The 72,089-nt window shown below is 47.3% G+C and overlaps 1 protein-coding gene across 2 annotated transcripts; it reads right to left on the bottom strand.

The window, feature by feature from the left end:
- Positions 1 to 44,571: 44,571 nt before the first annotated feature.
- On the bottom strand, positions 44,572 to 64,483 carry DOK1 (docking protein 1). 2 transcript variants are annotated; one of them, XM_066572784.1, is made up of 5 exons: positions 64,280 to 64,483; positions 54,226 to 54,528; positions 52,404 to 52,503; positions 48,121 to 48,293; positions 44,572 to 46,317 (listed from the first exon to the last, which is right to left on the bottom strand). In XM_066572784.1, the coding sequence occupies exons 1-5, from the start codon at positions 64,343 to 64,345 to the stop codon at positions 45,058 to 45,060; spliced, it is 1,902 nt and encodes a 633-aa protein (XP_066428881.1). In that variant the 5' UTR covers positions 64,346 to 64,483; the 3' UTR covers positions 44,572 to 45,057. The 2 variants fall into 2 exon arrangements, with proteins under 2 accessions (XP_066428881.1, XP_066428882.1); XM_066572785.1 differs by lacking the exon at positions 54,226 to 54,528 and having other exon boundaries at positions 64,280 to 64,482.
- Between the last annotated feature and the right edge of the window lie 7,606 nt (positions 64,484 to 72,089).

Raw genomic sequence — 72,089 nt, 5'->3', positions numbered from 1 at the left:
CTGTGTGTATATACTGAGGAGAATCTACCTCCCCTCTATGTGTATATAATGAGGAGAATCTACTTTCCCTCTGTGTGTATATAGTGAGGAGAATCTACCTCCCCTCTATGTGTATATACTGAGGAGAATCAACCTCCCCTCTATGTGTATATACTGCGAAGAATCTACCTCACCTCTATGTGTATATACAGAGGAGAATCTCCCTCCCCTCTATGTGTATATACTGAGGAGAATCTACCTCACCTCTATGTGCATATACGGAGGAGAATCTACCTCCCCTCTATGTGTATATACTGAGGAGAATCTACCTCGCCTCTATGTGTATATACTGAGGAGAATCTACCTCCCCTCTATGTGTATATACTGAGGAGAATCTACCTCCCCTCTATGTGTATATACTGAGGAGAATCTACCTCCCCTCTATGTGTATATACTGAGGAGAATCTACCTCGCCTCTATGTGTATATACTGAGGAGAATCTACCTCACCTCTATGTGTATATACTGTGGAGAATCTACCTCACCTCTATGTGTATATACAGAGGAGAATCTACCTTACCTCCATGTGTATATACTGAGGAGAATCTACCTCCCCTCTATGTATATATACTGAGAAGAATCTACCTCCCCTCTATGTGTATATAATGAGGAGAATCTACCTAACCTCTATGTGTATATACTGAGGAGAATCTACCTCACCTCTATGTGTATATACAGAGGAGAATCTACCTCACCTCCATGTGTATAAACTGAGGAGAATCTACCTCCCCTCTGTGTGTATAGACTGAGGAGAATCTACCTCCCCTCTATGTGTATACTGAGGAGAATCTACCTCACCTCTATGTGTATATACGGAGGATAATCTGCCTCACCTCTATGTGTATATACTGAGGAGAATCTACCTCACCTCTATGTATATATCCTGAGAAGAATCTACCTCACCTCCATGTGTATATTTACTGAGGAGAATCTACCTCACCTCTCTGTGTATATACTGAGGAGCATCTACCTTCCCTCTGTGTGTATATACTGAGGAGAATCTACCTCACCTCTGTGTATATACTGAGGAGAATCTACATCCCCTCTATGTGTATATACTGAGGAGAATCTACATCAACTCTCTGTATAAACTGAGGAGAATTTACCTCACCTCTCTGTGTATAAACTGAGGAGACTCTACCTCCCCTCTATGTGTATATACTGAGGAGAATCTACCTCCCCTCTATGTGTATATACTGAGGAGAATCTACCTCACCTCTATGTGTATATATTGAGGAAAATCTACTTCACCTCTATGTATATATACTGAGGAGAATCTACATCACCTCTGTGTGTATATATTGAGGAGAATCTACCTCACCTCTGTGCGGATATACTGAGGAGAATCTACCTCACCTCTGTGTGTATATACTGAGGAGAATCCACCTCAGCTCCGTGTGTATATACTGAGGAGAATCTACCTCACCTCTATATGTATATAGTGAGGAGAATCTACCTCACCTCCGTGTGTATATACTGAGGAGAATCTACCTTACCTCCATGTAGATATACTGAGGAGAATCTACCTCCCCTCTATGTCTATATACTGAGGAGAATCTACCTCCCCTCTGTGTGTATATACTGAGGAGAATCTACCTCACCTCTATGTCTATATACTGAGGAGAATCTACCTCTCCTCTGTGTGTATATACTGAGGAGAATCTACCCCACCTCTGTGTGTATATACTGAGGAGAATCTACCTCCCCTCTATGTGTATATAATGAGGAGAATCTACTTTCCCTCTGTGTGTATATAGTGAGAAGAATCTACCTCCCCTCTATGTGTATATACTGAGGAGAATCAACCTCCCCTCTATGTGTATATACTGCGAAGAATCTACCTCACCTCTATGTGTATATACAGAGGAGAATCTCCCTCCCCTCTATGTGTATATACTGAGGAGAATCTACCTCACCTCTATGTGCATATACGGAGGAGAATCTACCTCCCCTCTATGTGTATATACTGAGGAGAATCTACCTCGCCTCTATGTGTATATACTGAGGAGAATCTACCTCCCCTCTATGTGTATATACTGAGGAGAATCTACCTCCCCTCTATGTGTATATAATGAGGAGAATCTACTTTCCCTCTGTGTGTATATAGTGAGAAGAATCTACCTCCCCTCTATGTGTATATACTGAGGAGAATCAACCTCCCCTCTATGTGTATATACTACGAAGAATCTACCTCACCTCTATGTGTATATACAGAGGAGAATCTCCCTCCCCTCTATGTGTATATACTGAGGAGAATCTACCTCACCTCTATGTGCATATACGGAGGAGAATCTACCTCCCCTCTATGTGTATATACTGAGGAGAATCTACCTCACCTCTATGTGTATATACTGTGGAGCATCTACCTCACCTCTATGTGTATATACTGAGGAGATTCTACCTCACCTCTATGTGTATATACAGAGGAGAATCTACCTTACCTCCATGTGTATATACTGAGGAGAATCTACCTCCCCTCTATGTATATATACTGAGAAGAATCTACCTCCCCTCTATGTGTATATAATGAGGAGAATCTACTTTCCCTCTGTGTGTATATAGTGAGAATAATCTACCTCCCCTCTATGTGTATATACAGAGGAGAATCTACCTCACCTCCATGTGTATAAACTGAGGAGAATCTACCTCCCCTCTGTGTGTATAGACTGAGGAGAATCTACCTCACCCCTATGTGTACATACGGAGGATAATCTGCCTCACCTCTATGTGTATATACTGAGGAGAATCTACCTCACCTCTATGTATATATCCTGAGAAGAATCTACCTCACCTCCATGTGTATATTTACTGAGGAGAATCTACCTCACCTCTCTGTGTATATACTGAGGAGAATCTACCTCACCTCTGTGTGTATATACTGAGGAGAATCTACCTCACGTCTATGTGTAAATACTGAGGAGAATCTACCTCCCCTCTATGTGTATATACTAAGGAGAATCTCCCTCACCTCTATGTCTACATACTGAGGAGAATCTACCTCACCGCTATATACTGAGGAAAATCTACCTCACCTCTACGCGTATATACTGAGGAGAATCTACCTCACCTCTGTGTGTATATACTGAGGAGAATCTACCTCACCCCTATGTGTATATACTGAGGAGAATCTACCTCCCCTCTATGTGTATATAATGCGGAGAATCTACCTCCCCTCTATGTGTATATACAGAGGAGAATCTACCTTGCCTCTATGTGTATATACTGAGGAGAATCTACCTCACCTCTATGTGTATATAATGAGGAGAATCAACCTCACCTCTATGTGTATATACTGAGGAGAATCTGCCTCACCTCTGTGTGTATATACTGAGGAGAATCTACCTCATCTCTATGTGTATATACTGAGGAGAATCTACCTCCCCTCCATGTGTATATACAGAGGAGAATCTACCTCGCCTCTATGTGTATATACTGAGGAGAATCTACCTCACCTCTATGTGTATATACTGAGGAGAATCTACCTCCCCTCTATGTGTATATACTGAGGAGAATCTACCTCCCCTCTATGTGTATATACTGAGGAGAATCTACCTCCCCACTATGTGTATATACTGAGGAGAATCTACCTCCCCTCTATGTGTATATAATGAGGAGAATGTACCTCACCTCTGTGTGTATATACTGAGGAGAATCTACCTCACCTCTATGTGTATATACTGAGGAGAATCTACCTCATCTCTATGTGTATATACTGAGGAGAATCTACCTCACCTCTTTGTGTATATACTGAGGAGACTCTACCTCCCCTCTATGTGTATATACTGAGGAGAATCTACCTCCCCTCTATGTGTATATAATGAGGAGAATCTACTTTCCCTCTGTGTGTATATAGTGAGAATAATCTACCTCCCCTCTATGTGTATATACTGAGGAGAATCTACCTCACCTCCATGTGTATAAACTGAGGAGAATCTACCTCCCCTCTGTGTGTATAGACTGAGGAGAATCTACCTCACCCCTATGTGTACATACGGAGGATAATCTGCCTCACCTCTATGTGCATATACTGAGGAGAATCTACCTCACCTCTATGTATATATCCTGAGAAGAATCTACCTCACCTCCATGTGTATATTTACTGAGGAGAATCTACCTCACCTCTCTGTGTATATACTGAGGAGAATCTACCTCACCTCTGTGTGTATATACTGAGGAGAATCTACCTCACGTCTATGTGTAAATACTGAGGAGAATCTACCTCCCCTCTATGTGTATATACTAAGGAGAATCTCCCTCACCTCTATGTCTACATACTGAGGAGAATCTACCTCACCGCTATATACTGAGGAAAACCTACCTCACCTCTACGCGTATATACTGAGGAGAATCTACCTCACCTCTGTGTGTATATACTGAGGAGAATCTACCTCACCCCCATGTGTATATACTGAGGAGAATCTACCTCCCCTCTATGTGTATATAATGAGGAGAATCTACCTCCCCTCTATGTGTATATACAGAGGAGAATCTACCTCACCTCTATGTGTATATACTGAGGAGAATCTACCTCACCTCTATGTGTATATAATGAGGAGAATCTACCTCACCTCTATGTGTATATACTGAGGAGAATCTGCCTCACCTCTGTGTGTATATACTGAGGAGAATCTACCTCATCTCTATGTGTATATACTGAGGAGAATCTACCTCCCCTCCATGTGTATATACTGAGGAGAATCTACCTCGCCTCTATGTGTATATACTGAGGAGAATCTACCTCACCTCTATGTGTATATACTGAGGAGAATCTACCTCCCCTCTATGTGTATATACTGAGGAGAATCTACCTCCCCTCTATGTGTATATACTGAGGAGAATCTACCTCCCCACTATGTGTATATACTGAGGAGAATCTACCTCCCCTCTATGTGTATATAATGAGGAGAATGTACCTCACCTCTGTGTGTATATACTGAGGAGAATCTGCCTCACCTCTGTGTGTATATACTGAGGAGAATCTACCTCACCTCTATGTGTATATACTGAGGAGAATCTACCTCATCTCTATGTGTATATACTGAGGAGAATCTACCTCACCTCTTTGTGTATATACTGAGGAGACTCTACCTCCCCTCTATGTGTATATACTGAGGAGAATCTACCTCCCCTCTATGTGTATATACTGAGGAGAATCTACCTCACCTCTATGTGTATATATTGAGGAAAATTTACTTCACCTCTATGTTTATATACTGAGGAGAATCTACATCACCTCTGTGTGTATATACTGAGGAGAATCTACCTCATCTCTATGTGTATATACTGAGGAGAATCTACCTCCCCTCCATGTGTATAGTGAGGAGAATCTACCTCACCTCCATGTGTATATACTGAGGAGAATCTACCTTACCTCCATGTAGATATACTGAGGAGAATCTACCTCCCCTCTATGTCTATATACTGAGGAGAATCTACCTCCCCTCTGTGTGTATATACTGAGGAGAATCTACCTCACCTCTATGTGTATATACTGAGGAGAATCTACCTCACCTCTGTGTGTATATACTGAGGAGAATCTACCCAACCTCTGTGTGTATATACTGAGGAGAATCTACCTCCCCTCTATGTGTATATAATGAGGAGAATCTACTTTCCCTCTGTGTGTATATAGTGAGAAGAATCTACCTCCTCTCTATGTGTATATACTGAGGAGAATCAACCTCCCCTCTATGTGTATATACTGCGAAGAATCTACCTCACCTCTATGTGTATATACAGAGGAGAATCTCCCTCCCCTCTATGTGTATATACTGAGGAGAATCTACCTCACCTCTATGTGCATATACGGAGGAGAATCTACCTCCCCTCTATGTGTATATACTGAGGAGAATCTACCTCGCCTCTATGTGTATATACTGAGGAGAATCTACCTCCCCTCTATGTGTATATACTGAGGAGAATCTACCTCCCCTCTATGTGTATATACTGAGGAGAATCTACCTCGCCTCTATGTGTATATACTGAGGAGAATCTACCTCACCTCTATGTGTATATACTGTGGAGAATCTACCTCACCTCTATGTGTATATACAGAGGAGAATCTACCTTACCTCCATGTGTATATACTGACCAGAATCTACCTCCCCTCTATGTATATATACTGAGAAGAATCTACCTCCCCTCTATGTGTATATAATGAGGAGAATCTACCTCACCTCTATGTGTATATACTGAGGAGAATCTACCTCACCTCTATGTGTATATACAGAGGAGAATCTACCTCACCTCCATGTGTATAAACTGAGGAGAATCTACCTCCCCTCTGTGTGTATAGACTGAGGAGAATCTACCTCCCCTGTATGTGTATACTGAGGAGAATCTACCTCACCTCTATGTGTATATACGGAGGATAATCTGCCTCACCTCTATGTGTATATACTGAGGAGAATCTACCTCACCTCTATGTATATATCCTGAGAAGAATCTACCTCACCTCCATGTGTATATTTACTGAGGAGAATCTACCTCACCTCTCTGTGTATATACTGAGGAGCATCTACCTTCCCTCTGTGTGTATATACTGAGGAGAATCTACCTCACCTCGGTGTATATACTGAGGAGAATCTACATCCCCTCTATGTGTATATACTGAGGAGAATCTACATCAACTCTCTGTATAAACTGAGGAGAATTTACCTCACCTCTCTGTGTATAAACTGAGGAGACTCTACCTCCCCTCTATGTGTATATACTGAGGAGAATCTACCTCCCCTCTATGTGTATATACTGAGGAGAATCTACCTCACCTCTATGTGTATATATTGAGGAAAATCTACTTCACCTCTATGTATATATACTGAGGAGAATCTACATCACCTCTGTGTGTATATATTGAGGAGAATCTACCTCACCTCTGTGCGGATATACTGAGGAGAATCTACCTCACCTCTGTGTGTATATACTGAGGAGAATCCACCTCAGCTCCGTGTGTATATACTGAGGAGAATCTACCTCACCTCTATATGTATATAGTGAGGAGAATCTACCTCACCTCCGTGTGTATATACTGAGGAGAATCTACCTTACCTCCATGTAGATATACTGAGGAGAATCTACCTCCCCTCTATGTCTATATACTGAGGAGAATCTACCTCCCCTCTGTGTGTATATACTGAGGAGTATCTACCTCACCTCTATGTGTATATACTGAGGAGAATCTACCTCTCCTCTGTGTGTATATACTGAGGAGAATCTACCCCACCTCTGTGTGTATATACTGAGGAGAATCTACCTCCCCTCTATGTGTATATAATGAGGAGAATCTACTTTCCCTCTGTGTGTATATAGTGAGAAGAATCTACCTCCCCTCTATGTGTATATACTGAGGAGAATCAACCTCCCCTCTATGTGTATATACTGCGAAGAATCTACCTCACCTCTATGTGTATATACAGAGGAGAATCTCCCTCCCCTCTATGTGTATATACTGAGGAGAATCTACCTCACCTCTATGTGCATATACGGAGGAGAATCTACCTCCCCTCTATGTGTATATACTGAGGAGAATCTACCTCGCCTCTATGTGTATATACTGAGGAGAATCTACCTCCCCTCTATGTGTATATACTGAGGAGAATCTACCTCCCCTCTATGTGTATATACTGAGGAGAATCTACCTCGCCTCTATGTGTATATACTGAGGAGAATCTACCTCACCTCTATGTGTATATACTGTGGAGAATCTACCTCACCTCTATGTGTATATACAGAGGAGAATCTACCTTACCTCCATGTGTATATACTGAGGAGAATCTACCTCCCCTCTATGTATATATACTGAGAAGAATCTACCTCCCCTCTATGTGTATATAATGAGGAGAATCTACTTTCCCTCTGTGTGTATATAGTGAGAATAATCTACCTCCCCTCTATGTGTATATACAGAGGAGAATCTACCTCACCTCCATGTGTATAAACTGAGGAGAATCTACCTCCCCTCTGTGTGTATAGACTGAGGAGAATCTACCTCACCCCTATGTGTACATACGGAGGATAATCTGCCTCACCTCTATGTGTATATACTGAGGAGAATCTACCTCACCTCTATGTATATATCCTGAGAAGAATCTACCTCACCTCCATGTGTATATTTACTGAGGAGAATCTACCTCACCTCTCTGTGTATATACTGAGGAGAATCTAGCTCACCTCTGTGTGTATATACTGAGGAGAATCTACCTCACGTCTATGTGTAAATACTGAGGAGAATCTACCTCCCCTCTATGTGTATATACTAAGGAGAATCTCCCTCACCTCTATGTCTACATACTGAGGAGAATCTACCTCACCGCTATATACTGAGGAAAATCTACCTCACCTCTACGCGTATATACTGAGGAGAATCTACCTCACCTCTGTGTGTATATACTGAGGAGAATCTACCTCACCCCTATGTGTATATACTGAGGAGAATCTACCTCCCCTCTATGTGTATATAATGAGGAGAATCTACCTCCCCTCTATGTGTATATACAGAGGAGAATCTACCTCGCCTCTATGTGTATATACTGAGGAGAATCTACCTCACCTCTATGTGTATATAATGAGGAGAATCTACCTCACCTCTATGTGTATATACTGAGGAGAATCTGCCTCACCTCTGTGTGTATATACTGAGGAGAATCTACCTCATCTCTATGTGTATATACTGAGGAGAATCTACCTCCCCTCCATGTGTATATACAGAGGAGAATCTACCTCGCCTCTATGTGTATATACTGAGGAGAATCTACCTCACCTCTATGTGTATATACTGAGGAGAATCTACCTCCCCTCTATGTGTATATACTGAGGAGAATCTACCTCCCCTCTATGTGTATATACTGAGGAGAATCTACCTCCCCACTATGTGTATATACTGAGGAGAATCTACCTCCCCTCTATGTGTATATAATGAGGAGAATGTACCTCACCTCTGTGTGTATATACTGAGGAGAATCTACCTCACCTCTATGTGTATATACTGAGGAGAATCTACCTCATCTCTATGTGTATATACTGAGGAGAATCTACCTCACCTCTTTGTGTATATACTGAGGAGACTCTACCTCCCCTCTATGTGTATATACTGAGGAGAATCTACCTCCCCTCTATGTGTATATAATGAGGAGAATCTACTTTCCCTCTGTGTGTATATAGTGAGAATAATCTACCTCCCCTCTATGTGTATATACTGAGGAGAATCTACCTCACCTCCATGTGTATAAACTGAGGAGAATCTACCTCCCCTCTGTGTGTATAGACTGAGGAGAATCTACCTCACCCCTATGTGTACATACGGAGGATAATCTGCCTCACCTCTATGTGCATATACTGAGGAGAATCTACCTCACCTCTATGTATATATCCTGAGAAGAATCTACCTCACCTCCATGTGTATATTTACTGAGGAGAATCTACCTCACCTCTCTGTGTATATACTGAGGAGAATCTACCTCACCTCTGTGTGTATATACTGAGGAGAATCTACCTCACGTCTATGTGTAAATACTGAGGAGAATCTACCTCCCCTCTATGTGTATATACTAAGGAGAATCTCCCTCACCTCTATGTCTACATACTGAGGAGAATCTACCTCACCGCTATATACTGAGGAAAACCTACCTCACCTCTACGTGTATATACTGAGGAGAATCTACCTCACCTCTGTGTGTATATACTGAGGAGAATCTACCTCACCCCTATGTGTATATACTGAGGAGAATCTACCTCCCCTCTATGTGTATATAATGAGGAGAATCTACCTCCCCTCTATGTGTATATACAGAGGAGAATCTACCTCACCTCTATGTGTATATACTGAGGAGAATCTACCTCACCTCTATGTGTATATAATGAGGAGAATCTACCTCACCTCTATGTGTATATACTGAGGAGAATCTGCCTCACCTCTGTGTGTATATACTGAGGAGAATCTACCTCATCTCTATGTGTATATACTGAGGAGAATCTACCTCCCCTCCATGTGTATAGTGAGGAGAATCTACCTCACCTCCATGTGTATATACTGAGGAGAATCTACCTTACCTCCATGTAGATATACTGAGGAGAATCTACCTCCCCTCTATGTCTATATACTGAGGAGAATCTACCTCCCCTCTGTGTGTATATACTGAGGAGAATCTACCTCACCTCTATGTGTATATACTGAGGAGAATCTACCTCACCTCTGTGTGTATATACTGAGGAGAATCTACCCAACCTCTGTGTGTATATACTGAGGAGAATCTACCTCCCCTCTATGTGTATATAATGAGGAGAATCTACTTTCCCTCTGTGTGTATATAGTGAGAAGAATCTACCTCCTCTCTATGTGTATATACTGAGGAGAATCAACCTCCCCTCTATGTGTATATACTGCGAAGAATCTACCTCACCTCTATGTGTATATACAGAGGAGAATCTCCCTCCCCTCTATGTGTATATACTGAGGAGAATCTACCTCACCTCTATGTGCATATACGGAGGAGAATCTACCTCCCCTCTATGTGTATATACTGAGGAGAATCTACCTCACCTCTATGTGTATATACTGAGGAGAATCTACCTCCCCTCTATGTGTATATACTGAGGAGAATCTACCTCCCCTCTATGTGTATATACTGAGGAGAATCTACCTCGCCTCTATGTGTATATACTGAGGAGAATCTACCTCACCTCCATGTGTATATTTACTGAGGAGAATCTACCTCACCTCTCTGTGTATATACTGAGGAGAATCTACCTCACCTCTGTGTGTATATACTGAGGAGAATCTACCTCATGTCTATGTGTAAATACTGAGGAGAATCTACCTCCCCTCTATGTGTATATACTAAGGAGAATCTCCCTCACCTCTATGTCTACATACTGAGGAGAATCTACCTCACCGCTATATACTGAGGAAAACCTACCTCACCTCTACGCGTATATACTGAGGAGAATCTACCTCACCTCTGTGTGTATATACTGAGGAGAATCTACCTCCCCTCTATGTGTATATACTGAGGAGAATCTGCCTCACCTCTGTGTGTATATACTGAGGAGAATCTACCTCATCTCTATGTGTATATACTGAGGAGAATCTACCTCCCCTCCATGTGTATATACTGAGGAGAATCTACCTCGCCTCTATGTGTATATACTGAGGAGAATCTACCTCACCTCTATGTGTATATACTGAGGAGAATCTACCTCCCCTCTATGTGTATATACTGAGGAGAATCTACCTCCCCTCTATGTGTATATACTGAGGAGAATCTACCTCCCCACTATGTGTATATACTGAGGAGAATCTACCTCCCCTCTATGTGTATATAATGAGGAGAATGTACCTCACCTCTGTGTGTATATACTGAGGAGAATCTGCCTCACCTCTGTGTGTATATACTGAGGAGAATCTACCTCACCTCTATGTGTATATACTGAGGAGAATCTACCTCATCTCTATGTGTTTATACTGAGGAGAATCTACCTCACCTCTTTGTGTATATACTGAGGAGACTCTACCTCCCCTCTATGTGTATATACTGAGGAGAATCTACCTCCCCTCTATGTGTATATACTGAGGAGAATCTACCTCACCTCTATGTGTATATATTGAGGAAAATCTACTTCACCTCTATGTATATATACTGAGGAGAATCTACATCACCTCTGTGTGTATATATTGAGGAGAATCTACCTCACCTCTGTGCGGATATACTGAGGAGAATCTACCTCACCTCTGTGTGTATATACTGAGGAGAATCCACCTCAGCTCCGTGTGTATATACTGAGGAGAATCTACCTCACCTCTATATGTATATAGTGAGGAGAATCTACCTCACCTCCATGTGTATATACTGAGGAGAATCTACCTTACCTCCATGTAGATATACTGAGGAGAATCTACCTCCCCTCTATGTCTATATACTGAGGAGAATCTACCTCCCCTCTGTGTGTATATACTGAGGAGAATCTACCTCACCTCTATGTGTATATACTGAGGAGAATCTACCTCACCTCTGTGTGTATATACTGAGGAGAATCTACCCCACCTCTGTGTGTATATACTGAGGAGAATCTACCTCCCCTCTATGTGTATATAATGAGGAGAATCTACTTTCCCTCTGTGTGTATATAGTGAGAAGAATCTACCTCCCCTCTATGTGTATATACTGAGGAGAATCAACCTCCCCTCTATGTGTATATACTGCGAAGAATCTACCTCACCTCTATGTGTATATACAGAGGAGAATCTCCCTCCCCTCTATGTGTATATACTGAGGAGAATCTACCTCATCTCTATGTGTATATACTGAGGAGAATCTACCTCACCTCTTTGTGTATATACTGAGGAGACTCTACCTCCCCTCTATGTGTATATACTGAGGAGAATCTACCTCCCCTCTATGTGTATATAATGAGGAGAATCTACTTTCCCTCTGTGTGTATATAGTGAGAATAATCTACCTCCCCTCTATGTGTATATACTGAGGAGAATCTACCTCACCTCCATGTGTATAAACTGAGGAGAATCTACCTCCCCTCTGTGTGTATAGACTGAGGAGAATCTACCTCACCCCTATGTGTACATACGGAGGATAATCTGCCTCACCTCTATGTGCATATACTGAGGAGAATCTACCTCACCTCTATGTATATATCCTGAGAAGAATCTACCTCACCTCCATGTGTATATTTACTGAGGAGAATCTACCTCACCTCTCTGTGTATATACTGAGGAGAATCTACCTCACCTCTGTGTGTATATACTGAGGAGAATCTACCTCACGTCTATGTGTAAATACTGAGGAGAATCTACCTCCCCTCTATGTGTATATACTAAGGAGAATCTCCCTCACCTCTATGTCTACATACTGAGGAGAATCTACCTCACCGCTATATACTGAGGAAAACCTACCTCACCTCTACGCGTATATACTGAGGAGAATCTACCTCACCTCTGTGTGTATATACTGAGGAGAATCTACCTCACCCCTATGTGTATATACTGAGGAGAATCTACCTCCCCTCTATGTGTATATAATGAGGAGAATCTACCTCCCCTCTATGTGTATATACAGAGGAGAATCTACCTCACCTCTATGTGTATATACTGAGGAGAATCTACCTCACCTCTATGTGTATATAATGAGGAGAATCTACCTCACCTCTATGTGTATATACTGAGGAGAATCTGCCTCACCTCTGTGTGTATATACTGAGGAGAATCTACCTCATCTCTATGTGTATATACTGAGGAGAATCTACCTCCCCTCCATGTGTATATACTGAGGAGAATCTACCTCGCCTCTATGTGTATATACTGAGGAGAATCTACCTCACCTCTATGTGTATATACTGAGGAGAATCTACCTCCCCTCTATGTGTATATACTGAGGAGAATCTACCTCCCCTCTATGTGTATATACTGAGGAGAATCTACCTCCCCACTATGTGTATATACTGAGGAGAATCTACCTCCCCTCTATGTGTATATAATGAGGAGAATGTACCTCACCTCTGTGTGTATATACTGAGGAGAATCTGCCTCACCTCTGTGTGTATATACTGAGGAGAATCTACCTCACCTCTATGTGTATATACTGAGGAGAATCTACCTCATCTCTATGTGTATATACTGAGGAGAATCTACCTCACCTCTTTGTGTATATACTGAGGAGACTCTACCTCCCCTCTATGTGTATATACTGAGGAGAATCTACCTCCCCTCTATGTGTATATACTGAGGAGAATCTACCTCACCTCTATGTGTATATATTGAGGAAAATCTACTTCACCTCTATGTATATATACTGAGGAGAATCTACATCACCTCTGTGTGTATATATTGAGGAGAATCTACCTCACCTCTGTGCGGATATACTGAGGAGAATCTACCTCACCTCTGTGTGTATATACTGAGGAGAATCCACCTCAGCTCCGTGTGTATATACTGAGGAGAATCTATCTCACCTCTATATGTATATAGTGAGGAGAATCTACCTCACCTCCATGTGTATATACTGAGGAGAATCTACCTTACCTCCATGTAGATATACTGAGGAGAATCTACCTCCCCTCTATGTCTATATACTGAGGAGAATCTACCTCCCCTCTGTGTGTATATACTGAGGAGAATCTACCTCACCTCTATGTGTATATACTGAGAAGAATCTACCTCACCTCTGTGTGTATATACTGAGGAGAATCTACCCAACCTCTGTGTGTATATACTGAGGAGAATCTACCTCCCCTCTATGTGTATATAATGAGGAGAATCTACTTTCCCTCTGTGTGTATATAGTGAGAAGAATCTACCTCCTCTCTATGTGTATATACTGAGGAGAATCAACCTCCCCTCTATGTGTATATACTGCGAAGAATCTACCTCACCTCTATGTGTATATACAGAGGAGAATCTCCCTCCCCTCTATGTGTATATACTGAGGAGAATCTACCTCACCTCTATGTGCATATACGGAGGAGAATCTACCTCCCCTCTATGTGTATATACTGAGGAGAATCTACCTCACCTCTATGTGTATATACTGAGGAGAATCTACCTCCCCTCTATGTGTATATACTGAGGAGAATCTACCTCCCCTCTATGTGTATATACTGAGGAGAATCTACCTCGCCTCTATGTGTATATACTGAGGAGAATCTACCTCACCTCCATGTGTATATTTACTGAGGAGAATCTACCTCACCTCTCTGTGTATATACTGAGGAGAATCTACCTCACCTCTGTGTGTATATACTGAGGAGAATCTACCTCATGTCTATGTGTAAATACTGAGGAGAATCTACCTCCCCTCTATGTGTATATACTAAGGAGAATCTCCCTCACCTCTATGTCTACATACTGAGGAGAATCTACCTCACCGCTATATACTGAGGAAAACCTACCTCACCTCTACGCGTATATACTGAGGAGAATCTACCTCACCTCTGTGTGTATATACTGAGGAGAATCTACCTCACCCCTATGTGTATATACTGAGGAGAATCTACCTCCCCTCTATGTGTATATACTGAGGAGAATCTGCCTCACCTCTGTGTGTATATACTGAGGAGAATCTACCTCATCTCTATGTGTATATACTGAGGAGAATCTACCTCCCCTCCATGTGTATATACTGAGGAGAATCTACATCGCCTCTATGTGTATATACTGAGGAGAATCTACCTCACCTCTATGTGTATATACTGAGGAGAATCTACCTCCCCTCTATGTGTATATACTGAGGAGAATCTACCTCCCCTCTATGTGTATATACTGAGGAGAATCTACCTCCCCACTATGTGTATATACTGAGGAGAATCTACCACCCCTCTATGTGTATATAATGAGGAGAATGTACCTCACCTCTGTGTGTATATACTGAGGAGAATCTGCCTCACCTCTGTGTGTATATACTGAGGAGAATCTACCTCACCTCTATGTGTATATACTGAGGAGAATCTACCTCATCTCTATGTGTTTATACTGAGGAGAATCTACCTCACCTCTTTGTGTATATACTGAGGAGACTCTACCTCCCCTCTATGTGTATATACTGAGGAGAATCTACCTCCCCTCTATGTGTATATACTGAGGAGAATCTACCTCACCTCTATGTGTATATATTGAGGAAAATCTACTTCACCTCTATGTATATATACTGAGGAGAATCTACATCACCTCTGTGTGTATATATTGAGGAGAATCTACCTCACCTCTGTGCGGATATACTGAGGAGAATCTACCTCACCTCTGTGTGTATATACTGAGGAGAATCCACCTCAGCTCCGTGTGTATATACTGAGGAGAATCTACCTCACCTCTATATGTATATAGTGAGGAGAATCTACCTCACCTCCATGTGTATATACTGAGGAGAATCTACCTTACCTCCATGTAGATATACTGAGGAGAATCTACCTCCCCTCTATGTCTATATACTGAGGAGAATCTACCTCCCCTCTGTGTGTATATACTGAGGAGAATCTACCTCACCTCTATGTGTATATACTGAGGAGAATCTACCTCACCTCTGTGTGTATATACTGAGGAGAATCTACCCCACCTCTGTGTGTATATACTGAGGAGAATCTACCTCCCCTCTATGTGTATATAATGAGGAGAATCTACTTTCCCTCTGTGTGTATATAGTGAGAAGAATCTACCTCCCCTCTATGTGTATATACTGAGGAGAATCAACCTCCCCTCTATGTGTATATACTGCGAAGAATCTACCTCACCTCTATGTGTATATACAGAGGAGAATCTCCCTCCCCTCTATGTGTATATACTGAGGAGAATCTACCTCACCTCTATGTGCATATACGGAGGAGAATCTACCTCCCCTCTATGTGTATATACTGAGGAGAATCTACCTCGCCTCTATGTGTATATACTGAGGAGAATCTACCTCCCCTCTATGTGTATATACTGAGGAGAATCTACCTCCCCTCTATGTGTATATACTGAGGAGAATCTACCTCGCCTCTATGTGTATATACTGAGGAGAATCTACCTCACCTCTCTGTGTATATACTGTGGAGAATCTACCTCACATCTATGTGTATATACAGAGGAGAATCTACCTTACCTCCATGTGTATATACTGAGGAGAATCTACCTCCCCTCTATGTATATATACTGAGAAGAATCTACCTCCCCTCTATGTTTATATAATGAGGAGAATCTACCTCACCTCTATGTGTATATACTGAGGAGAATCTACCTCACCTCTATGTGTATATACAGAGGAGAATCTACCTCACCTCCATGTGTATAAACTGAGGAGAATCTACCTCCCCTCTGTGTGTATAGACTGAGGAGAATCTACCTCCCCTCTATGTGTATACTGAGGAGAATCTACCTCACCTCTATGTGTATATACGGAGGATAATCTGCCTCACCTCTATGTGTATATACTGAGGAGAATCTACCTCACCTCTATGTATATATCCTGAGAAGAATCTACCTCACCTCCATGTGTATATTTACTGAGGAGAATCTACCTCACCTCTCTGTGTATATACTGAGGAGCATCTACCTTCCCTCTGTGTGTATATACTGAGGAGAATCTACCTCACCTCTGTGTATATACTGAGGAGAATCTACATCCCCTCTATGTGTATATACTGAGGAGAATCTACATCAACTCTCTGTATAAACTGAGGAGAATTTACCTCACCTCTCTGTGTATAAACTGAGGAGACTCTACCTCCCCTCTATGTGTATATACTGAGGAGAATCTACCTCCCCTCTATGTGTATATACTGAGGAGAATCTACCTCACCTCTATGTGTATATATTGAGGAAAATCTACTTCACCTCTATGTATATATACTGAGGAGAATCTACATCACCTCTGTGTGTATATATTGAGGAGAATCTACCTCACCTCTGTGCGGATATACTGAGGAGAATCTACCTCACCTCTGTGTGTATATACTGAGGAGAATCCACCTAAGCTCCGTGTGTATATACTGAGGAGAATCTACCTCACCTCTATATGTATATAGTGAGGAGAATCTACCTCACCTCCGTGTGTATATACTGAGGAGAATCTACCTTACCTCCATGTAGATATACTGAGGAGAATCTACCTCCCCTCTATGTCTATATACTGAGGAGAATCTACCTCCCCTCTGTGTGTATATACTGAGGAGAATCTACCTCACCTCTATGTGTATATACTGAGGAGAATCTACCTCTCCTCTGTGTGTATATACTGAGGAGAATCTACCCCACCTCTGTGTGTATATACTGAGGAGAATCTACCTCCCCTCTATGTGTATATAATGAGGAGAATCTACTTTCCCTCTGTGTGTATATAGTGAGAAGAATCTACCTCCCCTCTATGTGTATATACTGAGGAGAATCAACCTCCCCTCTATGTGTATATACTGCGAAGAATCTACCTCACCTCTATGTGTATATACAGAGGAGAATCTCCCTCCCCTCTATGTGTATATACTGAGGAGAATCTACCTCACCTCTATGTGCATATACGGAGGAGAATCTACCTCCCCTCTATGTGTATATACTGAGGAGAATCTACCTCGCCTCTATGTGTATATACTGAGGAGAATCTACCTCCCCTCTATGTGTATATACTGAGGAGAATCTACCTCCCCTCTATGTGTATATACTGAGGAGAATCTACCTCGCCTCTATGTGTATATACTGAGGAGAATCTACCTCACCTCTATGTGTATATACTGTGGAGAATCTACCTCACCTCTATGTGTATAAACTGAGAAGAATCTACCTCCCCTCTATGTGTATATACAGAGGAGAATCTACCTTACCTCCATGTGTATATACTGAGGAGAATCTACCTCCCCTCTATGTATATATACTGAGAAGAATCTACCTCCCCTCTATGTGTATATAATGAGGAGAATCTACCTCACCTCTATGTGTATATACTGAGGAGAATCTACCTCACCTCTATGTGTATATACAGAGGAGAATCTACATCACCTCCATGTGTATAAACTGAGGAGAATCTACCTCCCCTCTGTGTGTATAGACTAAGGAGAATCTACCTCCCCTCTATGTGTATACTGAGGAGAATCTACCTCACCTCTATGTGTATATACGGAGGATAATCTGCCTCACCTCTATGTGTATATACTGAGGAGAATCTACCTCACCTCTATGTATATATCCTGAGAAGAATCTACCTCACCTCCATGTGTATATTTACTGAGGAGAATCTACCTCACCTCTCTGTGTATATACTGAGGAGCATCTACCTTCCCTCTGTGTGTATATACTGAGGAGAATCTACCTCACCTCTGTGTATATACTGAGGAGAATCTACATCCCCTCTATGTGTATATACTGAGGAGAATCTACATCAACTCTCTGTATAAACTGAGGAGAATTTACCTCACCTCTCTGTGTATAAACTGAGGAGAATCTACCTCCCCTCTCTGTGTATAAACTGAGGAGAATCTACCTCACCTCTATGTGTATATACTGAGAAGAATCTACCTTCCCTCTGTGTGTATATACTGAGGAGAATCTACCTCCCCTCTATGTGTATATACTGAGGAGAATCTACCTCACCTCTATGTGTATATATTGAGGAAAATCTGCTTCACCTCTATGTATATATACTGAGAAGAATCTACCTTAACTCTATGTGTATATACTGAGGAGAATCTACCTCACGTCTTTGTGTATATACGGAGGATAATCTGCCTCACCTCTTTGTGTATATACTGAGGAGACTCTACCTCCCCTCTATGTGTATATACTGAGGAGAATCTACCTCCCCTCTATGTGTATATACTGAGGAGAATCTACCTCCCCTCTATGTGTATATACTGAGGAGAATCTACCTCACCTCTATGTGTATATATTGAGGAAAATCTACTTCACCTCTATGTATATATACTGAGAAGAATCTACCTTAACTCTATGTGTATATACTGAGGAGAATCTACCTCATCTCTCTGTGTATATGCTGAGGAGAACCTGCCTCCCCTCTATGTGTATATACTGAGGGGAAAATACCTTCCCTCCCTGTGTATATACTGAGAAGAATCTACCTCACCTCTATGTGTATATACTGAGGAGAATCTACCTCACCTCTTTGTGTATATACAGAGGAGAATCTACCTCCCCTCTATATGTATATACTGAGGAGAATCTACCTCCCCTCTATGTGTATATACTGAGGAGAATCTACCTCACCTCTATGTGTATATACTGAGGAGAATCTACCTCACGTCTATGTGTAAATACTGAGGAGAATCTACCTCCTCTCTATGTGTATATACTAAGGAGAATCTCCCTCACCTCTATGTCTACATACTGAGGAGAATCTACCTCACCGCTATATACTGAGGAAAATCTACCTCACCTCTACGCGTATATACTGAGGAGAATCTACCTCACCTCTGTGTGTATATACTGAGGAGAATCTACCTCACCCCTATGTGTATATACTGAGGAGAATCTACCTCCCCTCTATGTGTATATAATGAGGAGAATCTACCTCCCCTCTATGTGTATATGCAGAGGAGAATCTACCTCGCCTCTATGTGTATATACTGAGGAGAATCTACCTCACCTCTATGTGTATATAATGAGGAGAATCTACCTCACCTCTATGTGTATATACTGAGGAGAATCTGCCTCACCTCTGTGTGTATATACTGAGGAGAATCTACCTCATCTCTATGTGTATATACTGAGGAGAATCTACCTCCCCTCCATGTGTATATACAGAGGAGAATCTACCTCGCCTCTATGTGTATATACTGAGGAGAATCTACCTCCCCTCTATGTGTATATACTGAGGAGAATCTACCTCCCCTCTATGTGTATATACTGAGGAGAATCTACCTCCCCTCTATGTGTATATACTGAGGAGAATCTACCTCCCCACTATGTGTATATACTGAGGAGAATCTACCTCCCCTCTATGTGTATATAATGAGGAGAATGTACCTCACCTCTGTGTGTATATACTGAGGAGAATCTGCCTCACCTCTGTGTGTATATACTGAGGAGAATCTACCTCACCTCTATGTGTATATACTGAGGAGAATCTACCTCATCTCTATGTGTATATACTGAGGAGAATCTACCTCACCTCTTTGTGTATATACTGAGGAGACTCTACCTCCCCTCTATGTGTATATACTGAGGAGAATCTACCTCCCCTCTATGTGTGTATACTGAGGAGAATCTACCTCACCTCTATGTGTATATATTGAGGAAAATCTACTTCACCTCTATGTATATATACTGAGAAGAATCTACCTTAACTCTATGTGTATATACTGAGGAGAATCTACCTCATCTCTCTGTGTATATGCTTAGGAGAACCTACCTCCCCTCTATGTGTATATACTGAGGGGAAAATACCTTCCCTCTCTGTGTATATACTGAGAAGAATCTACCTCACCTCTATGTGTATATACTGAGGAGAATCTACCTCACCTCTTTGTGTATATACAGAGGAGAATCTACCTCCCCTCTATATGTATATACTGAGGAGAATCTACCTCACCTCCCTGTGTATATACTGAGGAGAATATACCTTACCTCCATGTGGATATACTGAGGAGAATCTACCTCCCCTATATGTGTATATACTAAGGTGAATCTCCCTCACCTCTATGTCTACATACTGAGGAGAATCTACCTCACCGCTATATACTGAGGAAAATCTACCTCTCCTCTACGCGTATATACTGAGGAGAATCTACCTCACCCCTGTGTGTATATACTGAGGAGAATCTACCTCACCCCTATGTGTATATACTGAAGAGAATCTACCTCCCCTCTATGTGTATATAATGAGGAGAATCTACCTCCCCACTATGTGTATATACTGAGGAGAATCTACCTCCCCTCCATGTGTATATACAGAGGAGAATCTACCTCGCCTCTATGTGTATATACTGAGGAGAATCTACCTCCCCTCCATGTGTATATACTGAGGAGAATCTACCTCACCTCTATGTGTATATACTGAGGAGAATCTACCTCACCTCTATGTGTATATAATGAGGAGAATCTACCTCACCTCTATGTGTATATACTGAGGAGAATCTGCCTCACCTCTTTGTGTATATACTGAGGAGAATCTACCTCATCTCTATGTGTATATACTGAGGAGAATCTACCTCCCCTCCATGTGTATATACAGAGGAGAATCTACCTCGCCTCTATGTGTATATACTGAGGAGAATCTACCTCACCTCTATGTGTATTTACTGAGGAGAATCTACCTCCCCTCTATGTGTATTTACTGAGGAGAATCTACCTCCCCTCTATGTGTATATACTGAGGAGAATCTACCTCCCCACTATGTGTATATACTGAGGAGAATCTACCTCCCCTCTATGTGTATATACTGAGGAGAATCTACCTCACCTCTGTGTGTATATACTGAGGAGAATCTGCCTCACCTCTATGTGTTTATACTGAGGAAAATCTACCTCACCTCTATGTGTATATACTGAGGAGAATCTACCTCCCCTCTGTGTATATACTGAGAAGAATCTACATCACCTCTATGTGTATATACTGAGGAGAATCTACCTCCCCTCTGTGTATATACAGAGGAGAATCTACCTCGCCTCTATGTGTATATACTGAGGAGAATCTACCTCCCCTCTATGTGTATATACTGAGGAGAATCTACCTCCCCACTATGTGTATATACTGAGGAGAATCTACCTCCCCTCTATGTGTATATAATGAGGAGAATGTACCTCACCTCTGTGTGTATATACTGAGGAGAATCTGCCTCACCTCTGTGTGTATATACTGAGGAGAATCTACCTCACCTCTATGTGTATATACTGAGGAGAATCTACCTCATCTCTATGTGTATATACTGAGGAGAATCTACCTCACCTCTTTGTGTATATACTGAGGAGACTCTACCTCCCCTCTATGTGTATATACTGAGGAGAATCTACCTCCCCTCTATGTGTGTATACTGAGGAGAATCTACCTCACCTCTATGTGTATATATTGAGGAAAATCTACTTCACCTCTATGTATATATACTGAGAAGAATCTACCTTAACTCTATGTGTATATACTGAGGAGAATCTACCTCATCTCTCTGTGTATATGCTTAGGAGAACCTACCTCCCCTCTATGTGTATATACTGAGGGGAAAATACCTTCCCTCTCTGTGTATATACTGAGAAGAATCTACCTCACCTCTATGTGTATATACTGAGGAGAATCTACCTCACCTCTTTGTGTATATACAGAGGAGAATCTACCTCCCCTCTATATGTATATACTGAGGAGAATCTACCTCACCTCCCTGTGTATATACTGAGGAGAATATACCTTACCTCCATGTGGATATACTGAGGAGAATCTACCTCCCCTATATGTGTATATACTAAGGTGAATCTCCCTCACCTCTATGTCTACATACTGAGGAGAATCTACCTCACCGCTATATACTGAGGAAAATCTACCTCACCTCTACGCGTATATACTGAGGAGAATCTACCTCACCCCTGTGTGTATATACTGAGGAGAATCTACCTCACCCCTATGTGTATATACTGAAGAGAATCTACCTCCCCTCTATGTGTATATAATGAGGAGAATCTACCTCCCCACTATGTGTATATACTGAGGAGAATCTACCTCCCCTCCATGTGTATATACAGAGGAGAATCTACCTCGCCTCTATGTGTATATACTGAGGAGAATCTACCTCCCCTCCATGTGTATATACTGAGGAGAATCTACCTCACCTCTATGTGTATATACTGAGGAGAATCTACCTCACCTCTATGTGTATATAATGAGGAGAATCTACCTCACCTCTATGTGTATATACTGAGGAGAATCTGCCTCACCTCTTTGTGTATATACTGAGGAGAATCTACCTCATCTCTATGTGTATATACTGAGGAGAATCTACCTCCCCTCCATGTGTATATACAGAGGAGAATCTACCTCGCCTCTATGTGTATATACTGAGGAGAATCTACCTCACCTCTATGTGTATTTACTGAGGAGAATCTACCTCCCCTCTATGTGTATTTACTGAGGAGAATCTACCTCCCCTCTATGTGTATATACTGAGGAGAATCTACCTCCCCACTATGTGTATATACTGAGGAGAATCTACCTCCCCTCTATGTGTATATAATGAGGAGAATCTACCTCACCTCTGTGTGTATATACTGAGGAGAATCTGCCTCACCTCTATGTGTTTATACTGAGGAAAATCTACCTCACCTCTATGTGTATATACTGAGGAGAATCTACCTCCCCTCTGTGTATATACTGAGAAGAATCTACATCACCTCTATGTGTATATACTGAGGAGAATCTACCTCCCCTCTGTGTATATACTGAGAAGAATCTACCTCACCTCTATGTATATACTGAGAAGAATCTACCTCACCTCTTTGTGTATATACTGAGGAGAATCTACCTCATCTCTGTGTATATACTGAGAAGAATCTACCTCACCTCTATGTGTATATACTGAGGAGAATCTACCTCACCTCTATGTGTATATACTGAGGAAAATCTACCTCACCTCTATGTGTATATACTGAGGAGAATCTACCTCACCTCTATGTATATACTGAGAAGAAACTGCCTCACCTCTATTTGTATATACTGAGGAGAATCTACCTCACCTCTATGTATATACTGAGAAGAATCTACCTCACCTCTCTGTGTATATACTGAGGAGAATCTACCTCACCTCTGTGTGTATATACTGAGGAGAACCTACCTCCCCTCTATGTGTATATACTGAGGAGAATCTACCTCACCTCTATGTGTATATACTGAGAAGAATCTACCTCCCCTCCATGTGTATATACTGAGGAGAATTTACCTCCCTTCTATGTGTATATACTGAGGAGAATCTACCTCAACTCTGTGTGTATACTGAGGAGAATCTACCTGACCTCTGTGTGTGTATATACTGAGGAGAATCTAGCTCCCCTGTATGTGTATTAACTGAGGAGAATCTACCTCCCCTCTGTGTGTATATACTGAGGAGAATCTACCTCCCCTCTATGTGTATATACTGAGGAGAATCTACCTCCCCTCTATGTGTATATACTGAGGAGAATCTACCTCACCTCTATGTGTATATATTGCGGAAAATCTACTTCACCTCTATGTATATATACTGAGGAGAATCTACATCACCTCTGTGTGTATATATTGAGGAGAATCTACATCACCTCTGTGTGTATATATTGAGGAGAATCTACCTCACCTCTGTGCGGATATACTGAGGAGAATCTACCTCACCTCTGTGTGTATATACTGAGGAGAATTTACCTCACCTCTCTGTGTATAAACTGAGGAGACTCTACCTCCCCTCTATGTGTATATACTGAGGAGAATCTACCTCCCCTCTATGTGTATATACTGAGGAGAATCTACCTCACCTCTATGTGTATATATTGAGGAAAATCTACTTCACCTCTATGTATATATACTGAGGAGAATCTACATCACCTCTGTGTGTATATATTGAGGAGAATCTACCTCACCTCTGTGCGGATATACTGAGGAGAATCTACCTCACCTCTGTGTGTATATACTGAGGAGAATCCACCTCAGCTCCGTGTGTATATACTGAGGAGAATCTACCTCACCTCTATATGTATATAGTGAGGAGAATCTACCTCACCTCCGTGTGTATATACTGAGGAGAATCTACCTTACCTCCATGTAGATATACTGAGGAGAATCTACCTCCCCTCTATGTCTATATACTGTGGAGAATCTACCTCCCCTCTGTGTGTATATACTGAGGAGAATCTACCTCACCTCTATGTGTATATACTGAGGAGAATCTACCTCTCCTCTGTGTGTATATACTGAGGAGAATCTACCCCACCTCTGTGTGTATATACTGAGGAGAATCTACCTCCCCTCTATGTGTATATAATGAGGAGAATCTACTTTCCCTCTGTGTGTATATAGTGAGAAGAATCTACCTCCCCTCTATGTGTATATACTGAGGAGAATCAACCTCCCCTCTATGTGTATATACTGCGAAGAATCTACCTCACCTCTATGTGTATATACAGAGGAGAATCTCCCTCCCCTCTATGTGTATATACTGAGGAGAATCTACCTCACCTCTATGTGCATATACGGAGGAGAATCTACCTCCCCTCTATGTGTATATACTGAGGAGAATCTACCTCGCCTCTATGTGTATATACTGAGGAGAATCTACCTCCCCTCTATGTGTATATACTGAGGAGAATCTACCTCCCCTCTATGTGTATATACTGAGGAGAATCTACCTCGCCTCTGTGTATATACTGTGGAGAATCTACCTCACCTCTATGTGTATATACAGAGGAGAATCTACCTTACCTCCATGTGTATATACTGAGGAGAATCTACCTCCCCTCTATGTATATATACTGAGAAGAATCTACCTCCCCTCTATGTGTATATAATGAGGAGAATCTACCTCACCTCTATGTGTATATACTGAGGAGAATCTACATACCTCTATGTGTATATACAGAGGAGAATCTACCTCACCTCCATGTGTATAAACTGAGGAGAATCTACCTCCCCTCTGTGTGTATAGACTAAGGAGAATCTACCTCCCCTCTATGTGTATACTGAGGAGAATCTACCTCACCTCTATGTGTATATACGGAGGATAATCTGCCTCACCTCTATGTGTATATACTGAGGAGAATCTACCTCACCTCTATGTATATATCCTGAGAAGAATCTACCTCACCTCCATGTGTATATTTACTGAGGAGAATCTACCTCACCTCTCTGTGTATATACTGAGGAGCATCTACCTTCCCTCTGTGTGTATATACTGAGGAGAATCTACCTCACCTCTGTGTATATACTGAGGAGAATCTACATCCCCTCTATGTGTATATACTGAGGAGAATCTACATCAACTCTCTGTATAAACTGAGGAGAATTTACCTCACCTCTCTGTGTATAAACTGAGGAGAATCTACCTCCCCTCTCTGTGTATAAACTGAGGAGAATCTACCTCACCTCTATGTGTATATACTGAGAAGAATCTACCTTCCCTCTGTGTGTATATACTGAGGAGAATCTACCTCCCCTCTATGTGTATATACTGAGGAGAATCTACCTCACCTCTATGTGTATATATTGAGGAAAATCTACTTCACCTCTATGTATATATACTGAGAAGAATCTACCTTAACTCTATGTGTATATACTGAGGAGAATCTACCTCACGTCTTTGTGTATATACGGAGGATAATCTGCCTCACCTCTTTGTGTATATACTGAGGAGACTCTACCTCCCCTCTATGTGTATATACTGAGGAGAATCTACCTCCCCTCTATGTGTATATACTGAGGAGAATCTACCTCCCCTCTATGTGTATATACTGAGGAGAATCTACCTCACCTCTATGTGTATATATTGAGGAAAATCTACTTCACCTCTATGTATATATACTGAGAAGAATCTACCTTAACTCTATGTGTATATACTGAGGAGAATCTACCTCATCTCTCTGTGTATATGCTGAGGAGAACCTGCCTCCCCTCTATGTGTATATACTGAGGGGAAAATACCTTCCCTCCCTGTGTATATACTGAGAAGAATCTACCTCACCTCTATGTGTATATACTGAGGAGAATCTACCTCACCTCTTTGTGTATATACAGAGGAGAATCTACCTCCCCTCTATATGTATATACTGAGGAGAATCTACCTCACCTCCCTGTGTATATACTGAGGAGAATCTACCTTACCTCCATGTGGATATACTGAGGAGAATCTACCTCCCCTCTATGTGTATATACTGAGGAGAATCTACCTCACCTCTATGTGTATATACTGAGGAGAATCTACCTCACGTCTATGTGTAAATACTGAGGAGAATCTACCTCCTCTCTATGTGTATATACTAAGGAGAATCTCCCTCACCTCTATGTCTACATACTGAGGAGAATCTACCTCACCGCTATATACTGAGGAAAATCTACCTCACCTCTACGCGTATATACTGAGGAGAATCTACCTCACCTCTGTGTGTATATACTGAGGAGAATCTACCTCACCCCTATGTGTATATACTGAGGAGAATCTACCTCCCCTCTATGTGTATATAATGAGGAGAATCTACCTCCCCTCTATGTGTATATGCAGAGGAGAATCTACCTCGCCTCTATGTGTATATACTGAGGAGAATCTACCTCACCTCTATGTGTATATAATGAGGAGAATCTACCTCACCTCTATGTGTATATACTGAGGAGAATCTGCCTCACCTCTGTGTGTATATACTGAGGAGAATCTACCTCATCTCTATGTGTATATACTGAGGAGAATCTACCTCCCCTCCATGTGTATATACAGAGGAGAATCTACCTCGCCTCTATGTGTATATACTGAGGAGAATCTACCTCCCCTCTATGTGTATATACTGAGGAGAATCTACCTCCCCTCTATGTGTATATACTGAGGAGAATCTACCTCCCCTCTATGTGTATATACTGAGGAGAATCTACCTCCCCACTATGTGTATATACTGAGGAGAATCTACCTCCCCTCTATGTGTATATAATGAGGAGAATGTACCTCACCTCTGTGTGTATATACTGAGAAGAATCTGCCTCACCTCTGTGTGTATATACTGAGGAGAATCTACCTCACCTCTATGTGTATATACTGAGGAGAATCTACCTCATCTCTATGTGTATATACTGAGGAGAATCTACCTCACCTCTTTGTGTATATACTGAGGAGACTCTACCTCCCCTCTATGTGTATATACTGAGGAGAATCTATCTCCCCTCTGTGTGTATAGACTAAGGAGAATCTACCTCCCCTCTATGTGTATACTGAGGAGAATCTACCTCACCTCTATGTGTATATACGGAGGATAATCTGCCTCACCTCTATGTGTATATACTGAGGAGAATCTACCTCACCTCTATGTATATATCCTGAGAAGAATCTACCTCACCTCCATGTGTATATTTACTGAGGAGAATCTACCTCACCTCTCTGTGTATATACTGAGGAGCATCTACCTTCCCTCTGTGTGTATATACTGAGGAGAATCTACCTCACCTCTGTGTATATACTGAGGAGAATCTACATCCCCTCTATGTGTATATACTGAGGAGAATCTACATCAACTCTCTGTATAAACTGAGGAGAATTTACCTCACCTCTCTGTGTATAAACTGAGGAGAATCTACCTCCCCTCTCTGTGTATAAACTGAGGAGAATCTACCTCACCTCTATGTGTATATACTGAGAAGAATCTACCTTCCCTCTGTGTGTATATACTGAGGAGAATCTACCTCCCCTCTATGTGTATATACTGAGGAGAATCTACCTCACCTCTATGTGTATATATTGAGGAAAATCTACTTCACCTCTATGTATATATACTGAGAAGAATCTACCTTAACTCTATGTGTATATACTGAGGAGAATCTACCTCACGTCTTTGTGTATATACAGAGGATAATCTGCCTCACCTCTTTGTGTATATACTGAGGAGACTCTACCTCCCCTCTATGTGTATATACTGAGGAGAATCTACCTCCCCTCTATGTGTATATACTGAGGAGAATCTACCTCCCCTCTATGTGTATATACTGAGGAGAATCTACCTCACCTCTATGTGTATATATTGAGGAAAATCTACTTCACCTCTATGTATATATACTGAGAAGAATCTACCTTAACTCTATGTGTATATACTGAGGAGAATCTACCTCATCTCTCTGTGTATATGCTGAGGAGAACCTGCCTCCCCTCTATGTGTATATACTGAGGGGAAAATACCTTCCCTCCCTGTGTATATACTGAGAAGAATCTACCTCACCTCTATGTGTATATACTGAGGAGAATCTACCTCACCTCTTTGTGTATATACAGAGGAGAATCTACCTCCCCTCTATATGTATATACTGAGGAGAATCTACCTCACCTCCCTGTGTATATACTGAGGAGAATCTACCTTACCTCCATGTGGATATACTGAGGAGAATCTACCTCCCCTCTATGTGTATATACTGAGGAGAATCTACCTCACCTCTATGTGTATATACTGAGGAGAATCTACCTCACGTCTATGTGTAAATACTGAGGAGAATCTACCTCCTCTCTATGTGTATATACTAAGGAGAATCTCCCTCACCTCTATGTCTACATACTGAGGAGAATCTACCTCACCGCTATATACTGAGGAAAATCTACCTCACCTCTACGCGTATATACTGAGGAGAATCTACCTCACCTCTGTGTGTATATACTGAGGAGAATCTACCTCACCCCTATGTGTATATACTGAGGAGAATCTACCTCCCCTCTATGTGTATATAATGAGGAGAATCTACCTCCCCTCTATGTGTATATGCAGAGGAGAATCTACCTCGCCTCTATGTGTATATACTGAGGAGAATCTACCTCACCTCTATGTGTATATAATGAGGAGAATCTACCTCACCTCTATGTGTATATACTGAGGAGAATCTGCCTCACCTCTGTGTGTATATACTGAGGAGAATCTACCTCATCTCTATGTGTATATACTGAGGAGAATCTACCTCCCCTCCATGTGTATATACAGAGGAGAATCTACCTCGCCTCTATGTGTATATACTGAGGAGAATCTACCTCCCCTCTATGTGTATATACTGAGGAGAATCTACCTCCCCTCTATGTGTATATACTGAGGAGAATCTACCTCCCCTCTATGTGTATATACTGAGGAGAATCTACCTCCCCACTATGTGTATATACTGAGGAGAATCTACCTCCCCTCTATGTGTATATAATGAGGAGAATGTACCTCACCTCTGTGTGTATATACTGAGGAGAATCTGCCTCACCTCTGTGTGTATATACTGAGGAGAATCTACCTCACCTCTATGTGTATATACTGAGGAGAATCTACCTCATCTCTATGTGTATATACTGAGGAGAATCTACCTCACCTCTTTGTGTATATACTGAGGAGACTCTACCTCCCCTCTATGTGTATATACTGAGGAGAATCTATCTCCCCTCTATGTGTGTATACTGAGGAGAATCTACCTCACCTCTATGTGTATATATTGAGGAAAATCTACTCCACCTCTATGTATATATACTGAGAAGAATCTACCTTAACTCTATGTGTATATACTGAGGAGAATCTACCTCATCTCTCTGTGTATATGCTTAGGAGAACCTACCTCCCCTCTATGTGTATATACTGAGGGGAAAATACCTTCCCTCTCTGTGTATATACTGAGAAGAATCTACCTCACCTCTATGTGTATATACTGAGGAGAATCTACCTCACCTCTTTGTGTATATACAGAGGAGAATCTACCTCCCCTCTATATGTATATACTGAGGAGAATCTACCTCACCTCCCTGTGTATATACTGAGGAGAATATACCTTACCTCCATGTGGATATACTGAGGAGAATCTACCTCCCCTCTATGTGTATATACTAAGAAGAATCTCCCTCACCTCTATGTCTACATACTGAGGAGAATCTACCTCACCGCTATATACTGAGGAAAATCTACCTCACCTCTACGCGTATATACTGAGGAGAATCTACCTCACCCCTGTGTGTATATACTGAGGAGAATCTACCTCACCCCTATGTGTATATACTGAAGAGAATCTACCTCCCCTCTATGTGTATATAATGAGGAGAATCTACCTCCCCACTATGTGTATATACTGAGGAGAATCTACCTCCCCTCCATGTGTATATACAGAGGAGAATCTACCTCGCCTCTATGTGTATATACTGAGGAGAATCTACCTCCCCTCCATGTGTATATACTGAGGAGAATCTACCTCACCTCTATGTGTATATACTGAGGAGAATCTACCTCACCTCTATGTGTATATAATGAGGAGAATCTACCTCACCTCTATGTGTATATACTGGGGAGAATCTGCCTCACCTCTTTGTGTATATACTGAGGAGAATCTACCTCATCTCTATGTGTATATACTGAGGAGAATCTACCTCCCCTCCATGTGTATATACAGAGGAGAATCTACCTCGCCTCTATGTGTATATACTGAGGAGAATCTACCTCACCTCTATGTGTATTTACTGAGGAGAATCTACCTCCCCTCTATGTGTATTTACTGAGGAGAATCTACCTCCCCTCTATGTGTATATACTGAGGAGAATCTACCTCCCCACTATGTGTATATACTGAGGAGAATCTACCTCCCCTCTATGTGTATATAATGAGGAGAATCTACCTCACCTCTGTGTGTATATACTGAGGAGAATCTGCCTCACCTCTATGTGTTTATACTGAGGAAAATCTACCTCACCTCTATGTGTATATACTGAGGAGAATCTACCTCCCCTCTGTGTATATACTGAGAAGAATCTACATCACCTCTATGTGTATATACTGAGGAGAATCTACCTCCCCTCTGTGTATATACTGAGAAGAATCTACCTCACCTCTATGTATATACTGAGAAGAATCTACCTCACCTCTTTGTGTATATACTGAGGAGAATCTACCTCACCTCTGTGTATATACTGAGAAGAATCTACCTCACCTCTATGTGTATATACTGAGGAGAATCTACCTCACCTCTATGTGTATATACTGAGGAAAATCTACCTCACCTCTATGTGTATATACTGAGGAGAATCTACCTCACCTCTATGTATATACTGAGAAGAAACTGCCTCACCTCTATTTGTATATACTGAGGAGAATCTACCTCACCTCTATGTATATACTGAGAAGAATCTACCTCACCTCTCTGTGTATATAGTGAGGAGAATCTACCTCACCTCTGTGTGTATATACTGAGGAGAACCTACCTCCCCTCTATGTGTATATACTGAGGAGAATCTACCTCACCTCTATGTGTATATACTGAAAAGAATCTACCTCCCCTCCATGTGTATATACTGAGGAGAATTTACCTTCCTTCTATGTGTATATACTGAGGAGAATCTACCTCAACTCTGTGTGTATACTGAGGAGAATCTACCTGACCTCTGTGTGTATATACTGAGGAGAATCTAGCTCCCCTGTATGTGTATTAACTGAGGAGAATCTACCTCCCCTCTGTGTGTATATACTGAGGAGAATCTACCTCCCCTCTATGTGTATATACTGAGGAGAATCTACCTCCCCTCTATGCATATATACTGAGGAGAATCTACCTTCCCTCTGTGTGTATATACCGAGGAGAATCTACCTCCCCTCTGTGTGTATATACTGAGCAGAATCTACCTCACCTCTGTGTGTATATACTGAGGAGAATCTACCTCCCCTCTGTGTGTATATACTGAGGAGAATCTACCTCACCTCTGTGTGTATATACTGAGGAGAATCTACCTCCCCTCTGTGTGTATATACTGAGGAGAATCTACCTCCCCTCTGTTTGTATATACTGAGGAGAATCTACCTCACCTCTGTTTGTATATACTGAGGAGAATCCACCTCACCTGTATGTGTATATACTGAGGAGAATCCACCTCACCTGTATGTGTATATACTGAGGAGAATCCACCTCACCTCTATGTGTATATACTGAGAAGAATCTACCTCACCTCTATGCATATATACCGAGGAGAATCTACCTCCCCTCTGTTTGTATATACTGAGGAGAATCTACCTCACCTCTATGTGCATATACTGAGGAGAATCTACCTCACCTCTATGTGTATATACTGAGGAGAATCTACCCCCCCCTCTGTGTGTATATACTGAGGAGAATCTACCTCCCCTCTGTTTGTATATACTGAGGAGAATCCACCTCACCTGTATGTGTATATACTGAGGAGAATCCACCTCACCTGTATGTGTATATACTGAGGAGAATCCACCTCACCTCCATGTGTATATACTGAGAAGAATCTACCTCACCTCTATGCATATATACCGAGGAGAATCTACCTCCCCTCTGTTTGTATATACTGAGGAGAATCTACCTCACCTCTATGTGCATATACTGAGGAGAATCCACCTCACCTCTATGTGTATATACTGAGAAGAATCTACCTCACCTCTATGTATATATACTGAGGGGAATCTACCTCACCTCTATGGTTATATACTGAGGAGAATCTACCTCGCCTCTATGTGTGTATACGGAGGAGAATCTACCTCCCCTCTATATGTATATTCTGAGGAGAATCTACCTCACCTCTATGTGTATATACTGAGGAGAATCTACCTCCCCTCTGTTTGTATATACTGAGGAGAATCTACCTCACCTCTGTGTGTATATACTGAGGAGAATCTACCTCACCTCTGTGTGTATATACTGAGGAGAATCTACCTCCCCTCTGTGTGTATATACTGAGGAGAATCTGCCTCCCCTCTGTGTGTATATACTGAGGAGAATCTACCTCACCTCTGTGTTTATATACTGAGGAGAATCTACCTCCCCTCTGTGTGTATATACTGAGGAGAATCTACCTCCCCTCTATGTGTATATACTGAGGAGAATCTATCTCCCCTCTGTGTATATATACTGAGGAGAATCTACCTTACCTCTATGTGTATATACTGAGGATAATCCACCTCACCTGTATGTGTATATACTGAGGAGAATCTACCTCAGCTGTATGTGTGTATATACTGAGGAGAATCTATATCGCCTCCATGTGTATATACCGAGGAGAACCTACCCCACCTCTGTGTGTATATACTAAGGGGAATCTACCTCCCCTCTGTGTGTATATACTGAGGAGAATCTATATCACCTCCATGTGTATATACTGAGAAGAATCTATATCACCTCCATGTGTATATACCGAGGAGAACCTACCCCACCTCTGTGTGTATATTCTGAAGGGATCCTGATCAGACTGTGGGGTCTCTCAGTGACCGCTCAGCCCTCAGGCCTTTGTCACATGGGCGACAGTGATTTTGCTGCAAGAAAGTCAGTGCAAAATCTGGTCTTTGTTTCTGTGATTTGTCAGCAATATCGCTACTTTTTGGTGAGTATCATCCTGTATCGGTGCCGCCCACGTTCGTGGGATGCGATACACAAGTAGGCTCCTTGTTTATTGCATGGGCTACAAATTATTGGAAATTGCGTCGAGATAGAGAATGCAGCGATTTTTTTTCCTTGCAAGATAGCATCAGAGAAAACATACTGCTAATGTAAAGGAACCCCTTGGAGAACCGGGCTTCACATACAGTCGTCTTCTCACGCTGTCGCATCGCGGCAAAAATGTGTGAAAGCAGCCTTAGGTGTAGTCAAGGGGAGAGAGGTAGTCAGAGTAGTTAAAAGGCATCTAAGGAGGGGAGTGCGGCTCGTCCAATGAGGGGAGTGCGGCTCGTCCAATGAGGGGAGTGCGGCTCGTCCAATGAGGGGAAGGTGGCTCATCTAAGGAGGGTAATGTGGCTCATTTAAAGGGGTTGTCCCGCGGCAGCAAGTGGGTCTATACACTTCTGTATGGCCATATTAATGCACTTTGTAATGTACATTGTGCATTAATTATGAGCCATACAGAAGTTATAAAAAGTTTTTTACTTACCTGCTCCGTTGCTAGCGTCCTCGTTCCCATGGAGCCGACTAATTTTTGCCCTCCGATGGCCAAATTAGCCGCGCTTGCGCAGTCCAGGTCTTCTCCTGTTCTCTATGGGGCTCCGTGTAGCTCCGTGTAGCTTCGCCCCGTCACGTGCCGATTCCAGCCAATCAGGAGGCTGGAATCGGCAATGGACCGCACAGAAGAGCTGCGGTCCACGGAGGAAGAGGTTCCCGGCGGCCATCTTCACCGGTAAGTATAGAAGTCACCGGAGCGCGGGGATTAAGGTAAGCGCTCCGGTAAGCTTTCTTTAGGTCCCTGCATCGGGGTTGTCTCGCGCCGAACGGGGGGGGGTTGAAAAAAAAAAAACCCGTTTCGGCGCGGGACAACCCCTTTAAGGAGGTGAGTGCAGCTCGTCTAAGGAGGAGAGTGCGGCTCATCTAAGGATGGGAACGCGGCTCATTTAAGGAGGGGAGTACAGCCCTTTTGAGGAGGAGAGTGCGGCCCATTTAAAGAGGGGAGTGCAGCTTGTCTAAGGAGGGGAGGGTGGCTCATCTAAGGAAGGGAACGCGGCCCATTTCAGGAGCGCAGTACTGCTCCTTTAAGGAGGCCAGTGCGGCTCTTCTAAGTAGGGGAGTGCGGCTCTGCTAAGGAGGGCAGTGTGGTGCATTTAAGGAGGGGAGTGCGGCTCGTCTAAGGAGGGGAGTGCGGCTCGTCTAAGGAGGGGAGTGCGGCTCGTCTAAGGAGGGGAGTGCGGCTCGTCTAAGGAGGGGAGTGCGGCTCGTCTAAGGAGGGGAGTGCGGTTCGTCTAAGGAGGGGAGCGGGGCTTGTCTAAGGAAGGGAGTGCGGCTCGTCTAAGGAGGGGAGTGCGGCTCGTCTAAGGAGGGGAGTGCGGTTCGTCTAAGGAGGGGAGCGGGGCTTGTCTAAGGAAGGGAGTGCGGCTCGTCTAAAGAGGGGTGCGTGGCTCATCTAAGGAAGGGAACGTGGCCCATTTAAGGAGGGGAGTACGGCTCCTTTAAGGAGGGCAGTGCGGCTCGTCTAAGAAGGGGAGTGCGGCTCATTTAAGGAGGGGAGTACGGCTCGTCTAAGGAGGGGAGTGCGGTTCGTCTATGGAGGGGAGCGTGGCTCGTCTAAGGAGGGGAGCGTGGCTCGTCTAAGGAGGGGAGCGCGGCTCGTCTAAGGAGGGGAGCGCGGCTCGTCTAAGGAAGGGAGCGCGGCTCGTCTAAGGAAGGGAGCGCGGCTCATCTAAGGAGGGGAGCGCGGCTCGTCTAAGGAGGGGAGCGCGGCTCGTCTAAGGAGGGGTGCGTGGCTCATCTAAGGAAGGGAACGTGGCCCATTTAAGGAGGGGAGTACGGCTCCTTTAAGGAGGGCAGTGCAGCTCGTCTAAGGAGGGGAGTGCGGCTCGTCTAAGGAGGGGAGCGTGGCTCGTCTAAGGAGGGGAGCGCGGCTCGTCTAAAGAAGGGAGCGCGGCTCGTCTAAGGAGGGGAGCGCGGCTCGTCTAAGGAGGGGAGCGCGGCTCGTCTAAGGAGGGGAGCGCGGCTCGTCTAAGGAGGGGAGCGCGGCTCGTCTAAGGAGGGGTGCATGGCTCATCTAAGGAAGGGAACGTGGCCCATTTAAGGAGGGGAGTACGGCTCTGCTAAGGAGGGCAGTGCGGCTTGTCCAATGAGGGGAGGGTGGCTCGTCTAAGGAAGGGAGCGCGGCTCGTCTAAGGAGGGGAGTGCGGCTCGTCTAAAGAGGGGTGCGTGGCTCATCTAAGGAAGGGAACGTGGCCCATTTAAGGAGGGGAGTACGGCTCCTTTAAGGAGGGCAGTGCAGCTCGTCTAAGGAGGGTAGTGCGGCTTGTCCAATGAGGGGAGGGTGGCTCGTCTAAGGAGGGGAGTGCCGCCCATTTAAGGAAGCGAGTACGGCTCATCTAAGGAGGGGAGCGTGCCTCGTCTAAGAAGGGGAGTGCGGCTCGTCTAAGGAGGGGAGGGCGGCTCGTCTAAGGAGGGGAGCGCGGCTCGTCTAAGGAGGGGATCGTGGCTCGTCTGAGGAGGGGAGTGCAGCTTGTCTAAGGAGGGGAGCACGGCTCGTCTAAGGAGGGGAGTGCAGCTTGTCTAAGGAGGGGAGCGCGGCACATTCGAGGAGGGGAGTGCGGCTCATTTAAGGAGGGGAGTGCGGCTCGTCTAAGGAGGGGAGCGCGGCTCGTCTAAGGAGGGGAGCGCGGCTCGTCTAAGGAGGGGAGTGCAGCTTGTCTAAGGAGGGGAGCGCGGCTCTTTTCTTTCTTTAGACCTTTCCCTGCCCCATAAGTTCTTCTTAGTCCCATTAAACCCCATTAAGGATGAACTTGCTCGTTAATATTTACCATCTATGCAGAATTCTGCTGTCGATGATCGCGGACCTTTTGGAGAGACAGAAGAGCTGCCGCTCTTCCTCGGACTCCAACCTCCTGCGGACGCAGCTCTTCTGTCGTGTGTAGACTGAGACTAATCCGTTATGTCCTTTGAGCCACAGGGTGCCGTCACCACAAGGGTTAGTGGAGTCGCGCCTGTAGGCGGTTGTTGTGTGCCCTGGGGTTGTTGTGTGGCATGGGGTTGTTGTGTGCCGTGGGGTTGTGTGTGGCATGGGGTTGTTGTGTGCCCTGGGATTGTTGTGTGGCATGGGGTTGTTGTGTGTGGCATGGGGTTGTTGTGTGCCCTGGGATTGTTGTGTGGCATGGGGTTGTTGTGTGTGGCATGGGGTTGTTGTGTGTGGCATGGGGTTGTTGTGTGCCCTGGGATTGTTGTGTGGCATGGGGTTGTTGTGTGTGGCATGGGGTTGTTGTGTGCCCTGGGGTTGTTGTGTGCCCTGGGATTGTTGTGTGGCATGGGGCTTACGTGGACGGTGACTTGATTTCCCCTAATACTCCTGTGAGAAGGTGGCACCACGGGAAGTGACACGTGTGGCACATGTGTACTCGGCACGGCTGGATGACACTTCTGCTTTTAAGGCCCAGCTATAAATAACTAGTCATACATTGTCGCACACCATGGTCCAGGAAGTGGTGAGCGCAGCGCTAATGGCCTGCGGTCACGTTAAAGTCATCGTCCTCCATGTTCTGCCTCCGGTGCTGCATTTATCTGTTAGAGAACTAGCCTTTCTGGGAGTGGCTGGGCAGTGGTGGGAGTCCTGGTGCTTGTGTGACTGGGATACCAGGGCGGCCGGTGGCATCGGGATATCAGGGCAGCTTGTGGCACCGGGATACCAGGGTGGCTGGTGGCACTGAGGTACCAGGGTGGCTGGTGGCACTGGGATACCAGGGCAGCTTGTGGCACTGGGATACCAGGGCAGATTGTGGCACAGGGTACCAGGGTGGCTGGTGGCACTGGGATGCCAGGGCGGCTTTTGACACCGGGATACTAGGGCGGCTGGTGGCACCGGGATATCAGGGCAGCTTATGGCACCAGGATACCAGGGCGGCTTGTGGCACTGAGATATCAGGGCAGCTTGTGGCACCAGGATACCAGGGCCGATTGTGGCACCAGGGTACCAGGGCGGCTGGTGGCACTGGGGTACCAGGGTGGCTGGTGGCACTGGGATACCAGGGTGGCTTGTGGCACTGGGATACCAGGGCAGCTTGTGGCACTGGGATGCCAGGGCGGCTTTTGACACCAGGATACTAGGGCGGCTGGTGGCACCGGGATATCAGGGCAGCTTATGGCACCAGGATACCAGGGCGGCTGGTGACACTGAGATATCAGGGCACCTTGTGGAACCAGGATACCAGGGCAGATTGTGGCACCAGGGCGGCTGGTGGCACTGGGGTACCAGGGAGGCTGGTGGAACTGGGGTACCAGGGTGACTGGTGGCACTGGGATGCCAGGGCAGCTTGTGGCACTGGGATGCCAGGGCAGATTGTGGCACAGGGTACCAGGGCGTCTGGTGGCACTGGGATGCCAGGGCGGCTTTTGACACCAGGATACTAGGGCGGCTGGTGGCACCGGGATATCAGGGCAGCTTATGGCACCAGGATACCAGGGCGACTAGTGGCACTGAGATATCAGGGCAGCTTGTGGCACCGGGATACTAGGGCAGATTGTGGCACCAGGGTACCAGGGCGGCTGGTGGCACTGGGATGCCAGGGCGGCTTTTGACACCGGGATACTAGGGCGGCTGGTGGCACCAGGATACCAGGGTGGCTGGTGGCACCAGGATACCAGGGTGGCTGGTGGCACTGGGATATCTGGGCAGCTTGTGGCACCGGGATACCAGGGCCGATTGTGGCACCAGGATACCAGGGCAGCTGGTGGCACTGAGATATTAGGGAGGCCAGTGGCACCAGGATACCTGGGCAGCTTGTGGCACCGAGATACCAGGGAGGCTGGTGGCATGGGGATACCAGGGCTGCTGGTGGCACCGAGATACCAGGGTGGCTGGTGGCACCTTCCTGGTGATGAGGATGGGGCAGAAGATTGTCGGTTATTATCACAACATTGACACCAGGGGCAGTCCATACAAAAATGAAGAGGCGGCAGTACCTCGGGGTCGGCTTAGGAACGCCCCCTCCTGCATGAGTTATGAGGTTGAGCACTGCCCAGCGTGCTCATGGCGAGGTGATATGAATTATATGATATCGGGTGCCAGCCAGATGGGATATTCTATTTCAAAAGTTGTGTGGACATTAATCATGACTCCCTCCACAGTGTCATTGAAGGCATTACCCCCCACATGGGACAGCGCTGTAACCGCTTAATGATCCTGACTGGCGGCGTCTGGCTAGAATTGTATGTGTGAACAGACAAGCGACTCCGGCAAAAATCAGGTCCACATTCAGTACGTAAGGCCGCACTCGTATCTGCCGCAGGTCCGCGCCACGTTCTTTACCTTCCATGGGATGTGGGAGCACATGACCCACTAGACGCCTTTGTTACCACCATCAGACCGGACACAGCGCCTCACCTGGACACTAGAGGACTGGCAACAAGTGGCGTGGACCAGGGAGTCACAGTACTGATTGTGCCCGACTGTTGGGAGGGTTGTGTCGGGCGCAGACCCCGAGAAGTCATGGAACTCATATGCCAACAAGGCCCTGTGGGGGCTCCATACTGGTGCGGGGGTTCTCATGGGTTGGCTCTACTGCTCCTCCTAAGCACATCACTGCCTGCTACGTGTCGCTGCTTGGTGACTATATGCAGTGCTTCATGGACTTCATGTCCCCCACAATGATGGATATTCCAGCAGTATAATGTTCCGTGCCGTCGGGCCAACGTCGTCCAGAACTGGTTGGAGAAGCATTCTGGAGAGCTGCTATGAATGGCACAGCCGGCATGTTCACCCGACATGAGCCCGATCCAGCATTAATGGGATGTGGTGGAACCACTCACCCCCAGGATCCTGCACCCCCGGAGCTGTGGGGGCATCATCAATCGACCACATTCGAAAAGAAATCTCTGAAAGCGGCATGGTTAGCCCTGATCCCAGTTTCATCAGCACTGCACCCAGCACCTACTCACTATCTACGCTAGAACCAACGACAGAGGAAGAATTCTCCAGGCTCCTTTCCGCTGCCCGCCCCACCACCTGCGCTAGCGACCCTCTCCCCTCTCACCTCCTCTGCTCCCTTTCCCCAGCTCTCATTACTCACCTTACCACAATCTGCAACCTCTCCCTAACCTCTGGCACTTTTCCCTCCTCATTAAAACACTCCATTATATCCCCTCTGCTTAAAAAAAACAACCCTGGACCCGACTAATGCTGCCAACTACCGACCCGTCTCAAACCTCCCCTTTATCTCCAAATTACTGGAACGCCTGGTCTACTCCCGGCTTACTCGCTTTCTCTCTGACAACTCGCTCCTTGACCCCCTGCAGTCTGGTTTCCGCTCTCTACACTCGACCGAAACTGCCCTTACAAAAGTAACAAATGACCTGATGACTGCAAAGTCGAGAGGTGATTACTCCCTACTGATCCTCCTTGACCTGTCTGCTGCATTTGACACTGCCGACCATAATCTCCTTCTCAGTATGCTCCGCTCTATTGGTCTAAAGGATACTGCTCTCTCCTGGTTCTCCTCCTACATCTCTGACCGCTCTTTCAGTGTTTCCTTTGCTGGCTCTATCTCTGCTCCACTTCCTCTCTCTGTTGGGGTACCCCAGGGCTCGGTCCTTGGTCCCCTTCTTTTCTCTATCTATACTGCCCCAATTGGACAAACAATCCACAGATTCGGCCTCCAATACCATCTCTATGCTGACGACACCCAACTATACACCTCCTCTCGTGAGATCTCTGGACCATTCCTCCAAAATATCACCGACTGTCTGTCCGCTGTCTCTAACACTATGTCCTCCCTTTTTCTCAAACTAAACCTCTCTAAGACTGACCTCCTTGTCTTTCCACCTTCTAACCGACCTCCCCTCAACATCTCCATTCCAGTGTCTGGCACCATCATAACCCCCAGACAGCATGCCCGATGCCTTGGGGGTCACACTGGACTCTGAACTCTCCTTTGCCCCCCACATCCAATCTCTGGCCCAAACATGCCACATGCACCTCAGAAATATTGCTAAAATACGTCCGTTCCTAACCACGGACACGCTAAAGACGCTCGTGGTTGCGCTCATCCACTCCCGGCTTGACTACTGCAATTCGCTACTCATTGGCCTCCCCCGCACTAGACTCGCTCCGCTCCAATCCATACTAAATGCAGCAGCTAGACTCATTTTTCTATCCAGTCGTTATTCAGACGCCTCTGCACTATGCCAGTCGCTGCATTGGCTGCCCATCCACTGCAGAACTAAATTTAAACTCCTCTACCTCACCCACAAAGCTCTGCATGGCGCTGCGCCACCATACATCGCCTCCCTCCTGTCAGTACACCACCCAGCGCGCTCACTCCGATCGGCTAACACACTCAGACTAAACACCCCTGTAATACGAACCTCTCATGCTCGCCTACAGGACTTCACCAGAGCAGCACCCATCCTCTGGAACGCTCTACCCCAAGGCATCCGGACAATTCCCGATGCACGATATTTCAGACGTGCCTTAAAAACGCACCTCTTCAGGGAAGCATACCAAATCTCCTGACCTAGTCCCTCGCCCCTCCCTATGGTGCTCCACCCTGTTTGCCTTCTAATAAATGATCTGTACATGAAATCCCCTATTGCCTGTGTTCCCCACCCCCTGCACCTCCTGTACCCCCCCCAACCATTTGTGTCTAACCCAATGTACCTTATATTGTAATTGTTGTATTGTTTTGCATTTATCCATGCCTGAAAGCTGCGGAATAAGTTGGCGCCATACAAATAAAGATTAATTATTATTATTATGTCTTCGTCCACTTGTGGAATAGAGGGGTCCTACATGACATTGGGGTCTGTCCCAGGACTTTGGCATGTCAGTGTATGTAACTCTTACTTCATATCTGCGGTATCCATATTGTAGCTCGTTGAGGCACTTGTATTAGTTTCCGGGTCTTTTCTATGAATCCGTTGCCAGAATTGAATTGTACAGCTGAAATAGGACACTGTGCCACATGCCACACCTCTCTTACAACAGACTCCTGCCAGCTTTAGAGGCAGCTGACTGGCATTGTTTTGTTATTTAGTCTACAAGTACACTAAGGCAAAAATGTGCTTCCGCTGGCTGCGGCATGAAAAGGTGCGCACAAATAACCCGCGCCTTTGTACGCACAAATAAATATACACAAACTTACATTGATTTTGTGCGGAAAAGTGCTGGAAATACGCAGGTTTTCAGCATATTTCGTACGCATTTATGCAAGCACTGCAAGAGCCCGTTGACTTCAATATGCTCTTGTGTTGTGCAACTGCACTCACGTGTGAAAACATGCATGCATGTGAATCAGTAGGTTCTATTCACTGCATATTATGCTGGCAAATTCACCCAAGTGTGTATGTGTTCTGAATGGGTAGAGGGGAGCCTCTTCTGTCCTCTTCCAGACCCCCCCCCCCTCTTCTGTCCTCTTCCAGACCCCCTCCCCCTCTTCTGTCCTCCTCCAGACCCACCCTCTTCTGTCCTCCTCCAGACCCCCCCCTCTTCTGTCCACCTCCAGAACCCCCCCTCTTCTGTCCTCCTCCAGACCCCCCCCTCTTCTGTCCTCCTCCAGACCCCCCCTCTTCTGTCCACCTCCAGACCTCCCCCCCTCTTCTGTCCTCCTCCAGACCCCCCCCTCTTCTGTCCTCCTCCAGACCCCCCCTCTTCTGTCCACCTCCAGACCTCCCCCCCTCTTCTGTCCACCTCCAGACCTCCCCCCCTCTTCTGTCCACCTCCAGACCTCCCCCTCTTCTGTCCTCCTCCAGACCCCCCCCTCTTCTGTCCTCCTCCAGACCCCCCCCCCCTCTTCTGTCCTCCTCCAGACCCCCCCCCCTCTTCTGTCCTCCTCCAGACCCCCCCCTCTTCTGTCCTCCTCCAGACCCCACCCCCCTCTTCTGTCCTCCTCCAGACCCCCCCCCCCTCTTCTGTCCTCCTCCAGACCCCCCCCCTCTTCTGTCCACCCTCAGATCCCCCCCCCTCTTCTGTCCAACCTCAGACCCCCCCCCCCCCCCTCTTCTGTCCTCCTTCAGACCCCCTCTGGTAGTGGTTCGTCTCCTTTAGGGCTCTTGCACACTTGCGTTTTTCTTGCACGTTTTTAGCGCGTGTTCTATTATGCCCCCCTCATTCTACACTCAGGACCCCATAATGACAAAGTGACGACAGAACCCAAGAAATCTTTGTAAATTTTTATTAAATGAACCCCCCCCCCCCCATTCTGTGGTGACATAAGTATTCCCACCCTGTACTCAGTATTAGTCGGAGCCCCTCTGTCAGTGCTCATGGGCTCCCATCTTCTTGGGGATGATGCCACAAGGTTTGCACCCCTGGATTTAGGGTTTTTCTACCCTCTGTCAAGTTGGATGGGGGCCATCTGTGGGCAGCCATTGTCAGGTCTCTCCAAAGATGTCCCATTGGGTTCAGGGCTCTGGCCGGGCCACTGCGGACATTCACAGAGTCCTCCCCCTCCTGAGTGGTCTTGGATGGGGTTTTAGGGTCATTGCCTTGTTGGAAGGTGACCCTTTCACCCTGGATCAGACATTCATCCACCCTGACCGGTTTGCTTCCCCAGATCTGCGCCTCCACACAATCCTGTCTCTGAGCTCTACAGGCAGTTCTGTCCTCCTCATGGATTGGTTTTGGCTCTGATATGCATTGTGAGCCGGGAGACCTTAACCCCCCCCTCCAATTTATATATGTCTGCCCTACTGAATTTTCCACCAGTGACTCCAATCAGGGTGTGGAAACATCTCAGAGATGATGAAGACATATGGGAGACCCCAGAGCTACCAATGTCATACCAGAGGGTGTGAATACTTATGTCACTGCAGAATGGGAGGTTTTGGGTTTTTTTTTAATCACAAAGATTTCTCTGGTTGTGTTGTCACTTTATCATTATGGGGTCCTGAGTGCAGAATGAGAGGTACGCAATACACCATGTAGGAGAATGAGGGGGCCACAATGTAACATGTAAGACAGTGAGGGGTGTGAGGACTTTCCAGATGCATATTATATAGCGCTGTACATTCCTGCCATTCACCGGCCACATGAATCACAAGATTTATTCATCATCTTATAAAAGTGCTCCGCCTCATCCAAGAGCCTCCAGTACAACATCTGCTGTCCATGGATGGAGCACAGCCCTATATAGAAGACACCGGCGGTATATAATACAATCAAACAGCAATGTGGGGGCCTAGGGCACAGGCCAAACCCCAACTCCGGAGGAGGCGCAGGCTGGGATGGGACAGGAACCCTCTTCAGTTCTGTGTAGACCCGAGTCACAAGAGGAATGGCGCTCCACAAAGAAGGTAGCAGTGGATGTGAGAGCGAAGCTCCCGGTCAGCGTCTTCTGCCAACAGACGGGCTTCTTACCCTACAGTCCATGAACAGTAGCTTTATAACAACCACCATGTGGCCCCCAGAACCTCTGAGAACAGGCGGTGGAGTCGGTTCTGGTCATCGGAGGCCACAAACTACCATATGAAGAAGATAGAGATGTAAAACGCTCAACCATTTCTGCGTTCCTATCATAGAAGCCCCATATCCTCATAGATCACTTCCTTTCCCGAAGCTGTCAGCAGGTGAATAGTCCTCGGGATTGATGCTGGGACCCCTGCCACGTCCTGATGGGTTCTGGGACAGTCCGCAGGCAGAGAAGGATGTGTCGGGAGTTGTGCTTGACTCGCCTGTGGTCTGCCCACCGGTGGGGCAGGTGGTGTGGACTGTGGCTTGGATGGCAGGGACGATGTAGATGGAGGCTTAGCTTCCCTGCTCCCTACAGTCCCTGGCTTTAGCACTTGGCTATACAGCGGTTCAGGGTTTCCATTGTTATTATTGGTGTTTGGCTGGGTGGCACGAGGTGCTACGGGTATCTTCTCGGACCCATCTTCTTTCCCAGCAGGTTTGGGCATAAGTTTTACTTGTGGTTTTGGAGCAGGAATGGGTTTAGGACCAATTTTGTTACGTGGCTGAGTGCGTTTAGCCAGAAAGTGTGGCACTGAGTAGTCATCGCAGCCGGGATTGTACGGGAACTCATACCCCACTTTATCATCATTGGCTTGCCTTCTCCAGGCCGTAGCCTCAGTTTGTACCTCCGAGTATAACTGAATGGGGAGGCTGGGCTGTGCTCTGCCCTCTGGCTCATCGTAAATGTGCTCCTCGCGACCTCTTACATGTTTTGGTACACCCATAGGGAGCGCACCAACATCTCCCACAACTTCATAGCCAACGTGTTCATAAAGGTCGGAGTAGAGAGGCGAGGCAGCGTCCTTGTGCATCCGCACATCCTGGCCAGCCACGCTATCCACTGGATCCGAGTACAGGGGGTCAAAACGAAGATTTACCCCCTTGACAGAATCTTTGGGCTCTGAATAAACCATCAGGTGCTCGGCGTCCCCCGTGTGACAGCTTAGAGATCGAGAGACTGGAGAGCGCGGCGGAGTGCTGGTCTTCCCGGGTATCACGCCCACGGATGAGGGTTCCAGCAGGTGCGGGGGCTGAAGGGGTTTAGCCAGTGGCAGATTGGGAAGAGCTCTGCTTTTAAGTGACTTCTCCTCCACATCCCTTCTACCCTGGCTGTCAGACCCACCGGAGTCGGAGCCCAGGGAGGTGTTATCTGCAGGGGCGTCTAAGTCCAGAGTGGGACAACTGAGACGGTTTTCGGAACCTTGCTGCGCCCGGATCGATCCTTCCACCTTCTGAAAAATCTCATGACCTTGTGATGTCTCAAAAGTAAAATTTCCAGGACCTGATTGACATCTTCTGCCGGCTTCAAACGAGAACATGACCTACAAAAAGGACAGAAGATCATTATTGTGTAGAAACGTCTCGACAAGCAGCTTAACCCTGCACTCAGCCGCTCCCCGACCCACACCCTACACTGCAGTAACAGCCATGCATCTATTACTGCTGACAACCAGCTCCTAGATCACAGGCCGGCCTTGGCTCCGACTACTGCGCGGTGTAGGGTCAGTCCTCATGACAAGGGTTGGTACTCGGCAGTAACTCACTGGCCGGCTGGCAATTAAGTTGAAAGGCCGATGCCAGTATTTATTCTTTACTGGCCGGTAGAAGATAATGGCCGCCTGAGAGCCCCTCGAGCAGCAGCCCCACGTTATCAAGTATTTCACTCTCTCTAGCCCTTGCTGCTGTAATCTGAGGCTGTGACCCCTATCCCCTTTCCCACGCCATCATCTGCCATGTATACCGTAAGTGCAGGACAAAGATAAGACCCCCAGGGGTCAGGGGTCACAACCCCAGCGGGAGCTAAAGGGAGTGAGTGAAATACTTCATAATGTGGAGTTGCTGTCTAGTTGGAGGTTAAGAATGGGGAGGGCACAAAGTGGGAGCCCAGTACTACTGTTGGGCACCATTACTATTGGAGCCGCAAATGGTGGCACTGTTACTATAGGGTCCACCATTACTACTGAGAACATTGCAGGCCAGTACCGTCATGTTGTGCTCCTGGGATTTGTAGTTCTACAAATTTCCACACTTTCACAGATGTGGGATGATTGGCTTGCTGGGTGTGTATTGTTCCAGGCAGCCAATCACCACCGGTCTGCTGCACACAAATGTCAGCCGCTCTTGCTGGAGGGTGCTGGTCATTGATCTTTCTCCTCATTCCTCCCAGGTCCCGGGGTTTGGACTTGGCCATGTGTTGCTGCATGCATGAGGTTCTGGGTGGGATTCCCTGGTCTGCTGGGCGTTTGTCTTGGGTGTGATGTGTCTTACACATTGAAGGCTGAGAGCTGGAGGGAAGGAATTGGGATCGACGAATGTGCAGAAATGCTGAACACCATGACAAAGTGAACTGAGCCGACATCCAACAACGACTGACAAACACCAAACACTAACCTAGAGTACCCACACGCATCAGGAGATGGAATAGACCAAGTACGCTGCGCTGCGGAATATGTTGGCGCTATACAAATAAAGATTGTTATTAAGTACGTACACGGTATTGGTTGTATTTTGGCCAAGATGCTTAAGCCCATGAGCCCACAACAAGGGTCCTCATTGTCTTGAGAGTCCCTACTCTAACAAGACAGCTTAAACCTCAGGGAGTCCAGTCTGCAAGTGGGGCAATCATCCCAATAAAGATGGCACCGAAATGGCATGCAGGCTTAACAGGACACAGTTCACACCAACAACCTTATGCAGCAACACATGCAGAACTCCAAACACCAGGGTCCTTAGAGGGAATGAGAAGAAGGATAAATGACCCCCACCCTCTAGCAAGAGCGACCAGCATTCATGTGCAGCAGACCAGTGGGGATTGGCCGACTGAAGCAACACACACCCAGCCAGCCAATCATCCCACACCTGTGGAAGTATGGGAACCCATAGAACTACAGGTCCCAGGAGCCCAACCCAACAGGCACTGAAGGTGCTACTGATAGGGGCCTAATTACTAGTTGCAGCCAATAGAAAAGTGGAAGCAAAGAACGTACGTTGTGTGATGAGCCCAGACCACCACGTCCTTTACCTTGGCCAGTCTTCTTTTGTGATAAGATGGCAACCTTATTACTGAGGAATCTATGAAGGCGCCAGCCTTAGACTCCCCGCCATCACATCATTCTTGCCCGTACCTTGTCTCGTCCGTATCTCCGCAGCAGTCTATAGGGCCAGGAGTACAGGGTGTCGTTGGTGTTCGGATCCTTCAAGATCAAGCAATTGGCTTCAGCCCTCAGGAGGTAAGGTCCACGGAGGGAGCAACGCTCTGCAGCTTCTGTCCTCTGCGCGGTGACCCGGTATTCTGTCACTGTAACAACAAGAGGACATCAGAGGAACACTTCCCACATCCGACCCGGACTGAGTCCTGCCGATGCCGCGGACAGGTTGTTGGCTGGGAGCAAGCTGCATGTCAGACTCATACACTTCCCAAAGGGCGGCCTTACATGGGGCAACTATCATCCAACTAGTCGCCAGTGCAGCCAATGTGACAGGTGTTCCACGTAAACCCGTCTGCCACTCATTGGATCCCAAAACCACATGAATACGTAGGAGTGATGGGCAACTGGGCGGTCCCTGCCGCTCCTCCTGGTTTGGTCTTTGACAGAACAATGTCGCAGCCTGCCACAGCAGCGAGCGTTCGCTCGTAGAACACTCCGTTTATGTGCGTTCCGTTGACTCTGCCACCAATGAGTGCGTTGGGGAGGGGTTCAAATCAAAAATGATCCCCAGTAGAATGATCTCCATGACTGACCATGCCATCCAGGGTGCATCTTGTGCCAGGTATGCTGTCCGTGACCAGCCGGGTGCATGCTGCTGTACGAGATGTCACATCTGGAAGCTCAGATCCCGGATCTAAACGAGCGTCTTGTAACACTGAGATCCACGGGCACCAAAGAAAGGAGTTTGCTGCCCACTGAGCCCTCGCTGGGGTAGAGGTGGGGTGGGTGGTAGTTTTGGGGTGCAGGAGGAGCAGGCTAGAAGGCTGTGGGAGTGTTTAAACTAGGGACTGGGGGGGATAGAGGGATAGGGGAGAAGACAGTGTAGACAGTGACCTGGGACTAAGTAATGGAAACAGGGCTGGAGCGATGGGAGGGGTGACTACAGTTAGGAGGGATACACGGAATATAAAAAATACCCCAAACCTTCTAAACTGTATGGTGGCCAATGCTACAAGGCTGACCCATACAGCTGAGGAACTGGAAGTCATAGTCCGCCTGCAGACGGCTGGGTCGTACTCACCTGCTTCCGCGGCCCCGGCTGTTTGATGTGCCGACTGCTGGGCGGCCGGCGCATGCGCAGAGCGGAGCCGGCGGCCGGTGAGTGAGATTTCTGTGAGGCCCGCACATTAACAGAGCATGCCGCGGTTTGTTTGCCGCGCGAGATTTCGCGCAGACGAATCGCAGCCGTCTGCCTAGGATTGTGTTTGTTAACGCAATCCTATAGCAGCTTCCATGGGCGGAAATACCGCGGGAAATACCGCCGCGGAATTTCCGCCCGTCTGCAGGTGGCCATAATGTCTACAACTATGACATAGTGGGAATACCAGAGACCTGGCTGGATGAAAGCTGTGACTGGGTGATGAACTTACAGGGTTACTGTCTGTTCAGAAGGGTTTGTAAAGGGGGAGGGGCTTGTCTTTAAGTTAAATCCTGTATTAAGCCCACATTACAGGAAGATATATGGGAGGCAGATGAACCTGTGGAGTCTCTATAGGTGGAAGTACATGGAGGGAAGAGCAACAATAAAATCCTCCTAGTGGTTTTCTATAGACACCAAATATAACAGAAGCCGCTGAACATTTATTACTGAGGCCAATAGATGAAGCAGCAAATGACAAGGAGGCCATTATTATGACCCAGTTATAAACTGGGAAGCCGAACCCTGCGGATCTCAGAGGTAACAACTTCCTGCCAATTACTAAAACTTCCCCAACTTGTACAGGACCCGACTAGAGGAGCGGCCGCTGTGGACTTAATACTAACCAACAAGAGAGAGTTTTATAGGGGAGCTACAAAAATACTAAACTTTAGGAAGTTCCATCAGCTCAGCGATGCCCTTAACCTTACTGACTGGGACAATGTCCTCAGAGATCTCTGCCATCATCTATTATACCCAGGACAGCAATAAGGGGGCGCTCTAATAACTATGTATAATATATCAGGGGTCAGTACAGAGATCTCTCCCATCATCTATTATATATCAGGCGTCAGCTCAGCGATGCCCTTAACCTTACTGACTGGGACAATGTCCTCAGAGATCTCTCTCATCATCTATTATACCCAGGACAGCAATAAGGGGGCGCTCTAATAACTATGTATAGATATATCAGGGGTCAGTACATAGATCTCTCTCATCATCTATTATACCCAGGACTGTAACAAGGGAGCGCTCTAATAACTATGTATAATATATCAGGGGTCAGTACAGAGATCCCTCCCATCATCTGTTATACCCAGGACTGTAACAAGGGGGCGCTCTGATAACAATGTATAGATATATCAGGGGTCAGTACAGAGATCTCTCCCATCATCTATTGTACCCAGGACTGTAACAAGGGGGCGCTCTAATAACTATGTATAATATATCAGGGGTCAGTACAGAGATCTCTTCCATCATCTATTATACCCAGGACTGTAACAAGGGGGCGCTCTAATAACTATGTATAGATATATCAGGGGTCAGTACAGAGATCTCTCTATCATCTATTATACCCAGGACTGTAACAAGAGGGCGCTCTAATAACTATGTATAATATATCAGGGGTCAGTACAGAGATCTCTCCTATTATCTATTATACCCAGGACTGTAACAAGGGGGCGCTCTAATAACTATGTATAGATATATCAGGGTCAGTACAGAGATCTCTCCCATCATCTATAAGAATATATCAGGCGTCAGCTCAGCGATGCCCTTAACCTTACTGACTGGGACAATAAATGGGAAACATTTAAAAACATCCTAATTACTTACTGTGAGCGGCTCATACCTTTCAGGGGGCAGTATTGCAGGGGTCACTGTTACTGGTGGGGTACCACAGGGGGCAGTATTGGAGGGGTCACTGTTACTGGTGGGGTACCACAGGGGGCAGTATTGGAGGGGTCACTGTTACTTGTGGGGTACCACAGGGGGCAGTATTGGAGGGGTCACTGTTACTGGTGGCGTACCACAGGGGGCAGTATTGGAGAGGTCACTGTTACTAGTGGGGTACCACAGGGGGCAGTATTGGAGGGGTTACTAGTGGGGTACCACAGAGGGTAGTATTGGAGGGGTCACTGTTACTGGTGGGGTACCACAGGGGGCAGTATTGGAGGAGTCACCGTTACTAGTGGGGTACCACAGGGGGCAGTATTGGAGGGGTCACTGTTACTGCTGGGGTACCACAGGGGGCAGTATTGGAGGGGTCACTGTTACTAGTGGGGTACCACAGGGGGCAGTATTGGAGGAGTCACCGTTACTAGTGGGGTACCATAGGGGGCAGTATTGGAGGGGTTACTAGTGGGGTACCACAGGGGGCACTATTGGAGGGGTCACCGTTACTAGTGGGGTACCACAGGGGGCACTATTGGAGGGGGTCACTGTTACTGGTGGGGTACCACAGGGGGCAGTATTGGAGGGGTCACTGTTACTGGTGGGGTACCACAGGGGGCAGTACTGGAGGGGTCACTGTTACTAGTGGGGTACCACAGGGGGCAGTATTGGAGGAGTCACCGTTACTAGTGGGGTACCACAGGGGGCAGTATTGGAGGGGTCACTGTTACTAGTGGGGTACCACAGGGGGCAGTATTGGAGGAGTCACCGTTACTAGTGGGGTACCATAGGGGGCAGTATTGGAGGGGTTACTAGTGGGGTACCACAGGGGGCAGTATTGGAGGAGTCACCGTTACTAGTAGGGTACCACAGGGGGCAGTATTGGAGAGGTCACTGTTAGTAGTAGGGTACCACAGGGGGCAGTATTGGAGAGGTCACTGTTAGTAGTAGGGTACCACAGGGGGCAGTATAGGAGGGGTCACTGTTAGTAGTAGGGTACCACAGGGGGCAGTATAGGAGAGGTCACCGTTACTAGTGGGGTACCACAGGGGGCAGTATTGGAGGAGTCACCGTTACTAGTGGGGTACCACAGGGGGCAGTATTGGAGGGGTCACTGTTACTGGTGGGGTACCACAGGGGGCAGTATTGGAGGAGTCACCGTTACTAGTGGGGTACCACAGGGGGCAGTATTGGAGGGGTCACTGTTACTGGTGGGGTACCACAGGGGGCAGTATTGGAGGAGTCACCGTTACTAGTGGGGTACCACAGGGGGCAGTACTGGAGCTCCTGTGTTTCAGGACACTGATGTTTTGGCTTGTGAACATTAGACCCCTCTGTGTGACATCATCGGCTGCCTGCATCACTTCCTGTTCCCCGCAGATCCTCTTACCTTCCTCTCTGGAGACGTAAATGCTGTTCACAGCCATCTCCAAGGATGGGGCCCCATCTAAGGCCTCTGGGGCCTTGTCCTGGGAACCATTGACCTTTCCCTATAGGAGAACAGAGAAGAGTGAGGTAGAAGAAGAAGACAGCGCCTGACGGACACAGGTCAAGTATGGCAAATGGTGATGGACGGGGCGAATGTTGTCTGTGACAATGAGTGCGCCATATTGATTGCTGACATCATCCAATGTGGAGTGTTCAAATGGGTGTCCTTGACTCTACAACATGGCTATATTAGTCTGTGTCGGTGGTCTGTACAAGAAATTAGGTCACCGCGGACCCTTCAGCTAAGACAACGTATTCCTCCTTCAGTATATTCATGAGATAATTAAGAAGAATAATAATGAAGTCCTTCCAATCTCCTGAGTGATCCATCCACATCAGTCCTGGCCTGGTCTCCGGTCACCACCAGGAACACGTGATGTCTGAGCCCCACGGTAGGAGCTCCACATCAGTCCTGGCCTAGTCTCTAAGTCACCACCAGGAACATGTGAAGTCTGAGCCCCAGAGTAGGAGCTACACATTAGTCCTGGCCTTGCTCCGGGTCACCACCAGGAACACGTGATATCTCAAGACCCAGGGTAGGAGCTCCACATCAGTCCTGGCCTGGTCTCCAGGTCACCACCAGGAACACGTGATATCTGAGCCCCAGTGTAGGAGCTCCACATCAGTCCTGGCCTGGTCTCCAGGTCACCACCAGGAACACGTGATATCTGAGCCCCAGAGTAGGAGCTCCACATAAGTCCTGGCCTGGTCTCCGGGTCACCACCAGGAACACGTGATGTCTAAGCCCCAGGGTTGGAGCTCCACATCAGTCCTGGCCTGGTCTCTGGGTCACCACCAGGAACACGTGATGTCTGAGCCCCAGAGTAGGAGCTCCACATCAGTCGTGGCCTGGTCTCTGGGTCACCACCAGGAACACGTGATGTCTGAGCCCCAGGGTAGGAGCTCCACATCAGTCCTGGCTACAGCAGTTCTAGTCCTAAAAGGATTACGATTAGAATTCTTACTGTTGACTGCTACCATGTAGGAAAACATGGTGGTTTGGTGAGAATACTGCCACGTACCTCAAGTCATACTAGTATCAGATGTCCGGTGGTTTAAGACAATGCGTGTGCAGCCTGTTGCTGAGTCTGTGATACTGGTGCAGACTGGCACATTGGTAGATAATATGCCGGGACTCGCATGCTACGGTGTGCCGGGACTCGCATGCTACGGTGTGCCGGGGCTCGCATGCTACGGTGTGCCGGGGCTCGCATGCTACGGTGTGCCGGGGCTCGCATGCTACGGTGTGCCGGGGCTCGCATGCCAAGGTGTGCCGGGACTCGCATGCCAAGGTGTGCCGGGACTCGCATGCCAAGGTGTGCCGGGACTCGCATGCCAAGGTGTGCCGGGACTCGCATGCCAAGGTGTGCCGGGACTCGCATGCCAAGGTGTGCCGGGACTCGCATGCCAAGGTGTGCCGGGACTCGCATGCCAAGGTGTGCCGGGACTCGCATGCTACGGTGTGCCGGGACTTCTATGATATATCAGCACTGATCAGTCTACAATCCTGCCTATTTATTTCCATGGGGGAGTTGTCTAACAATGCAGTGACTGGATGGGAAGGGCCCGCAGGCTGCCGGGGGGGGGGGGGGGGGGGGTCCGGTACCCCGACTCCTGATGACTAGTTCCCCTCTGGGGCTGGGTCCCATTCTATACTTACGTGGTACTATATAACTCCCCACAAGCCCTGGTGGTCTGAGGGCACGAGGTTGTCTGCTACTCACCGGGAAGGCGACTTCGCTCAGCCTCTGCACCCACTCATCACATAGGGGGCGCTCTGCAGACAGCAGCATGGTCTTGTCGCTGGTCTCTATGATAAAAGCCGCCATGTTTTCTTTGTAGCCGCTCTCTGTTGGGGCGGGAGCCACATGAATACATTCCGTCAGTCGTACAACCTTGCGATCAGCGGCACGGCGGGCATAGATTTTCTCTCCAGCCAGTGTGCCATCCTTCCAATCATAGATCTCTAACCGCGCCACGCCAAACTGAGAGTCAGGATACAGGAGCATATAGCATCTCTTCCACTTCTGTCATAGGATGCCGGAGAGAAGAGGTACAATGTTGGTAAGGGCGGCGCGAGGGGTACAGCGGGGGTAAGGGCAGCGTGAGGGGTACAGCGGGGGTAAGGGCGGTGCGAGGGAGTACAGCGGGGGTAAAGGCGGCGTGAGGGGAACAGCGGGAGGAAGGGCAGTGTGAGGGAGTACAGCGGGAGCAAGGGCAGTGTGAGGGAGTACAGCGGGAGCAAGGGCAGTGTGAGGGAGTACAGCGGGGGCAAGGGCAGTGTGAGGGAGTACAGCGGGGGCAAGGGCAGTGTGAGGGAGTACAGCGGGGGTAAGGGCAGTGTGAGGGAGTACAGCGGGGGTAAGGGCAGTGTGAGGGAGTACAGCGGGGGTAAGGGCAGTGTGAGGGAGTACAGCGGGGGTAAGGGCAGTGTGAGGGAGTACAGCGGGGGTAAGGGCAGTGTGAGGGAGTACAGCGGGGGTAAGGGCAGTGTGAGGGAGTACAGCGGGGGTAAGGGCAGTGTGAGGGAGTACAGCGGGGGTAAGGGCAGTGTGAGGGAGTACAGCGGGGGTAAGGGCAGTGTGAGGGAGTACAGCGGGGGTAAGGGCAGTGTGAGGGAGTACAGCGGGGGTAAGGGCAGTGTGAGGGAGTACAGCGGGGGTAAGGGCAGTGTGAGGGAGTACAGCGGGGGTAAGGGCAGTGTGAGGGAGTACAGCGGGGGTAAGGGCAGTGTGAGGGAGTACAGCGGGGGTAAGGGCAGTGTGAGGGAGTACAGCGGGGGTAAGGGCAGTGTGAGGGAGTACAGCGGGGGTAAGGGCAGTGTGAGGGAGTACAGCGGGGGTAAGGGCAGTGTGAGGGAGTACAGCAGGGGTAAGGGCAGTGTGAGGGAGTACAGCGGGGGTAAGGGCAGTGTGAGGGAGTACAGCGGGGGTAAGGGCAGTGTTAGGAGCACAGGGGGTTAAGGGCACTATAATCATTACATGCGGTGGTCAGGTAGGGTACTTTGATGATGTCACCAAACGTGTCCTCCATGTTATATGGGCAGCACTTTCTGTGGACACCTGCATCACATGACCCACCCGCACGGGCCCACAGTTATCAGCAGCCGCTGCCCAACAGCCTGGGGATATTAAAGTTGTAAAGCGCTCTGCAGTTTGGGGGAAATCTGCAGAGTGTATATGTCGGCTGCTGTGAAACCCTGTATACCAGCGAAGACAAGCTGTGCCACTGCCGGATAGTGGAGAGCGAGGTCACGGGCCAAGGCAGCCGGCGGAGAGCGAGGTCACGGGCCAAGGCAGCCGGCGGAGAGCGAGGTCACGGGTGCAGCCAGAGTGCAGCCAGTAACATCTCCAACACATTATATGTCCCCCAGAGTGCGGCCAGTAACATCTCCAACACATTATATGTCCCCCAGAGTGCACCCAGAAACATCTCCAACACATTATATGTCCCCCAGAGTGCAGCCAGTAACATCTCCAACACATTATATGTCCCCCAGAGTGCGGCCAGTAACATCTCCAACACATTATATGTCCCCCAGAGTGCGGCCAATAACATCTCCAACACATTATATGTCCCCCAGAGTGCGGCCAGTAACATCTCCAACACATTATATGTCCCCCAGAGTGCAGCCAGTAACATCTCCAACACATTATATGTCCCCCAGAGTGCAGCCAGTAACATCTCCAACACATTATATGTCCCCCAGAGTGCGGCCAGTAACATCTCCAACACATTATATGTCCCCCAGAGTGCGGCCAATAACATCTCCAACACATTATATGTCCCCCAGAGTGCGGCCAGTAACATCTCCAACACATTATATGTCCCCCAGAGTGCAGCCAGTAACATCTCCAACACATTATATGTCCCCCAGAGTGCAGCCAGTAACATCTCCAACACATTATATGTCCCCCAGAGTGCAGCCAGTAACATCTCCAACACATTATATGTCCCCCAGAGTGCGGCCAGTAACATCTACACCACATTATATGTCCCCCAGAGTGCGGCCAGTAACATCTACACCACATTATATGTCCCCCAGAGTGCGGCCAGTAACATCTACACCACATTATAAGTCCCCCAGAGTGCAGCCAGTAACATCTCCAACACATTATATGTCCCCCAGATTACAGCCAGTAACATCTCCAACACATTATATGTCCCCCAGAGTGCAGCCAGTAACATCTCCAACACATTATATGTCCCCCAGAGTGCGTCCAGTAACATCTCCAACACATTATATGTCCCCCAGAGTGCAGCGAGTAAGATCTCCAACACATTATATGTCCCCCAGAGTACAGCCAGTAACATCTCCAACACATTATATGTCCCCCAGAGTGCAGCCAGTAACATCTCCAACACATTATATGTCCCCCAGAGTGCAGCCAGTAACATCTCCAACACATTATATGTCCCCCAGAGTGCAGCCAGTAACATCTCCAACACATTATATGTCCCCCAGAGTGCGGCCAGTAACATCTCCAACACATTATATGTCCCCCAGAGTGCAGCGAGTAAGATCTCCAACACATTATATGTCCCCCAGAGTGCAACCAGTAACATCTCCAACACATTATATGTCCCCCAGAGTGCAGCGAGTAAGATCTCCAACACATTATATGTCCCCCAGAGTGCAACCAGTAACATCTCCAACACATTATATGTCCCCCAGAGTGCAGCCAGTAACATCTCCAACACATTATATGTCCCCCAGAGTATAGACAGTAACATCTCCAACACATTATATGTCCCCCAGAGTGCAACCAGTAACATCTCCAACACATATGTCCCCCAGAGTATAGCCAGTAACATCTCCAACACATTATATGTCCCCAAGAGTGCAGCCAGTAACATCTCCAACACATTATATGTCCCCCAGAGTGCAGCCAGTAACATCTCCAACACATTATATGTCCCCCAGAGTGCAGCCAGTAACATCTCCAACACATTATATGTCCCCCAGACTGCGGCCAGTAACATCCCCAACACATTATTTGTCCCCCAGAGTATAGCCAGTAACATCTCCAACACATTATATGTCCCCAAGAGTGCAGCCAGTAACATCTCCAACACATTATATGTCCCCCAGAGTGCGGCCAGTAACATCTCCAACACATTATATGTCCCCCAGAGTGCAGCCAGTAACATCTCCAACACATTATATATCCCCCAGAGTACAGCCAGTAACATCTCCAACACATTATATGTCCCCCAGAGTGCAGCCAGTAACATCTCCAACACATTATATGTCCCCCAGAGTACAGCCAGTAACATCTCCAACACATTATATGTCCTCCAGAGTGCGGCCAGTAACATCTCCAACACATTATATGTCCCCCGGATTGCGGCCAGTAACATCTCCAACACATTATATGTCCCCCAGAGTGCACCCAGTAACATCTCCAACACATTATATGTCCCCCAGAGTGCGGCCAGTAACATCTCCAACACATTATATGTCCCCCAGAGTACAGCCAGTAACATCTCCAACACATTATATGTCCTCCAGAGTGCGGCCAGTAACATCTCCAACACATTATATGTCCCCCGGATTGCGGCCAGTAACATCTCCAACACATTATATGTCCCCCAGAGTGCAGACAGTAACATCTCCAACACATTATATGTCCCCCAGAGTGCGGCCGGTAACATCTCCAACACATTATATGTCCCCCAGAGTGCAGCCAGTAACATCTCCAACACATTATATGTCCCCCTGAGTGCGGCCAATAACATCTCCAACACATTATATGTCCCCCAGAGTGGAGCCAGTAGCATCTGCAACACATTATGTGTCCCCCAGAGTGCAGCCAGTAACATCTACAACACATTATATGTCCTCCAGAGTGCGGCCAATAACATCTCCAACACATTATATGTCCCCCAGAGTGCAGCCAGTAACATCTCCAACACATTATATGTCCCCCAGAGTGCAGCCAGTAACATCTCCAACACATTATATGTCCCCCAGAGTGCAGCCAGTAAAATCTCCAACACATTATATGTCCCCCAGAGTGCAGCCAGTAACATCTCCAACACATTATATGTCCCCCAGAGTGCGGCCAGTAACATCTCCAACACATTATATGTCCTCCAGAGTGCGGCCAGTAACATCTACACCACATTATATGTCCCCCAGAGTGCGGCCAGTAACATCTCCAACACATTATATGTCCCCCAGAGTGCGGCCAGTAACATCTACACCACATTATATGTCCCCCAGAGTGCAGCCAGTAACATCTCCAACACATTATATGTCCCCCAGATTACAGCCAGTAACATCTCCAACACATTATATGTCCCCCAGAGTGCAGCTAGTAACATCTCCAACACATTATATGTCCCCCAGAGTGCGTCCAGTAACATATCCAACACATTATATGTCCCCCAGAGTGCAGCGAGTAAGATCTCCAACACATTATATGTCCCCCAGAGTACAGCCAGTAACATCTCCAACACATTATATGTCCCCCAGAGTGCGGCCAGTAACATCTCTAACACATTACATGTCCCCAAGAGTACAGCCAGTAACATCTCCAACACATTATATGTCCCCCAGAGTGCAGCCAGTAACATCTCCAACACATTATATGTCCCCCAGACTGCGGCCAGTAACATCTCCAACACATTATATGTCCCCCAGACTGCGGCCAGTAACATCTCCAACACATTATATGTCCCCCAGAGTGCGGCCAGTAACATCTCCAACACATTATATGTCCTCCAGAGTGCGGCCAGTAACATCTATAACACATTATATGTCCTCCAGAGTGCAGCCAGTAACATCTCCAACACATTATATGTCCCCAGAGTGCGGCCAGTAACATCTCCAACACATTATATGTCCCCCAGAGTGCGGCCAGTAACATCTCCAACACATTATATGTCCTCCAGGGTGCGGCCAGTAACATCTATAACACATTATATGTCCTCCAGAGTGCAGCCAGTAACATCTCCAACACATTATATGTCCTCCAGAGTGCGGCCAGTAACATCTATAACACATTATATGTCCTCCAGAGTGCAGCCAGTGACATCTCCAACACATTATACGTCCCCCAGAGTGCAGCCAGTAACCTCTCCAACACATTATATGTCCCCAGAGTGCAGCCAGTGACATCTCCAACACATTATATGTCCACCAGAGTGCGGCCAGTAACATCTCCAACACATTATATGTCCCCCAGAGTGCAGCCAGTAACATCTCCAACACATTATATGTCCCCCAGAGTGCGGCCAGTAACATCTCCAACACATTATATGTCCCCCAGAGTACAGCCAGTAACATCTCCAACACATTATATGTCCTCCAGAGTGCGGCCAGTAACATCTCCAACACATTATATGTCCCCCGGACTAGGCGGTGCAGCGCGTTTCGTCACATGAAGGCTTATTTCTAGAGCATATAGGGAACATACAATTGGGCTCACCAAGATACGGCCATAAAGTTTCCGTGTAAAATCCGCGGGACGCCGGGCGTAGCGACGCCCACTATCTGCAGTAAAATCTGTCTACCTTATTGGATTCCTGTTGGACCCCCACCTTAGGGTAGGACCCTATGACCCCGGAGGACCCAATGACCCTATGACCCTGGAGGAACCTATGACCCCGGAGGACCCGATGACCCCGGAGGACCCTTCCAACTCTCCCACCCTAGGATGCATTATCTTCAGCCACTCTTTATGTTTCGGGTTCCTCCTGGCGCTGCTCTCCCTGCAGGACTGAAAGACAACCCACAATTGTTAAAGCTGCCGGGACTCCGGGTGCTTGCAGGTAGGTCCTCTCCACTAGCAGCCCTCGCTTAGCGCCAGGTAAGTCCTCCCATTGTAGGATTTTTCGTCATTATGGAGGCGCCGTCCTGATAGACTGGTCATGGGGGACTTGAAGTTACAATCATGTGACTGCTTGTAGCATACACTGCAATAATGCAGTACTGCAGTGTAGGGTGTGTCTGCCAGCATTCCGAGAGGCCCGCCCTAATAGGCAGGGATACATGACACCCAACATTCAGGGCCATCACAGGGCCATCACAGGGCCATCAGAAGCCCTGAACCCAGAGCCGGGTATTTAAAGTGACTGACAGGAAGAACAAGCTGAGCGAGGAGAGCGGATGCTCCTGATGACGGCCGCTGCCTCCTGACTCATCCATCGCACACCCTCATGGCTTACAGGTGATCCATCCTCTGCCCTCTCTATCGCCCCCAGCATCAGCATGGTATGATGTAGTAACGTCACCACCGACGCCACGTGACGCCACGACAGACGGGGGGCGTACGCCCATCATACTTCCTCATTAACCCCTTCCTGCAGAGCCCCTTTTCCATTTTCCCTTTATTGTTGGGGTGACGGGTCTGCAGGGCTTGTAGTTGTGTTCTTCACCGGACCGTATAACGCACTGCGAAACATTTGTAAGTGGGGGGAATCGGTAAAAAACCGCAGCTGCGCAATCTCTGGCGCCCTTTTGCCTTTCCTGATGTTCATAGTGCAGTAGGAGTGATGTTGTCTTCCGCCCGCGGCGCCACGCCAAACTTAGGTCCTCTAAAAAAGTTGTTTTCTGTTGCCATCTTTTGCAGTCATAACTTTTTCTTTGGCCGCCGGCGCGGTCAGCGTTTTGGGGTACATACGACTTTTAGATCACTTTTTATTCTGTTTTTTCTTGGCTTTGTGATAACTAAACAAGCGCAATTCTGGCATCGCGGATCGCGTGGTTAATTACCCAGAATTTTGAAAACGAAGGAGAGCAAATTTTTATCAATTTCTTTTATTTGTGATGAGGCGACTACAAAAAGAGAGGCCTGGGCGGGGCCGAGAGCGCCCCACGGAGGCCGGGGCCGGAGCCGAGAGCGCCCCAACGGAGGCCGGGGCCGAGAGCGCCCCAACGGAGGCCGGGGCCGAGAGCGCCCCAACGGAGGCCGGGGCCGAGAGCGCCCCAACGGAGGCCGGGGCAGGGGCCGAGAGCGCCCCAACGGAGGCCGGGGCAGGAGCCGAGAGTGCCCCAACGGAGGCCGGGGCAGGAGCCGAGCGTACAGCCTCCCAGCGGTGGCCGAGCGGATAGTCCTAGAGCAATGGGGAGCTGGTGGCGGGTACGCGGAGAGGTGGCTCAGTACTCGGGTGCTTTTGGAGGTGTGAGGCAGAAGTACAGAGCGGAGTATTAAATTTCCCCTTGAGCGGCACGACATCCTCCTATTTACCGGAAATCACAGAGATATTAATCAAGCAGAGAGCCGGGGTCAGGATGAAGGTTAGGGTCAGGCAGAAAGCCAGGGTCAGGATGAAGGTTAGACTCATGATGAAGGTTAGGGTCAGGCAGAGAGCCAGGGTCAGGATGAAGGTTAGAGGCAGGCAGAGAGCCGGGGTCAGGATGAAGGTTAGAGTCAGGCAGAGAGCCGGGGTCAGGATGAAGGTTAGAGTCAGGCAGAGAGCCGGGGTCAGGATGAAGGTTAGAGTCAAGCAGAGAGCCGGGGTCAGGATGAAGGTTAGGGTCAGGCAGAGAGCCGGGGTCAGGATGAAGGTTAGGGTCAGGCAGAGAGCCGGGGTCAGGATGAAGGTTAGGGTCAGGCAGAGAGCCGGGGTCAGGATGAAGGTTAGGGTCAGGCAGAGAGCCGGGGTCAGGATGAAGGTTAGGGTCAGGCAGAGAGCCGGGGTCAGGATGAAGGTTAGGGTCAGGCAGAGAGCCGGGGTCAGGATGAAGGTTAGGGTCAGGCAGAGAGCCGGGGTCAGGATGAAGGTTAGGGTCAGGCAGAGAGCCGGGGTCAGGATGAAGGTTAGGGTCAGGCAGAGAGCCGGGGTCAGGATGAAGGTTAGGGTCAGGCAGAGAGCCGGGGTCAGGATGAAGGTTAGGGTCAGGCAGAGAGCCAGGGTCAGGATGAAGGTTAGGGTCAGGCAGAGAGCCAGGGTCAGGATGAAGGTTAGGGTCAGGCAGAGAGCCAGGGTCAGGATGAAGGTTAGGGTCAGGCAGAGAGCCAGGGTCAGGATGAAGGTTAGGGTCAGGCAGAGAGCCAGGGTCAGGATGAAGGTTAGGGTCAGGCAGAGAGCCAGGGTCGGGATGAAGGTTAGGGTCAGGCAGAGAGCCGGGGTCGGGATGAAGGTTAGGGTCAGGCAGAGAGCCAGGGTCAGGATGAAGGTTAGGGTCAGGCAGAGAGCCGGGGTCAGGATGAAGGTTAGGGTCAGGCAGAGAGCCGGGGTCAGGATGAAGGTTAGGGTCAGGCAGAGAGCCGGGGTCAGGATGAAGGTTAGGGTCAGGCAGAGAGCCGGGGTCAGGATGAAGGTTAGGGTCAGGCAGAGAGCCAGGGTCAGGATGAAGGTTAGGGTCAGGCAGAGAGCCAGGGTCAGGATGAAGGTTAGGGTCAGGCAGAGAGCCAGGGTCAGGATGAAGGTTAGGGTCAGGCAGAGAGCCAGGGTCAGGATGAAGGTTAGGGTCAGGCAGAGAGCCAGGGTCAGGATGAAGGTTAGGGTCAGGCAGAGAGCCAGGGTCAGGATGAAGGTTAGGGTCAGGCAGAGAGCCAGGGTCAGGATGAAGGTTAGGGTCAGGCAGAGAGCCAGGGTCAGGATGAAGGTTAGGGTCAGGCAGAGAGCCGGGGTCGGGATGAAGGTTAGGGTCAGGCAGAGAGCCAGGGTCGGGATGAAGGTTAGGGTCAGGCAGAGAGCCAGGGTCAGGATGAAGGTTAGGGTCAGGCAGAGAGCCAGGGTCAGGATGAAGGTTAGGGTCAGGCAGAGAGCCAGGGTCAGGATGAAGGTTAGGGTCAGGCAGAGAGCCAGGGTAGGGATGAAGGTTAGGGTCAGGATGAAGGTTAGGGTCAGGCAGAGAGCCGGGGGTCAGAATGAAGGTCGAGGTCAGCATGAAGTTTAGGGTCAGTCAGGATTAGTGATGAGTGAGCATACTTGCTAAGAGCAATTGCTCGAGCGAGCATTGCCCTTAGCGAGTACCTGCCCGCTCGAGACAAAAGGTTCGGGTGACGGCGGCGGGCGGGGAGCTGCGAGGAGGAACGGAGGGGAGATGTCTCTCTCCCTCTCTCCCCCCTGCTGACTGCCGCTACTCACTGCTCCCCCGCGACGGCACCGAACCTTTTGTCTCGAGTGGGCAGGTACTCGCTAAGGGCAATGCTCGCTCGAGCAATTGCCCTTAGTGAGTATACTCGGTCATCTCTAGTCAGGATCAAGGTTATGGACAGCGTGGGGGTTAGCGAAATGGTCAGGTGGAAAGTCATGGTCAGGGTGGAGGTTAGGGTCAGGCAGAGAGTCAGGGTGAGGATGAAGGTTAGGGTCAGGGTGTTAATCAGAGTAATGGTCGGGGTGATAGCTGAGACCGGGATGAATGTTAGGGTCAGGGTAGGGGTCAGGATGAAGGTCAGGGTCAGGGTGAGGGTCAGAGTAAGGGTCAGGCTGAGGGTAGGGACAGGGTGAGGATCAGTGTATTGGTCAGGCAAAGGGTCAGGATTAAGGTTATGGACAGCGTGAGGGTGAAAGTAATGGTCAGGCGGAGGGTCGGAGGGTGGGGGCTCGGGGATGAGGCGGAGGGTCAGGATACAATATTACTGGTTCTTCCTGTTTTGAGACCCCCATGGGGTGATAATCTTCCCACCAGCTCCCTGGGATCTTCTACTCACTCTGCTGGCACGACAACCCCCAGAGGACCGCCATGTACCAGAAGCTGGCTCTGCCCGGTGTACAGCTAGTGGAGCCCATCAGGAGGCCGGGGGTCTCACTTCTGGGGCTTGCAGTGCTGTATACAGTATATAGTGCCCTGACACATTGTAACGCCCCCCCAGCACTCACCTTCCCAAACTTGTTCTGCTTGATGTGCAGCTGACCCTCCTTCAGAGGCCGATCCGAGGCGGCCATCCTGAGCCCAGTCACTGGCACACTGCTCCGAACCCTCCGCAGGACATCCCACAACTCCGATCCACCCAGCAGAAGCCTCTCCACACTTCACACAACTTCACTGCCTCCTCCTCCTCCGCCCTCCATTTCTGCTTTTCTATAACTTCCTCCTTTCACAGCTTCCTGTATCACACATCAGCAGTCCTCACCTCCCCCGCACTGTATATACTAATATATACTGCCCCGTATCACACATCAGCAGTCCTCACCTCCCCCGCACTGTATATACTAATATATACTGCCCCGTATCACACATCAGCAGTCCTCACCTCCCCCGCACTGTATATACTAATATATACTGCCCTGTATCACACATCAGCAGTCCTCACCTCCCCCGCACTGTATATACTAATATATACTGCCCTGTATCACACATCAGCAATCCTCACCTCCCCCGCACTGTATATACTAATATATACTGCTCCGTATCACACATCAGCAGTCCTCACCTCCCCCGCACTGTATATACTAATATATACTGCCCTGTATCACACATCAGCAGTCCTCACCTCCCCCGCACTGTATATACTAATATATACTGCCCCGTATCACACATCAGCAGTCCTCACCTCCCCCGCACTGTATATACTAATATATACTGCCCTGTATCACACATCAGCAGTCCTCACCTCCCCCGCACTGTATATACTAATATATACTGCCCCATATCACACATCAGCAGTCCTCACCTCCCCCGCACTGTATATACTAATATATACTGCCCTGTATCACACATCAGCAGTCCTCACCTCCCCCGCACTGTATATACTAATACATACTGCCTCGTATCACACATCAGCAGTCCTCACCTCCCCCGCACTGTATATACTAATATATACTGCCCTGTATCACACATCAGCAGTCCTCACCTCCCCCGCACTGTATATACTAATATATACTGCCCCATATCACACATCAGCAGTCCTCACCTCCCCCGCACTGTATATACTAATATACACTGCCCCGTATCACACATCAGCAGTCCTCACCTCCCCCGCACTGTATATACTAATATATACTGCCCCATATCACACATCAGCAGTCCTCACCTCCCCCGCACTGTATATACTAATATATACTGCCCCGTATCACACATCAGCAGTCCTCACCTCCCCCGCACTGTATATACTAATATATACTGCCCTGTATCACACATCAGCAGTCCTCACCTCCCCCGCACTGTATATACTAATATATACTGCCCTGTATCACACATCAGCAGTCCTCACCTCCCCCGCACTGTATATACTAATATATACTGCCCTGTATCACACATCAGCAGTCCTCACCTCCCCCGCACTGTATATACTAATATATACTGCCCCGTATCACACATCATCAGTCCTTACCTCCCCCGCACTGTATATACTAATATATACTGCCCTGTATCACACATCAGCAGTCCTCCCCCGCACTGTATATACTAATATATACTGCCCCGTATCACACATCAGCAGTCCTCACCTCCCCCGCACTCTATATACTAATATATACTGCCCCATATCACACATCAGCAGTCCTCATCTCCCCCGCACTGTATACACTAATATATACTGCCCCGTATCACACATCACCAGTCCTCACCTCCCCCGCACTGTATATACTAATATATACTGCCCCGTATCACACATCAGCAATCCTCACCTCCCCCGCACTGTATATACTGATATATATATATATATATATATATATATATATATATATATATATATATATACTGCCCCGTATCACACATCAGCAGTCCGCATCTCCTCCGCACTGTATATACTAATATATACTGCTCCGTATCACACATCAGCAGTCCTCACCTCCCCCGCACTGTATATACTAATACATACTGCCTCGTATCACACATCAGCAGTCCTCACCTCCCCCGCTCTATATATACTAATATATACTGCCCTGTATCACACATCAGCCGTCCTCACCTCCCCCGCACTGTATATACTAATATATACTACCCCGTATCACACATCAGCAGTCCTCACCTCCCCCGCACTGTATATACTAATATATACTGCCCCTTATCACACATCAGCAATCCTCACCTCCCCCGCACTGTATATACTAATATATACTGCCCCGTATCACACATCAGCAGTCCTCACCTCCCCCGCACTGTATATACTAATATATACTGCCCCGTATCACACATCAGCAGTCCTCACCTCCCCCGCACTGTATATACTAATATATACTGCCCTGTATCACACATCAGCAGTCCTCACCTCCCCCGCACTGTATATACTAATATATACTGCGCTGTATCACACATCAGCAGTCCTCACCTCCCCCGCACTGTATATACTGATATATATATATACTGCCCCGTATTACACATATCAGCAGTCCGCATCTCCACCGCTCTGTATATACTAATATATACTGCCTCGTATCACACATCAGCAGTCCTCACCTCCCCCGCACTGTATATACTAATATATACTGCCCCGTATCACACATCAGCAGTCCTCACCTCCCCCGCACTGTATATACTAATATATACTGCCCCGTATCACACATCAGCAATCCTCACCTCCCCCGCACTGTATATACTGATATATATATATATATATATATATACTGCACCGTATCACACATCAGCAGTCCGCATCTCCCCCGCACTGTATATACTAATATATACTGCCCCGTATCACACATCAGCAATCCTCACCTCCCCCGCACTGTATATACTAATATATACTGCCCCGTATCACACATCAGCAGTCCTCACCTCCCCCGCACTGTATATACTAATATATACTGCCCCGTATCACACATCAGCAGTCCTCACCTCCCCCGCACTGTATATACTAATATATACTGCCCTGTATCACACATCAGCAGTCCTCACCTCCCCCGCACTGTATATACTAATATATACTGCGCTGTATCACACATCAGCAGTCCTCACCTCCCCCGCACTGTATATACTGATATATATATATATACTGCCCCGTATTACACATATCAGCAGTCCGCATCTCCCCCGCTCTGTATATACTAATATATACTGCCCTGTATCACACATCAGCAGTCCTCACCTCCCCCGCACTGTATATACTAATATATACTGCTCCGTATCACACATCAGCAGTCCTCACCTCCCCCGCACTGTATATACTAATACATACTGCCTCGTATCACACATCAGCAGTCCTCACCTCCCCCGCTCTATATATACTAATATATACTGCCCTGTATCACACATCAGCCGTCCTCACCTCCCCCGCACTGTATATACTAATATATACTGCATTGTATCACACATCAGCAGTCCTCACCTCCCCCGCACTGTATATACTGATATATATATACTGCCCCATATCACACATCAGCAGTCCGCATCTCCCCCGCACTGTATATACTAATATATACTGCCCTGTATCACACATCAGCCGTCCTCACCTCCCCCGCACTGTATATACTAATATATACTACCCCGTATCACACATCAGCAGTCCTCACCTCCCCCGCACTGTATATACTAATATATACTGCCCTGTATCACACATCAGCAGTCCTCACCTCCCCCGCACTGTATATACTAATATATACTGCGCTGTATCACACATCAGCAGTCCTCACCTCTCCCGCACTGTATATACTAATATATACTGCCCCGTATCACACATCAGCAGTCCGCATCTCCCCCGCACTGTATATACTAATATATACTGACCCGTATCACACATCAGCAGTCCTCACCTCCCACGCACTGTATACGGTAATATATACTGCCCCGTATCGCACATCAGCCATCCTCACCTGCCCCGCACTGTATATACTAATATATACTGCTCCGTATCACACATCAGCAGTCCTCACCTCCCCCGCACTGTATATACTAATATATACTGCCCCGTATCACACATCAGCAATCCTCACCTCCCCCGCACTGTATATACTAATATATACTGCCCCGTATCACACATCAGCAGTCCTCGCCTCCCCCGCACTGTATATACTAATATATACTGCCCCGTATCACACATCAGCAGTCCGCATCTCCCCCGCTCTATATATACTAATATATACTGCCCTGTATCACACATCAGCAGTCCTCACCTCCCCCGCACTGTATATACTAATATATACTACCCCGTATCACACATCAGCAGTCCTCACCTCCCCCGCACTGTATATACTAATATATACTGCCCTGTATCACACATCAGCAGTCCTCACCTCCCCCGCACTGTATATACTAATATATACTGCGCTGTATCACACATCAGCAATCCTCACCTCCCCCGCACTGTATATACTAATATATACTGCCCCGTATCACACATCAGCAATCCTCACCTCCCCCGCTCTGTATATACTAATATATACTGCCCTATATCACACATCAGCCGTCCTCACCTCCCCCGCACTGTATATACTAATATATACTGCCCCGTATCACACATCAGCAGTCCTCACCTCCCCCGCACTGTATATACTAATATATACTACCCCGTATCACACAACAGCAGTCCTCACCTCCCCCGCACTGTATATACTAATATATACCGCCCTGTATCACACATCAGCAGTCCTCACCTCCCCCGCACTGTATATACTAATATATACTGCGCTGTATCACACATCAGCAGTCCTCACCTCCCCCGCACTGTATATACTAATATATACTGCCCCGTATCACACATCAGCAGTCCGTATCTCCCCGCTCTGTATATACTAATATACACTGCCCTGTATCACACATCAGCAGTCCTCACCTCCCCCGCACTGTATATACTAATATATACTGCCCCGTATCACACATCAGCAGTCCTCACCTCCCCCACACTGTATATACTAATACATACTGCCTCGTATCACACATCAGCAGTCCTCACCTCCCCCGCACTGTATATACTAATATATACTGCCCCGTATCACACATCAGCAATCCTCACCTCCCCCGCACTGTATATACTAATATATACTGCCCCGTATCACACATCAGCAATCCTCACCTCCCCCGCACTGTATATTCTAATATATACTGCCCCGTATCACACATCAGCAATCCTCACCTCCCCCGCACTCTATATACTAATATATACTGCCCCGTATCACACATCAGCAATCCTCACCTCCCCCGCTCTGTATATACTAATATATACTGCCCCGTATCACACATCAGCAGTCGTCACCTCCCCCACACTGTATATACTAATATATACTGCCTCGTATCACACATCAGCAGTCCTCACCTCCCCCGCACTGTATATACTGATATATATATACTGCCCCGTATCACACATCACCAGTCCTCATCTGCCCCGCACTGTATACACTAATATATACTGCCCCGTATCACACATCACCAGTCCTCACCTCCCCCGCACTGTATATACTAATATATACTGCCCCGTATCGCACATCAGCCGTTCTCACCTCCCCCGCACTGTATATAATAATATATACTGCCTCGTATCACACATCAGCAGTCCTCACCTCCCCCGCACTGTATATACTGATATATATATACTGCCCCGTATCACACATCAGCAGTCCTCACCTCCCCCGCACTGTATATAATAATATATACTGCCTCGTATCACACATCAGCAGTCCTCACCTCCCCCGCACTGTATATACTAATATATACTGCCAGTATCACACATCAGCCGTCCTCACCTCCCCCGCACTGTATATACTAATATATACTGCCTGTATCACACACCAGCCGTCCTCACCTCCCCCGCACTGTATATACTAATACATACTGCCCCGTGTGGCACATCAGCCGTCCTCACCTCCCCTGCACTGTATATACTAATATATACTGCCCCGTATCACACATCAGCCGTCCTCACCTCCCCCGCACTGTATATATTAATATATACTGCATTGTATCACACATCAGCAGTCCTCACCTCCCCCGCACTGTATATACTAATATATACTGCCCCGTATCACACATCACCAGTCCTCACCTCCCCCGCTCTGTATATACTAATATATACTGCCCCGTATCACACATCAGCCGTCCTCACCTCCCCCGCACTGTATATACTAATATATACTGCCTCGTATCACACATCAGCAGTCCTCACCTCCCCCGCACTGTATATACTAATATATACTGCCCCGTATCACACATCAGCCGTCCTCACCTACCCCGCACTGTATATACTAATATATACTGCCCCGTATCACACATCAGCAGTCCTCACCTACCCCGCACTGTATATACTAATATATACTGCCCAGTATCACACATCAGCCGTCCTCACCTCCCCCGCACTGTATATACTAATATATACTGCCCTGTATCACACTTCAGCCGCCCTCACCTCCCCTGCACTGTATATAGTAAAATATACTGCCCGGTATCACACATCAGACGTCCTCACCTCCCCCGCACTGTATATACTAATATATACTGCCCCGTATCACACATCAGCAATCCTCACCTCCCCCGCACTGTATATACTAATATATACTGCCCCATATCACACATCAGCAGTCCTCACCTCCCCCGCACTGTATATACTAATATATACTACCCCGTATCACACATCAGCAGTCCTCACCTCCCCCGCACTGTATATACTAATATATACTGCCCCGTATCACACATCAGCAGTCCTCACCTCCCCCGCACTGTATATACTAATATATACTGCCCCGTATCGCACATCAGGCATCCTCACTTCCCCTGCACTGTATATACTAATATATACTGCATTGTATCACACATCAGCAGTCCTCACCTCCCCCACACTGTATATACTAATATATACTGCCCCATATCACACATCAGCAGTCCTCACCTCCCCCGCACTGTATATACTAATATATACTGCCTCGTATCACACATCAGCAGTCCTCACCTCCCCCGCACTGTATATACTAATATATACTACCCCGTATCACACATCAGCAGTCCTCACCTCCCCCACACTGTATATACTAATATATACTACCCCGTATCACACATCAGCAATCCTCACCTCCCCCGCACTGTATATACTAATATATACTGCCTCGTATCACACATCAGCAGTCCTCACCTCCCCCGCACTGTATATACTAATATATACTACCCCGTATCACACATCAGCAGTCCGCATCTCCACCGCTCTGTATATACTAATATATACTGCCTCGTATCACACATCAGCAGTCCTCACCTCCCCCGCACTGTATATACTAATATATACTGCCCCGTATCACACATCAGCAGTCCTCACCTCCCCCGCACTGTATATACTAATATATACTGCCCCGTATCACACATCAGCAATCCTCACCTCCCCCGCACTGTATATACTGATATATATATATATATATATATATATACTGCACCGTATCACACATCAGCAGTCCGCATCTCCCCCGCACTGTATATACTAATATATACTGCCCCGTATCACACATCAGCAATCCTCACCTCCCCCGCACTGTATATACTAATATATACTGCCCCGTATCACACATCAGCAGTCCTCACCTCCCCCGCACTGTATATACTAATATATACTGCCCCGTATCACACATCAGCAGTCCTCACCTCCCCCGCACTGTATATACTAATATATACTGCCTTGTATCACACATCAGCAGTCCTCACCTCCCCCGCACTGTATATACTAATATATACTGCGCTGTATCACACATCAGCAGTCCTCACCTCCCCCGCACTGTATATACTGATATATATATATATATACTGCCCCGTATTACACATATCAGCAGTCCGCAT

The sequence above is a fragment of the Eleutherodactylus coqui genome, chromosome 7, assembly GCF_035609145.1.
Source record: "Eleutherodactylus coqui strain aEleCoq1 chromosome 7, aEleCoq1.hap1, whole genome shotgun sequence".
Taxonomy (NCBI): Eukaryota; Metazoa; Chordata; class Amphibia; order Anura; family Eleutherodactylidae; genus Eleutherodactylus; species Eleutherodactylus coqui.
Note: the sequence above shows the minus strand (reverse complement) of the source record. Positions and strands in the feature narration are given on the sequence as shown.

What these genes read in the sequence shown, in the direction of transcription:
- DOK1 (XM_066572784.1), bottom strand. Translation starts at nt 64,345, where the DNA reads ATGGCCGCCTCGGATCGGCCTCTGAAGGAGGGTCAGCTGCACATCAAG. An exon ending in AGCAGAACAAGTTTGGGAAG is followed by an intron (nt 54,529 to 64,279) that starts GTGAGTGCTGGG and finishes ATCCTATGACAG; the next exon opens with AAGTGGAAGAGATGCTATAT. An exon ending in TGAGCGAAGTCGCCTTCCCG is followed by an intron (nt 52,504 to 54,225) that starts GTGAGTAGCAGA and finishes GTTCTCCTATAG; the next exon opens with GGAAAGGTCAATGGTTCCCA.